Source organism: Drosophila virilis, chromosome 2 (assembly GCF_030788295.1).
Source record: "Drosophila virilis strain 15010-1051.87 chromosome 2, Dvir_AGI_RSII-ME, whole genome shotgun sequence".
NCBI lineage: Eukaryota > Metazoa > Arthropoda > Insecta > Diptera > Drosophilidae > Drosophila > Drosophila virilis.
The window spans coordinates 35,851,907-35,923,995 of record NC_091544.1 but is presented as its reverse complement, the minus strand read 5'-3'; the positions used below and the strand labels follow the sequence as shown (position 1 = coordinate 35,923,995).

General features: G+C 40.8%; 1 protein-coding gene across 1 annotated transcript; it reads left to right on the top strand.

Moving 5' to 3' along the window:
• Window positions 1-15,498: 15,498 nt before the first annotated feature.
• On the top strand, window positions 15,499-47,133 carry LOC26531740 (piezo-type mechanosensitive ion channel component). The gene is made up of 9 exons (XM_032433165.2): window positions 15,499-15,646; window positions 15,693-15,982; window positions 16,036-16,081; window positions 16,169-16,325; window positions 16,511-17,031; window positions 17,092-17,143; window positions 17,198-17,359; window positions 46,908-47,055; window positions 47,125-47,133. Exons 1-9 carry the CDS (start codon window positions 15,607-15,609, stop codon window positions 47,131-47,133), a joined length of 1,425 nt encoding a protein of 474 aa, XP_032289056.2. The 5' UTR covers window positions 15,499-15,606.
• Window positions 47,134-72,089: the final 24,956 nt, after the last annotated feature.

Here is a 72,089-nt window from a genome sequence, read left to right as displayed (position 1 = left end):
TAGATACAGGTGCAAATATCTCACATATTTTAAAGAAGATTCTGATGTCTTCAACGAAAATCAGTTCAATAACACTATAGACATTCAAGGTATATGTCAAGGAATCATAAAAGCCAAAGGCCTCCACCCAATCGATTTACAAGCAGACAAATATATAATTCCTCACAATTTTCATAAAGTCGATGCACATTTCGCTATACCGTGTGACGTAAGAATATGCATTATTATAAGACCAAACAATATTAACGTCCAAATTTATGTTCCAATAACATTCAGTTCTGGTAACAATTTAATACTTCTACCTGCATCAGAAGATCAGAACTCGAAACTAATCTAGAAGTAAGAAAGTTAATTTTACTGCCAAAGTCTAATACACATCTACAATTATGATAAATTCCATCGTTACCTTTTATCATAACCACGGTGGTCGCAAAAAAAACACATTTCACACATTTTTTAAAAGAGGCAAATTTTTGAAAAATGTGTAAGTTCGCCCCGAACATCTCGTATTTTTCTTGCGATGATTAATCGAGATTTCTATCAATGTTGTGAGAATTGGTAAATTATCGTAGATATTAACAGCTGATATATTAACGAAGGAAAGCGGCAACTTTAAATAATAAATTTAAAAATGGAATAATCCACAGTTTTTAGAATTTAAACATGGCTAAATGTCGTAAAGAGTACCTAAAATGGAGCCCTTAGTTCGAGAGCGCAATTTTTTACTTTTGCAAGAAAAACTTTACGGCGCTTATGTAAGTTAAGGAAACTCGATCGGCTTTTTATTTTAAATAGCGGTACTTTCGCCACTCACTTGTTACCACCAACTGGTGGAACCCCAATATGTGAAATATGAAAAGGTAACATTTCTTAAGCCAGTGGACAGAGGCTATTACAGATGACTTCGTGAATAGTGCGATATGTAAAGAACGGTTCCCTTGTTGTGATTGGCCATTATGCACCCCGTCACCTACGCTATCCGAGACATTTTGATAAAGCAATTCATGATAAGCTTTGTTGCGTATGGCACAGCCTTAGCTTTTACAACTCCTCGTTACATGCCGCTTTCTGAAATATACTAGGCATAGCGCACGTCTTTTTACTTCCTGAAACCGTTGCAAGGGTGTCAATTCTTTACGCTTTGGGCATGCTTTCAACCCATGGGCGCTAGCACAAATGTAACACAACTTGCTAATGTTGCTGCTAGCTACAGATTACTTCTCTATTAGTTAAGTTCATACCTCTATTTATATCAAATTGCGATAACAAAATCATATCAAGTGAAAAACCACCGCGTCAAAAATGTCTTGCTCACTGCCGAAACAGTTAAGGGCCGCCAACTGAGAATTTACACTGTCTACAAGTACTCTCAGAGCCTACCAGTCTACATTCTTGTTACGTTTCAGATTAAAAAGCTGTTGCATTTGACATATCGACGACATTGATATTGCCCGTAATTGGTTGCGTTCTTCATTATCGGCCGATATCTTTTGTCATAGGGGCCCTTGGATATCCCCCTGGCTTTCTTTTCATTAGATTCGATCCAGCGCCGCACCTGTCACGGAGCATACCCTAAGGGTTCCCAGAATTGCGACAGAAGCCATGTACACTTCAAGATAGCGTCCCTTGAATGCCGTTCGTCAGTCAAACTAACGAACTGAGCATATGACGAATGCTTTAATGTTTTCCATTGTCCAGATTGTGCATAGATAAGTTGGCTTGTGCTAGGAGTTCCCAAAGATGGCGAAGGACTCACATCAGCAGCGAATGCGGCGATAGCTCAAGCCCACCAAACCTATCGGCATACTCTGCCCTCTGGAATCAGCGAAAGCTTCCGCGAGGAGAAGCGGACAGGCTTCATGCAGACGATGAAGGGCATGATGGATTTGCTTAGGCCACCAGGAACCCACTCCGAAGAGAATAACACTGCCCCGAAGACTGCCCGACATGTCGTGCCGCGACCGCGAGCAGGCGCCATTCCGAAAGAGCAAGATATGGGGTGCAGCTCGAGGTATTTCCACAGGTGCCACTGAAGCCACACAGACAGGGCGCGCGAGGAGCGGCGTACTCATCCAGCAGCTTAGTATACGTTGCAGATGCTCAGGCAGAGGACCGGCGAGCGGATGACTTTCAGCCGGAGGAAGCGTATGCCAACGTCCGAGAAGCGGCGAACCTGAAGATCGAGCGGTGGAACGTCAAGTTCGATAGCGAAGTCGCCATTAATTCTGTCGAAATTCGTGTTTCGGCTGGAGTTTCTGCAGAGGCGGTACCAATGCCCGTGGAAGGAGGTCCTGTGCGGCTTTCATCTGTTCCTGACCGGCCGTGCCCGCGAGTGGTACTGGATGTGGTGGTTTTTCAGGGTCGATAGCTGGATGCAACTGCGGCACGGTCTTCTAGACAGGCTCCGGGGATATCAGACGGTCAGAGCCACAGTCAGTCTGCAGGGACGAGGTTGCCAGGAGCTAATTGAGGAACTGGGATAGGAAGCGCAGCCATACACAGCGATGATAAGGACAGCGGAGGGTGCCAATCGCCCAATTTTAGACCGCTGTTCTGCCTGTGAAATACGGAAGTTAGAAAGTAGAGATCGTATTTAACATGTCCTGCAACATGAACTGTACTTGAGAATCGACTTCTGGCGGGCCTTCGGGATTGCCCCAGAGTTGCTCGGTCCGACCATTAAGTCCGAAGCACCTCCAGCGGCATCTGAGGTAACAATAGCGAACCCAGAGGTGGCTTTTTACCGAGACGATGACGACCGCGTGACAGACCCGGAAATGTGGACAACGAGTAGAAGAGTCGGTTAGAAGGCGTGAAACGCAGATTTCTCGAATTTGAAAAGGATGGCCCTGGAAAACTGACCTGTTGCAGCTTCGTATAAAGCTGATCGAGGGAGCCGAACCCGCGTGGGATAAGCATTATCCGTTGTGTGAGCGGAGGGGGATAAAATGCTAAGGTTTGGCATCATAGAGGAGAGCAACCGGACGACAATAGTGATGAGGCCTGGGAAGACCAGGTTTTCTTTAGACGCCAGGAAATTGAACGGTTTGACGGTAAAGGAAATCAAGAAGGAGGAAAAGAGCAGGATGTATACGGGGTTTACTGTACTGTACAAGTTTTGCCACATGCCATTCGGGCTCTGCAACGCCGCTCAATAATTATGCAGAATCATGGACAAGGCAATCAAGGCGGTCAAACGTATTCGTATTTTCCGACGCGCTTGAAATACCTGGAATTGAGTGACGAGTGTTTGAAGAACGCGAACCTCACTATAGGCATAGCGAACTATCCACGGTCGAAAAGAGGGCATGCGTGGATATTCGTAGACGTGGACCACTTTTCAAAGTCATGAAGGAAGCCAGCGCGGCGGAAGTCGTCATAATCCTAATCCACGAGGTGTTCTTTAAATTTGGCGTGCCTCTGAGTAACGCCGCTGATCGCGTGAACCGCACGGTGCTGTCTGCGATAAGAACATACTTGGACCAGGATCACAGAGAATGGGACGCATACCTACCAGAGGTAGAAGGGGCGATTCGGAATGCGGCACACAACGCTACAGGGGTGACTCCGTATTTTGCGGTGTTTGACCAGCACATGTACTCGAAAAGTTCCAGTTACAAGCTGGCCCGGGGGCTGAGGTCATTGATGGATTACGGCATGTCCATCCTATACACGAAGGACAGACTGGCTGTAATCCTAAGCCAGGTCAAGGGACACCTGCACACCGAGCACGAACGGAGTCGTCAACGATATGATCAACGCGCGCGACAGCTCCACCTGGAGCCGGGTCAGGAAGTCTGGAGGCGCAGCTTTCCACTCAGCAGCTTTGGAAAATCGTCAATCACAAGTTCACCCGGAAATTTCAAAAGAGCCGCGTCGTCCGAGCCATAGGTACCAACGCCTACGAGTAAGAAGATCTCTAGGGACGTTTGCTGGGCGTTTTTCACGCAAACGATCTACGAGTATAAACGGGATTTGCTCGTCGCAGCGCCGTTCTCTTCGGTCAGCGTCGCCAGTACCGAGTAGATGTCGTGGGTGTGGCCTATGTAGGGCGTTTTATTTGGCCGGCAGGGCGAACCGGATAGGAAATGCGCACGCAGTTTCATTGTAACGGTCGGGTTCGCGTTCACGGTAATCTGCGTGGTGATGTTGCATTTGACATATCGGCGAAATCGATATTGCCCGTAATTGGTTGCGTTCTTTATTATTGGCCGAGACTATATCTTTTGTCATAGGGGCAAAGTATTGGGGGGACACAACGGCGCTCGAATTATGAAGAAGTAGCAACGCCGAGCTTGCGATCCACGGCGCCAGGAGGGGCGATCGCTATTGGCCGCTCGATTCGCCCCCAAAGAAATAAAGGGAGAGTGGAGCCCATACCCTTGGACATGCCTTTGGCCTTCATTTGGGCCGTTTACCCAAAATAATGCAGATGTGCAGATGAGAACCAAATGCACGCGTGTGCCGAAATTCGGCGCCTATGATGTTGCTGAACAAATGAAGATACAGAAGTTCGACGTTGTTAGCAGTCAACGGCGGGTGTGCCGTGGTTAAAAGCGAGTTGAGGTTTTTCAATGTCGGCCCCAAGTCATCAGTCCGGCTTTTATAAAATGAAGGTTTTAATTTAATCCAGAACGGACTTTTTGAAAAGACGAACTTATTAAAAACAAAACATATTGCAAACCAATTCGCCGCGAGCAAATAATATCCCTCCCACACATACACATACACTTGTGATAAAACGCGCAGTCGAGCGATGTTAAAACAACAAAAGGAAAGTCTATTAAGGTAACCTTAACCATTTGTTAGCGCACAGAGCCTGAATTCCGCGCACTTGTCAGCGGCGCCACCATCACGACGGTGTGACGAAGCTGCCACCGGCAATAAGAGCCACTAACACCGGGCTCCAACAGCGAAGAGGCAGCCATAGGCGAGATCACGCCCACTTCATCAGTCAGTGAGGCCGTTCCATTCGTCCTTCCTTCGCCCGAGCAAAAGGCCGACTTCAATAGAAACATAGACTTCAAAAACAGAAACATTTCTTATACCCTAAACCCATTATAAATGGGTATAAGGGTATATTGTATTTGTGCAAAATGTAAATGTATGTAACAAGCAGAAGGTGGCATCTCCGACCCCATAAAGTATATATATTCTTGATCAGCACCAATAGCCGCGTCGATCTAGCCATATCCGTCTGTCTGTGCGTCTGTCCGTCTATCCGTCCGTCCGTATATACGAACGCAAGGATCTCAGAACCTAAATTAGCCAGAGACTTAAAATTTTAGATGTACGTGCTCCTAGTGCCTGCCATCAATAACCGAGTCGATCTAGCCATGTCCGAAGAAGAGGGTTCAGGGTATCCCCTAGTCGGGGGCTCCCGACTAGAACCTCTTACTTGTTTAAATTGCTGCAGGTGGACAATCCTCATTGCGAGTCGGCCGGGAACAATCTGCTGCCGAATAAGCCAAAATAAGCTAGAAAGATCAGTGATTACTACGAACTCTTGAAGTTCGAAGTTATATATGAATTTTTCTATTGCGAGTATAACGGCTAAGAACTTCCGTAACGCTATATTTACGATAGGCAGATCTCAATTTTTTGGTCATGAAATCAATTGGCTGATCTTCGCTGCCTTCAGAAACTAAAACTGCGCAAATAAAATGTTTTCATGAGCCTCTTCATTGCTTCCTGAGCTTCGGGAGTCCACACAAACTTAAGTTAGTAGTAAAACATCCGTGATAAGACACGTGAGATCAGCGAAGTTGTGAATAAACCGGCGGTACTATCCGGCTCCGAGGAAATCTCGAACTTTTAAATTTTTTGCAGGATGCCAATAGCTAACGCACGAAATTGTGGACGGGTCAGTGGCAATACCGCCGCTACTAATAACGTATCCTACATAGTTTAGACTGGATGACACAAAACTGACTTCTGGACACACTTAAAGTGGGACTCGCTTTGCGGAGTGCTTAGCCAGGCGAACTAACACGTCTGAGACGATACACACAGGCCTTCTTTATATCCGAAGACGCAGTGTTTTAGGTGGTGTATTAACAGGTGATTTCGGAGGCAGCCGGTTGTTGGTGGATGCTCCCGCACGACGGTTTTCCGACTGTGCTTGCAAAAAAAATCTGTCACTACGGCTTGAAGACGTTAAGTTTGCCGCAGCCGTGACAGAAAATACGACGTATAGCTAAGCAATTTTCCCAGATATGCCCATTCTTATCGTAATTCTAGTGAGCTTTGCATTCGGCTTGAACTTGTTGGTCTTGTTCAAGGGTGTACATGCATAATCGTTCATCTTGACAGGGCGACTTAAATGCCCTAGAAAGTGAACAGGGTATAACTTCTGACGCGTTTCTGTCAGTAAGTTCATTTTTAAAAATTCAATAAGCTCCTCTTCAGTCATTTTAACGGCAGCTTTATTGATCATCGAGGTCACATTCTAATAATATATAATATATTTCGGGGTCTTATCAGTTTAATGCTCATAAGCTCGGAAGCGAAGCACAAATATCGGATCAAACGATATGGTCTACTTGCTTATGGTATCCCCAATACCAGTTGCGACTCATGCCGTTAAACAACACGTGCATGTGCTTACACATTGGCGTGAAATCGCTATCTTAGGTCTCGTCTATGATGGATTTAAACTTATAGATGAACTCTTCGACACCTAAGCCATCAGCGGAGCCATCAAATCGGATATTCCACCTTTGCATAATGTCGGCGGTCTTTCAGGTAAACAAAGATGATGCCTTTGAAGATGGTGTCTTTCTGACCGGAGCAGATCTCGCTTGCGTATGTTTTTAGGGACGACACAATTCTAGTCACAGTTTGTTCTATCATAGTTTAGAAAATGGAATAATCAAACGCAGCAGCGTGGCCAGGACTGACTGAATGATATAATCTGCCTCGTTGCCTACCATGTCATCGACATGGCTAACCTATCTTGCATACAACTCTTAAGAATAACGTGCTTATTTGCTATTGAAGAACAAGAATACGTGTTATCCATAACTAGGGAACATACAAAACATCATCGGTTACAAATTGTGGGCATATCTCGAGTGCTGTTTGTAATAGACATATAAAAAAAATTGTGTTTCTGGATCACACATGTAATGGTCACAAAACAGAAGTAGAAAAACAACTCAGCAGGTAGTGCTATCCAGGGCTATTAAGCTACTAACAGAAAAGCATCTAGTAAATTCTTCTGTTGGCTGTGCAGTTAATGATTCGAGAAGTGTATGCACAGGTAGCATGAGCTTAAGTTCCTGTCAACAATGAAACGCAGTGATGTCTGCCTCGGAATAAGCGGGCTTTGTGGCTGTGCGCATGCGCACGCATGCATGTCGTGAGCTGCCGACTACCCTGAACCCTCTTATTTCAATGCCAAAATGCAGTTCGCGCAACGCGCTCGTTTTTAGTAATAAAGATAAATTAATCAAGTAAGATTTTCTAGTCGGGAGCTCCCGACTAAGGGATACCCTGAACCACAGACACTGTGTGTTTATATTGTCTTTGCCTGAACCCTCTTCCTTCAACATCAAATGCATATATATTTTTTATTTTAGAAGCTATATGTCAAGATTGTTGACTCTAGCTCTTATTATTTACCAAAATTGCCCAAAAAACATGATATCGATATCGATTTTGATCGCTTGCTTGGGAACGGAGCAAGTTATTGATTATCGGAAATAATCGATCTGCAGGGGAACTAGGAGCACCTACATCTAAAATTTCAAGTCTCTAGCTCTTATAGGTTCTGAGATCCTTGCGTTCATACATACGGATGGACGGACAGACAGACGGACATGGCTAGATCGACTCGGCTATTGATGCTGATCAAGAATGTATATACTTTATGGGGTCGGAAATGTCTCCTTCTATGCGTTACACATTGCACGACAAAATTATAATACTCTGCCTTATGAGCAGGTGAAGTGCGAATATTTGTCAAAACCCTATAGTAATCATCGTAAAATATAAAATTTTCTAAATACACCTCATTAAAAACTTGTGCTGCCGTAATGCCTCGAGTGGCTGTGCTTACGGGTGCCTAAATGAAATATTAATATATTATATTCCAATTTTTTTGTTTACTGTGGGGTCTTATTTTGCGTAAGTCGAAAAAGCGAGTTCGTATTCCTGCAAGGGTCTTTTATCGTCGGCTTGTCGAAGAATTTTAAGAAAAGACCAAATATTGGCAATGTTCTTTTTTTTGCGAATTGCTGTTTGTGCACACGGACAATTTTGTTAGGTTTGTGCCTTGAATCCATGAAGAATACTTACAATGATAATTATGTGCAAAAAAAATTTAAGGATAAATAATTTAAATCGGTAAAATATAAGTTTGAAAATGAATTTGTTTGCTGTTTTTATACCCTGAACCCATTAAAAATGGGTATAAGAGTATATTGTATTTGTGCAAAATCCAAATGTATGTAACAGGCAGAAGGAAACATATCCGACCCCATAAAGTATATATATTTTTGATCCGCATCAATAGCAGAGGACCGGCGAGCGGATGACTTTCAGCCGGAGGAAGCGTATGCCAACGTCCGAGAAGCGGCGAACCTGAAGATCGAGCGGTGGAACGTCAAGTTCGATAGCGAAGTCGCCATTAATTCTGTCGAAATTCGTGTTTCGGCTGGAGTTTCTGCAGAGGCGGTACCAATGCCCGTGGAAGGAGGTCCTGTGCGGCTTTCATCTGTTCCTGACCGGCCGTGCCCGCGAGTGGTACTGGATGTGGTGGTTTTTCAGGGTCGATAGCTGGATGCAACTGCGGCACGGTCTTCTAGACAGGCTCCGGGGATATCAGACGGTCAGAGCCACAGTCAGTCTGCAGGGACGAGGTTGCCAGGAGCTAATTGAGGAACTGGGATAGGAAGCGCAGCCATACACAGCGATGATAAGGACAGCGGAGGGTGCCAATCGCCCAATTTTAGACCGCTGTTCTGCCTGTGAAATACGGAAGTTAGAAAGTAGAGATCGTATTTAACATGTCCTGCAACATGAACTGTACTTGAGAATCGACTTCTGGCGGGCCTTCGGGATTGCCCCAGAGTTGCTCGGTCCGACCATTAAGTCCGAAGCACCTCCAGCGGCATCTGAGGTAACAATAGCGAACCCAGAGGTGGCTTTTTACCGAGACGATGACGACCGCGTGACAGACCCGGAAATGTGGACAACGAGTAGAAGAGTCGGTTAGAAGGCGTGAAACGCAGATTTCTCGAATTTGAAAAGGATGGCCCTGGAAAACTGACCTGTTGCAGCTTCGTATAAAGCTGATCGAGGGAGCCGAACCCGCGTGGGATAAGCATTATCCGTTGTGTGAGCGGAGGGGGATAAAATGCTAAGGTTTGGCATCATAGAGGAGAGCAACCGGACGACAATAGTGATGAGGCCTGGGAAGACCAGGTTTTCTTTAGACGCCAGGAAATTGAACGGTTTGACGGTAAAGGAAATCAAGAAGGAGGAAAAGAGCAGGATGTATACGGGGTTTACTGTACTGTACAAGTTTTGCCACATGCCATTCGGGCTCTGCAACGCCGCTCAATAATTATGCAGAATCATGGACAAGGCAATCAAGGCGTTCAAACGTATTCGTATTTTCCGACGCGCTTGAAATTCCTGGAATTGAGTGACGAGTGTTTGAAGAACGCGAACCTCACTATAGGCATAGCGAACTATCCACGGTCGAAAAGAGGGCATGCGTGGATATTCGTAGACGTGGACCACTTTTCAAAGTCATGAAGGAAGCCAGCGCGGCGGAAGTCGTCATAATCCTAATCCACGAGGTGTTCTTTAAATTTGGCGTGCCTCTGAGTAACGCCGCTGATCGCGTGAACCGCACGGTGCTGTCTGCGATAAGAACATACTTGGACCAGGATCACAGAGAATGGGACGCATACCTACCAGAGGTAGAAGGGGCGATTCGGAATGCGGCACACAACGCTACAGGGGTGACTCCGTATTTTGCGGTGTTTGACCAGCACATGTACTCGAAAAGTTCCAGTTACAAGCTGGCCCGGGGGCTGAGGTCATTGATGGATTACGGCATGTCCATCCTATACACGAAGGACAGACTGGCTGTAATCCTAAGCCAGGTCAAGGGACACCTGCACACCGAGCACGAACGGAGTCGTCAACGATATGATCAACGCGCGCGACAGCTCCACCTGGAGCCGGGTCAGGAAGTCTGGAGGCGCAGCTTTCCACTCAGCAGCTTTGGAAAATCGTCAATCACAAGTTCACCCGGAAATTTCAAAAGAGCCGCGTCGTCCGAGCCATAGGTACCAACGCCTACGAGTAAGAAGATCTCTAGGGACGTTTGCTGGGCGTTTTTCACGCAAACGATCTACGAGTATAAACGGGATTTGCTCGTCGCAGCGCCGTTCTCTTCGGTCAGCGTCGCCAGTACCGAGTAGATGTCGTGGGTGTGGCCTATGTAGGGCGTTTTATTTGGCCGGCAGGGCGAACCGGATAGGAAATGCGCACGCAGTTTCATTGTAACGGTCGGGTTCGCGTTCACGGTAATCTGCGTGGTGATGTTGCATTTGACATATCGGCGAAATCGATATTGCCCGTAATTGGTTGCGTTCTTTATTATTGGCCGAGACTATATCTTTTGTCATAGGGGCAAAGTATTGGGGGGACACAACGGCGCTCGAATTATGAAGAAGTAGCAACGCCGAGCTTGCGATCCACGGCGCCAGGAGGGGCGATCGCTATTGGCCGCTCGATTCGCCCCCAAAGAAATAAAGGGAGAGTGGAGCCCATACCCTTGGACATGCCTTTGGCCTTCATTTGGGCCGTTTACCCAAAATAATGCAGATGTGCAGATGAGAACCAAATGCACGCGTGTGCCGAAATTCGGCGCCTATGATGTTGCTGAACAAATGAAGATACAGAAGTTCGACGTTGTTAGCAGTCAACGGCGGGTGTGCCGTGGTTAAAAGCGAGTTGAGGTTTTTCAATGTCGGCCCCAAGTCATCAGTCCGGCTTTTATAAAATGAAGGTTTTAATTTAATCCAGAACGGACTTTTTGAAAAGACGAACTTATTAAAAACAAAACATATTGCAAACCAATTCGCCGCGAGCAAATAATATCCCTCCCACACATACACATACACTTGTGATAAAACGCGCAGTCGAGCGATGTTAAAACAACAAAAGGAAAGTCTATTAAGGTAACCTTAACCATTTGTTAGCGCACAGAGCCTGAATTCCGCGCACTTGTCAGCGGCGCCACCATCACGACGGTGTGACGAAGCTGCCACCGGCAATAAGAGCCACTAACACCGGGCTCCAACAGCGAAGAGGCAGCCATAGGCGAGATCACGCCCACTTCATCAGTCAGTGAGGCCGTTCCATTCGTCCTTCCTTCGCCCGAGCAAAAGGCCGACTTCAATAGAAACATAGACTTCAAAAACAGAAACATTTCTTATACCCTAAACCCATTATAAATGGGTATAAGGGTATATTGTATTTGTGCAAAATGTAAATGTATGTAACAAGCAGAAGGTGGCATCTCCGACCCCATAAAGTATATATATTCTTGATCAGCACCAATAGCCGCGTCGATCTAGCCATATCCGTCTGTCTGTGCGTCTGTCCGTCTATCCGTCCGTCCGTATATACGAACGCAAGGATCTCAGAACCTAAATTAGCCAGAGACTTAAAATTTTAGATGTACGTGCTCCTAGTGCCTGCCATCAATAACCGAGTCGATCTAGCCATGTCCGAAGAAGAGGGTTCAGGGTATCCCCTAGTCGGGGGCTCCCGACTAGAACCTCTTACTTGTTTAAATTGCTGCAGGTGGACAATCCTCATTGCGAGTCGGCCGGGAACAATCTGCTGCCGAATAAGCCAAAATAAGCTAGAAAGATCAGTGATTACTACGAACTCTTGAAGTTCGAAGTTATATATGAATTTTTCTATTGCGAGTATAACGGCTAAGAACTTCCGTAACGCTATATTTACGATAGGCAGATCTCAATTTTTTGGTCATGAAATCAATTGGCTGATCTTCGCTGCCTTCAGAAACTAAAACTGCGCAAATAAAATGTTTTCATGAGCCTCTTCATTGCTTCCTGAGCTTCGGGAGTCCACACAAACTTAAGTTAGTAGTAAAACATCCGTGATAAGACACGTGAGATCAGCGAAGTTGTGAATAAACCGGCGGTACTATCCGGCTCCGAGGAAATCTCGAACTTTTAAATTTTTTGCAGGATGCCAATAGCTAACGCACGAAATTGTGGACGGGTCAGTGGCAATACCGCCGCTACTAATAACGTATCCTACATAGTTTAGACTGGATGACACAAAACTGACTTCTGGACACACTTAAAGTGGGACTCGCTTTGCGGAGTGCTTAGCCAGGCGAACTAACACGTCTGAGACGATACACACAGGCCTTCTTTATATCCGAAGACGCAGTGTTTTAGGTGGTGTATTAACAGGTGATTTCGGAGGCAGCCGGTTGTTGGTGGATGCTCCCGCACGACGGTTTTCCGACTGTGCTTGCAAAAAAAATCTGTCACTACCGCAGCCGCAGCCGTGACAGAAAATACGACGTATAGCTAAGCAATTTTCCCAGATATGCCCATTCTTATCGTAATTCTAGTGAGCTTTGCATTCGGCTTGAACTTGTTGATCTTGTTCAAGGGTGTACATGCATAATCGTTCATCTTGACAGGGCGACTTAAATGCCCTAGAAAGTGAACAGGGTATAACTTCTGACGCGTTTCTGTCAGTAAGTTCATTTTTAAAAATTCAATAAGCTCCTCTTCAGTCATTTTAACGGCAGCTTTATTTATCATCGAGGTCACATTCTAATAATATATAATATATTTCGGGGTCTTATCAGTTTAATGCTCATAAGCTCGGAAGCGAAGCACAAATATCGGATCAAACGATATGGTCTACTTGCTTATGGTATCCCCAATACCAGTTGCGACTCATGCCGTTAAACAACACGTGCATGTGCTTACACATTGGCGTGAAATCGCTATCTTAGGTCTCGTCTATGATGGATTTAAACTTATAGATGAACTCTTCGACACCTAAGCCATCAGCGGAGCCATCAAATCGGATATTCCACCTTTGCATAATGTCGGCGGTCTTTCAGGTAAACAAAGATGATGCCTTTGAAGATGGTGTCTTTCTGACCGGAGCAGATCTCGCTTGCGTATGTTTTTAGGGACGACACAATTCTAGTCACAGTTTGTTCTATCATAGTTTAGAAAATGGAATAATCAAACGCAGCAGCGTGGCCAGGACTGACTGAATGATATAATCTGCCTCGTTGCCTACCATGTCATCGACATGGCTAACCTATCTTGCATACAACTCTTAAGAATAACGTGCTTATTTGCTATTGAAGAACAAGAATACGTGTTATCCATAACTAGGGAACATACAAAACATCATCGGTTACAAATTGTGGGCATATCTCGAGTGCTGTTTGTAATAGACATATAAAAAAAATTGTGTTTCTGGATCACACATGTAATGGTCACAAAACAGAAGTAGAAAAACAACTCAGCAGGTAGTGCTATCCAGGGCTATTAAGCTACTAACAGAAAAGCATCTAGTAAATTCTTCTGTTGGCTGTGCAGTTAATGATTCGAGAAGTGTATGCACAGGTAGCATGAGCTTAAGTTCCTGTCAACAATGAAACGCAGTGATGTCTGCCTCGGAATAAGCGGGCTTTGTGGCTGTGCGCATGCGCACGCATGCATGTCGTGAGCTGCCGACTACCCTGAACCCTCTTATTTCAATGCCAAAATGCAGTTCGCGCAACGCGCTCGTTTTTAGTAATAAAGATAAATTAATCAAGTAAGATTTTCTAGTCGGGAGCTCCCGACTAAGGGATACCCTGAACCACAGACACTGTGTGTTTATATTGTCTTTGCCTGAACCCTCTTCCTTCAACATCAAATGCATATATATTTTTTATTTTAGAAGCTATATGTCAAGATTGTTGACTCTAGCTCTTATTATTTACCAAAATTGCCCAAAAAACATGATATCGATATCGATTTTGATCGCTTGCTTGGGAACGGAGCAAGTTATTGATTATCGGAAATAATCGATCTGCAGGGGAACTAGGAGCACCTACATCTAAAATTTCAAGTCTCTAGCTCTTATAGGTTCTGAGATCCTTGCGTTCATACATACGGATGGACGGACAGACAGACGGACATGGCTAGATCGACTCGGCTATTGATGCTGATCAAGAATGTATATACTTTATGGGGTCGGAAATGTCTCCTTCTATGCGTTACACATTGCACGACAAAATTATAATACTCTGCCTTATGAGCAGGTGAAGTGCGAATATTTGTCAAAACCCTATAGTAATCATCGTAAAATATAAAATTTTCTAAATACACCTCATTAAAAACTTGTGCTGCCGTAATGCCTCGAGTGGCTGTGCTTACGGGTGCCTAAATGAAATATTAATATATTATATTCTAATTTTTTTGTTTACTGTGGGGTCTTATTTTGCGTAAGTCGAAAAAGCGAGTTCGTATTCCTGCAAGGGTCTTTTATCGTCGGCTTGTCGAAGAATTTTAAGAAAAGACCAAATATTGGCAATGTTCTTTTTTTTGCGAATTGCTGTTTGTGCACACGGACAATTTTGTTAGGTTTGTGCCTTGAATCCATGAAGAATACTTACAATGATAATTATGTGCAAAAAAAATTTAAGGATAAATAATTTAAATCGGTAAAATATAAGTTTGAAAATGAATTTGTTTGCTGTTTTTATACCCTGAACCCATTAAAAATGGGTATAAGAGTATATTGTATTTGTGCAAAATCCAAATGTATGTAACAGGCAGAAGGAAACATATCCGACCCCATAAAGTATATATTATTTTGATCCGCATCAATAGCCGAGTCAATCCAGCCATGTCCGTCTGTCTGTCCGTCCGTCCGTCCGTCTGTCCGTATGTATGAACGCAAGGATCTCAGAACCTATAAGAGGTAGATACTTGAAATTTTAGATGTAGGTGCTCCTAGTGCCTGCGCAGATCGAGTTTGTTTCCGGTAATCGATAACTAACTCCGTTTCCAAGCAATCGATAAAAATCGATATCGATATCCTGTTTATTTTTGGAAATTTTGGTAAATAATAAGAGTTAGTCACTAATTTTAAAATTAAGCTTCTAAAATAGAATATATATATATGCATTTGATGTTGGAAGAAGAGGGTTCAGGGTATCCCCTAGGCGGGAGCTCCCGACTAGAACCTCTTACTTGTTCATTTTGCAAACAATTACTTGACAAACTGTGCATACGTCACTTCCAAGATTTAAAGACATAGCGTCGAACAAATTTATTTTGTCGGATGCTTGCCAAAATATTTACTAATTTTACTATATGAATGATTCTAAAAATAGGTGAAGAAAAGCATAAAGCGTCTCTTTTATAAGTGTCCTTCGCTTTATAGATGTTACCTGTTGGTATTGTTTAACAATTATAACAAACGTTTTTCCTCAGTGGTGCTGGTATTATTGAGAATTTGCACTATAAGCAAATTTATGATCGAAGAGAGTGCGAGAAGAACGTGCTGGAACGTGTAAAGGCAAAGATGGAATTAATAAGAGCTAGCAACAGAGAAAATTACAAAAGTAAGTGTGATTGTCAAAAAATATTTACTAATATATTTATTTTTAGAGGCAAATGCAACTAGACAGCATTCGGAATTCGATTCGAGTGAGCATATAAGTTCGCAGGACGAAAATATTAGCATATCATCTCAAAAGCCAATAAAAACTATGAAATCAAAATCTATAAGCTTAACACACCCATCACCACCGAAAAGGCGAGACTTACGTCTGCACCCGCATGCTGTGCGTACAGGAGACTACTATATGTTTGAGGAATATAATGATATTGATGAACCTATTTTGTATGAAGAGCATGACTTTCTGGAAAAAGAGGATACACGTCAAATGCTTATTTATGTAAAATCTGAGTGTTTTTAATAAAATCTAAGCGCTACTGTTTTTATTCACAGTCTAAAAAAAAATTGGATCACGGAACGTCACGGAACGGCAGTAGCGGTAATATAAACGACTATAGTTCGGATTCTGAAATTGACTTCGAAACGCATCCAATAATTAAACTAACTGCTGAACTTATTATGTTAGTGACGTTTCGGTTAAACCGGCTATCCCGTAACTATCGTTTTGTGCACAAGGTACTCTCGGCAGAGAAAAAGACGTTACAAGACATTAGTACAATGAATCGGCTTGGACTAGTCAATACTGCAGCGATGTTCAGCTTTTTAAATCAATCCCTTTACGAGTGAGTTTGCATTGACTTGGATACACATCAGTCTTATTCGATTTCGTTTCCTCTTTGTTTTGACAATAGAATATTGTTTATCTGTATGATAACTACAAATACAGTACCAGTGTTGACGTAGCTCCGCCGCAAATAGCTTAACTTAAAAATCCATTTATTTCTGTCTGAATCTTTCTTTAATATAGCAAACAGTTGGATGCCATTAATCCTCCACCAAAAGAATCGACGCCTGATTTGATATCAAAGAGCGAGGACTTTACGACACTTAACCATAATAATTTTGTACAAATGTTAATTTCTTTGTGGTATGCCATTATTGCCAATACGGAAGTGGTCAGCTATTTGGCTGTATTCGTCAACCAGGCTGCAAATTCTTCAATAATTTCGTTGCCAATGCCTTTTCTGGTCCTTTACTGGGGTGCCCTTACATTACCGCGTCCAACAAAGAATTTCTGGGTTACGCTTATCACATACACGTTGGCAATGATTTTTTTGAAGTGCATAATGCATCAAAAAATCGTTCTTGACCCCAAGCTTATAAAACTGGCCAAGACAACAGATTTTGAGCTATTTACAAAGCATGGCAAAGCGGTATATGATCTGTTGCTCTTGGTTGTATTATTCTGGCACCGCTATATGCTGAAAAAGCAAGGAATTTGGAATATACCAAGATCAGAAACGGACCCGGTAAAACTAAACCAAACCAGTAAGTCTCTTGTGAAATGTATATTTAGTTCTAGCACATATACTAACACAAACTCTTAAGATAGCAAAACTTTTAGCAAAGAACGACCAACAGATATTTTAAAGCGACTCAGGTATGTTTATTTTACCTTTCACCTTAATGCCTGATTAAATTGTAGCTTTTTAAGGGAAGAGTCAGGAAGTGAACCTAAAGAATCTACTGCCTATCGTTCTAATACAAGTGAATTGGAACGGGATATTGATGACTTGTTACGACCGGGAATGGAAAATAAATATGTTTATCATAACATCGAATCAGAGAACTATCGCTTTGCCATGAATAGTTTAGAGTAAGTAAAAAAATAAATAAACTTTTACTACGGGGCTTTAAACAAAAAAAAAGCAGCCACATTATAAAACAATCGATATCTTTCGAAATAAACCCTCAATTTTTATACCCTGGACCCATTAAAAATGGGTATACGGGTATATTGTATTTGTGCGAAATGCAAATGAATGTATCAGGTAGAAGGAAGCATCTCCGACCCCATAAAGTATATATATTCTTGATCAGCATCAATGGCCGAGTCGATCTAGCCATTTCCGTCTGTCTGTCCGTCCGTATGTATGAACGCAAGGATCTCAGAACCTATAAGAGCTAGAGCTAGAGCTTGAAATTTTAGATGTAGGTGCTCCTAGTGCCCGCGCAGATCGAGTTTATTTCCGATAATCGATAACTTACTCCGTTTCCAAGCAATCGATAAAAATCGATGTCGATACCCTGTTTTTTGGGAAATTTTGGTAAATAATAAGAGCTAGAGTCACCAAACTTGACATATAGCTTCTAAAATAGAATATATATGCATTTGATGTTGGAAAAAGAGGGTTCAGGGTATCCCCTAGTCGGGAGTTCCCAACTAGAACCTCTTACTTGTTTTGTACACTCTTTCGTTTTTATACCCTGAACCAATTGAAAATGGGTAAAAAGGGTATATTGTATTTGTGCAATATGCAAATGTTTGTAACAGGCAGAAGAAGGCAACTTCGACTCCATTAAGTATAAGTTAACCATTGACTATTGGTATTCGCTGACCCAGCGTTCTGGGAAAGCCAATGACCAGAGTCATGTTCACGACGGATATGTCGCAACTATGTTGGCGGCCGCGACGGTCATCCGACACCACACACGAGTCGCTAACGCTGCACTTTTGGGGGCGGTGATGGCGTCGCCGTGGCAGCGACGGCGACGTAGGCTAGCTTTGCTTATTATAACAACAATTGTATTTTATCAGTCTAAGTTTGGACATGAATTAAGCGAAGCGTACCGCTCCTAAAATCACTGCTCTTAGTTAATTCAACTGCATTTATTAATGCAAATAATCAAAACATAAACTGCATTTGTAAATGCACTAATAAAAGTGCCCAGCGTAGAAACCACCAGCTGGGATAATTTTTATAGCCTGAACCCATTAAAAATGGGTATAAGTGTATATTGTATTTGTGCAAAATCCAAATGTATGTAACAGGCAGAAGGAAGCATCGCCGACCCCATAAAGTATATATATTCTTGATCATCATTAATAGCCGAGTCGATCTAGCCATGCCCGTCTGTCTGTCTGTCCGTCTGCCGGTCTGTCCGTCCGTCCGTCTGTCCGTATATATGAACGCAAGGATCTCAGAACCTATAAGAGCTAGAAAGAAATTTTAGATGTAGGTGCTCCTAGTGCCTGCGCAGATCGAGTTTGTTTCCGACAATCGATAGCTTACTCCGTTTTCAAGCAATCGGTAAAAATCGATATCGATATCCTGTTTTTTGGGAAATGTTGGTAAATAATATGAGCTAGAGTCACAAAACTTGACATATAGCTCCTTTTTCAAGTCACTAGCTCTAATAGGTTCTGAGATCCTTGCGTTCATACATACGGGCGGACGGACGGACGGACGGACGGACAGTCAGACAGACGGACATGGCTAGATCGACTCGGCTATTGATGCTGACCAAGAATATATATACTTCATGGGGTCGGAGATGATTCCTTCTGTCTGTTACATACATTTGGATTTTGTACAATTACAATATACCCTTATACCCATTTTTAATGCTTTCAGGGTATAAAAATCCCGAAAGTCAAAAATTCGCGGCAACAGGAAACAATTTCTAATAATTAAAAACGAGAAAGTCAAAAATTAGCGGCAACAAAAAACCATATTTAACAATTAAGAAACGCGAAAGTCAATAATTTGTGGCAACAAAAATAAATATTAAAAACCTAAAAGAGGAGCTACCCACAAAAATAAAGCCACACAAATACGACGCTCAACGAAGAATACTTCTGTGACAGCAGCGAGGGAGTTCATCGTAGATTATTCGATTAACCATATTATCAACAGAATTATGTAAGTGACTTGTGACGTGAGAATAAACATATTGCATATAATTTCAAGCCGATGCACTAGTTCGCTGCATGAAAAATAATAACAGAGAAAATAACAGAGTTTTTAGAATACAAAATTTAAAGAAATATATAATAAATAACGCTTTGATAGACAACAGCAGTTTCGTTAAACTTTATATGCCGCGAAAGTAAGTAAAGGGAAGCCTATTTTAGGAATTGTACATCAATTAGAACAATCTTAAATCACTCTGTCAGCGGTGTTGCTTGGAATTTTGTTTAGGTGCGAATGAGTGACTGTGACTCCGACGTACGCGATCAGGGACATTACGACAGCGACGGTAGTGTTCTTGCGCATTTAATAGGAGGATTTGATACATTACAGATATCAAGGTGTGGTGTTCCAACTGAACCAGATACAAAACACAGATAAAGCCATGGATCCTGAGCAGTTGCGCATGATTATTGTTGCCGCAGTGTAGAGCGCGCTCGAGCACAAGTGCAAGAATTCGTGAATAGGGAAGTAGCGCTAAGGCGGGAGCTTCAATAACAGATTGCGCAGCTGTCAAACAATTTAAGAAACACACAACTCTCAGTTCCAGAAGTGAAGGCTTATAAGGAAGTTGAAATCATAGACGGGGTGAAATGTAACGAGCCGCTCGACGTGTTAAAATTTCTTACTGATTTCCATGGGATTTAAGACACTTACGTGTCCTGGAGAAGGCCGCGCATGCCGCCTATATAAAATTCAAAAAATACAACGGAAGCTCACGTCACTACCAACCCACCGCAATCATTAGGAGTAAGGTGAGAGGCCCGGCAGACGCGGTTAAATTCTGAGGCCATCATAGCGACCTATACTTATGGTATAGACCTAACTTATAGTGACAAGCGGCCATGTGATTAAAGAGGAAATGGGTACGCTTAGGCATAGGGGCATGTCCATTCTACAGTACTACGACGAGGTTGAGAATGACAGCAATTTGGCGGCGGGCATGTCTGAAGAATTCAGGGGTAATGCACTTCGCGTATTCATCTCTGGAATAAAACGCAGTATAACCGATGTGTTGTTTTCGGCCCAACTTTCGGATCTGCCGGCGGCACTAGCGTTAGCCCAGGAGGTCTAGGCTAATCACGAGAGATATACCTTCGCGACAAGCTTTACTAGGGGACAAGAAGAGCGAGTTTGTCCAGAGCAGCGCCCACAAGGGCGACAGCCACAACAGCAACAAGTTAAAAACCAATTATATTAGGGTAGCCAGGGCAAGCATCCTCATTTCAAGAAGCATAACGGCCAATCCACAGATAGAGCTTCGCAGAGACCTGACGCCGACCCTTCTTCTTGCAGGCTTAGACAACCCAACTTTTCAAATTCTTAAGGCTCACAGATGAGTTAGGTAATCAAAATAAACGTCTGGTGATAGACTTTAGGAAACTCAACCCCAGGACTGTTGCCGACAAATACCCAATGCCAAGCATCGCAATGATACTGGCTAATCTTGGTAAGGCCAAATTCTTCACGACGTTCGCCCTGAAATCAGGTTATCACCAGATTACTCTGGCAGAGCAAGACCGGGAGAAGACGGCCTTTTCGATTAATGGGCGAAAGTACGAGTTTTGTCGACTTTCCTTTGGCTTGAAGAGTGCAGCGAGCATTTTTCGGAGGACCTTAGATGCGGGAGCAAATTGGAAAATCTTTCTACATTTATGTAGATAACATAATAATTACATAATAAACGAGTCTGACCATGTCAGGCATGTCGACTGGGTATTAGGGAGCCTTTTAAACGCACACATGCGTGTGGCGCACGAGAAAGAAAGTGTTGAGTATCTTGTCTTTATAGTGACTAAGGATGGTGCAAAATCAGATCCAGAAACGGTAAAAGCCATTCGGGAATACGGTGAGCTGACTACGGTGTTTGAAGTAAGATCCTTTTTGGAATTGGCAAGCTATTACCGCTGTTTTATCTAAGATTTCGCAGCAATAGCGAAACCAATCTCTGACATCCTAAAAGGAGAAAACAGTTCCATAAGCAAGTACAAGTCTAGAAAGGTCCCTATATTGAACAACGATACTCAGCGCAACGTGTTCCAGACATCATACTGATGTACCCGGACTATACAAAACCATTCGACTTCTGTCACAGAATGTCCGACCCATAACAATGATATCCCGGCATGTCTGTATTGAACGTATTTATTGAACCGTACTTAAGAATAAAAGATACAAATATAGCTTTAGCGACAGTGTTTGCATTTTTATTTGAGATCGGAATGGCAACTAGGCAACTCGTTACCCTTCTCTGATCTTGGTAATGGAGCTATAGTGTCAAAAATTACCCTGTCGAAAGCGTTTGTTTGTATTTCAGTTATAATCATAGGCATCTTAGTGTACTTTGTTGTTTTAGCTTTTTGACATTTCGTGACCACCTTGAATAGGATCATCATGGAATGTAGACATTTTTGCTTCTTTTTCTGTTTCTTTATTTATTTGGGTTACCGGCTTGAGTAGTGCTAATCTTAAGTTCTTCAAATATATATTGCCCATATTTTTGAAGGTGTTTTTAAGATTGAAGTGTTTTTAAGATTATTTTCGCTGGGTACCACTTTGAGTTGGCTGATTCCTAATATACCGGCTTCTTCTTCAAGCCTTTGGAACAATTGACCTAAATCGATAGTTCCGTTAGTATAAAGGACGCTAGTCTCAATTTATGCAACAACCTTATTACCATGTTTTAAAATATATACCGGATTTGTTATGTGCAAGGTCACTATTTTTCGCATACCGTCGTTTTTAATGACGTCGTATACGTTGGGTTTAGAAGATTTATCAAGATTTCGTATTGGCAAAATTTCTTGTTCTTTTCCTGCGCAGGATTTATTTTGTCTACTTTGTTGTCTTGTATTAGTACTTTTTAATTCTTTGATGGTTATTCTTGATAACGCATCTGCAACAAAATTATCTTTTCCCGTAAGGTATTCTACAGTGAACTCATACTCTCCTAAATCTAGTCTTATTCTCGTTAATTTTGAACTTGGATTTACCATTGAAAACAGATATGTCATTTGTCTATGGTCTGTTTTAATTATGAAATGTTGACCATATATGTATGGTCGAAAGCGCGTTGTTGCCCATTGAATTGCTGACAACTCTTGTTCGGTTGTACTTTTATTGCTTTCTCGTTTTGTAAATGAACGAGAAGCATATGCTACGGGCAATTTTTTATCTCCATACGTTTGAGTCAAAACTGCTCCGCAGGCCAGTTTACTGGAATCTGTTATGATGCAAAATTCTTTGCTAAGATATGGGTATTTTATAAAGTAGGCTTCATAAGAGCTTTTTTAAATATTCAAAAGCTTTTTGGCATTCATCAGACCACTCCAACTTTTCAGTCCTTTTACATATCTTGATATGTGAAGTGAATAATCTGCAAAATTTATTTTTATAAAACGTCTGTAATAATTGCAAAATGCAACAAATCTTCTAGCGCTATCAGTGTCCGTAGGGACTGGTTATTTTTCAATGACCTCATATTTTTTGTTATCTGGCATAATACCTTGATCAGTACACTTATGACCTAAAAAAGTCACTTCGTGCATGAAAAATTAACATTTTTCTGGATGTAATTTAAGGTGTGTTGCCTACACAAGACAAAAACTTTTGTTAAGTTTTTGATCATGTGGTTTTCGGAACAACCAATGACGATTAAGTCATCCATGTACAAGAAAGTTTATAAAGCTCTAATCCGGAAAAAGCGATGGTCATCATTCTTTGAAAAGAATTAGGCTCTATTTTTAGAACATATGGTAATCGTGTAAAACGATAGAAGCCATTGCTTATTGAAAAAGTCGTTATATTTCTAGAATTTTCTTCTAATTATATTTGGTGAAAACCGGACATTAAATGTAAGCATGAGAAATACTTTGATCTGCCTAATTGGTCAAGAATATCATCTATTCTTGGGAGTGGAAATTTGTCAGACAAGAGTTTTTTGTTAATTTGACGATAGTCTATAACTAATCGCCATCTCTTGGTATCGGAACCAGGTAATCCTTTTTTTGTGACAAGATGTATATGGCTGTTATATTCCAATACAGACGGCTCTACAAGTTTATCCGAGATAAGTTTTTCGACTTGATTATTTACTTCCTCTTTATGATTATGAAGAGTTCTGTAGTTCTGAATGTAAACTGGCTCAGTATCTTTTAGTCTTAGTTTCTGTTTATAAAAATTATTGCTTGTTATGGATTCTGTTTCGAGTCCGAATATGTCTGTATACTTGGTGCAGAGATCTTCTAGTTGTGGTTTGAATAATGGGGGAAAGTACTTATTTAGTTTTTTCATCACCGTTTCTTGGCGATCTTTTCTAATTGCACGAACTGATTCATAGTCACTTAGCTTTTCTATTTTAATGTCGTTAAGATTTATTATTTTTATTGAATTTGTTGTATTTATAATTTGGAATTAAAATTTGGAATGAAAATATTGCTTCCGAGGCTTGACCAACTGTGGCCCGATACTTTGCTCTGGTAAGTCCAAATTCGCTATTGCTCGCACGTTTTTTAAGGCATACTGTATTGCGTTATGTTCTGGAGCTAAAATGCTCACAGCCACGGACATTGACTCAGGTTCATTCTTGGTTATGTCCCCTGTCCATTTAAGACACAGCTGGGTCGCAGGACCATCTAATTCCAGCTCGTCTGCAAGCGCTCTTTCTACTAACGTACACTCAGCTCCTTCATCCATTAATGCATATGCGCGCACTCTTTTTGATTTACTATAGAGCGTGATTGGAACATATCGAAACAGTGTCTTACTTGCGGAGCTGCCGTGAAACATAACGGCAGACTCACTTGCCTTAATCCGGTGGTTGCTACCTTGGCACGTGTGCTCGACTTTACTACCACTCATGGTAGGCGTATGCAGCAGCACATGGTGCGTTGACTTGCATCCATCTACATGACACTTCTTCTTTGATTTACACTGTTGTGCACGATGACGTAGAAAGCAGCAAAAACAGAGCCTCTTTTCCTTCTTTCCCAGCGCTGATTTGTACCCATTGATCTGAAGTCGTCGCAATCTGATAGACTGTGGTTACCGGCGCACTACGCACATAAAACCCTCTCCTGTTTCTGTTGTGAACATTGTTGCTGAGAACCCTCAGGGCTATCTACCGTGTTGTGCACAAAAATTCGCTCTCTAGTGGTTTTCGTGGAGCTTTTCTTTTCGTTATCAGCCAGTGGTGTCTCGTGGGGCGTGACCATAGTGGCGCACATTGCCACATTGAACAGCCAGTTATCAAAGGTGGCCAAACTACTACCTTCATTCGACATTCGATGCCGGCCCCAATCCAATTTCATATTGCTGGGCATTTTAGCAACAAGCTCGCTCAGCAGCGTGGGATCGTAAAGATATTCGTGCATACCAATGGCCGCTATCGTTGCGCAGTAGTTTGGACAGCTAGCGCCAGTCGGATAACGTTGTTCAAGTTGTCCTACTTTATTGCTGGTTCCTCTCGGAGCTTTTACTGCAAAGCAGCATGTACTATTTCAGAGCGGCCATACAACATTCGCAATGTGCCTATAGCATACGGCATTGTAGCTGGGATCATAAGTTTCCACGCGCCGCATCCAGGGCTTGCCCTCTGAGGCACTTCTGAAGCCTGATGAGATTTTCCTCGTTGCTGAATCCACATCTCTCTGTGGATTGCTCATAATTGCTGATAAAGATCGACCATTCCTCTGGTTTGCCTGTAAAAATTGACATGTCGCGCGCTGATTTACGCAGGTGTCAGCGATCCATTCCACGGCGTCGCTTTATTACAATGCGCATTGTCAAATTGCTGCCGTGGCACGTGCTCAATCGATCTATTGAGCGCTCCCAGACTACCTTGAGGAACACCAGAAGTAACGTGGACCCTTTTAGAGGTAGTCAATCTCAGTATTACTCTTTGGGTCCTACCTTTTAAAGAAGAATTAATCCAAAGTAAAAGGGACAGAGGAAAACCTATCGGTCAAGTTTAAAAAGTAAAATGTCATGGTGCACAGAGTCAAACGCCTTACTGAAGTCAGTGTAAATGACATCAGTTTGCATATTCGAAAGGAAAGCATAATTTACCAAGGAAGTAAACTCAAGCAGATTGGTCGTAGTTGACCGATTCTTTACGAATCCATGTTGAACAGGGGAAACACAGGGGATTTGCAGAAATGCTGCAAACTCGAAGTGATTATTTTTTCAAATAATTTAGGAATAGCGGACAGTTCTGCAATGCCCCTGTAATTTTATATATCAGACTTCCCACCTTTCTTGTGAAGAAGAATGATATAAGATTCTTTCCAAAGAGATGAAAAGGCAGAAGTTTCAAGGGATAAATTTAAAAGCTTTAGCAATGGATAAAAAAGGGAAGAACTACACTTGGGTAGACACTTGGGTAGACAACTAGGAATATTGTCCGGCCAGGAGAGTAAGAAGATTTTAAAGAGTTTATAGCTTATGTGGGTATTTTAGTAAAGTATGCTTCATAAGATCTTTTTTTAAATAGAGAGAGAATAGAAAGCTTTTTGGCATTCATCAGACCACTCAAACTTTTCAGTCCTTTTACATATTTTGTTATGTGAAGTGAATAATCTGCAAAGTTTATTTTTATAAAACGTCTGTAATAATTGCAAAATGCAACAAATCTTCTAGCGCTATCAGCGTCCGTAGGGACTGGTTATTTTTCAATGACCTCATATTTTTTGTTATCTGGCATAATACCTTGATCAGTACACTTATGACCTAAAAAAGTCACTTCGTGCATGAAAAATTTACATTTTTCTGGATGTAATTTAAGGTTGTGTTGCCTACACAAGACAAAAACTTTTGTTAAGTTTTTGATCATGTGGTTTTCGGAACAACCAATGACGATTAAGTCATCCATGTACAAGAAAGTTTATAAAGCTCTAATCCGGAAAAAGCGATGGTCATCATTCTTTGAAAAGAATTAGGCTCTATTTTTAGAACATATGGTAATCGTGTAAAACGATAGAAGCCATTGCTTATTGAAAAAGTCGTTATATTTCTAGAATTTTCTTCTAATTATATTTGGTGAAAACCGGACATTAAATGTAAGCATGAGAAATACTTTGATCTGCCTAATTGGTCAAGAATATCATCTATTCTTGGGGGTGGAAATTTGTCAGACAAGAGTTTTTTGTTAATTTGACGATAGTCTATAACTAATCGCCATCTCTTGGTATCGGAACCAGGTAATCCTTTTTTTGTGACAAGATGTATATGGCTGTTATATTCCAATACAGACGGCTCTACAAGTTTATCCGAGATAAGTTTTTCGACTTGATTATTTACTTCCTCTTTATGATTATGAAAAGTTCTGTAGTTCTTAATGTAAACTGGCTCAGTATCTTTTAGTCTTAGTTTCTGTTTATAAAAATTATTGCTTGTTATGGATTCTGTTTCGAGTCCGAATATGTCTGTATACTTGGTGCAGAGATCTTCTAGTTGTGGTTTGAATAATGGGGGAAAGTACTTATTTAGTTTTTTCATCACCGTTTCTTGGCGATCTTTGCTAATTGCACGAACTGATTCATAGTCACTTAGCTTTTCTATTTTAATGTCGTTAAGATTTATTATTTTTATTGAATTTGTTGTATTTATAATTTGGAATTAAAATTTGGAATTAAAATATTGTTTTCTGGCGAAACAATATTGATTTCACGGACTACTTCAGAACGAGCTGGAAGTATTGTGGCATTATTATCACAAGTGTGAGTTATTGGTAGTTTTATTGGATAATTTAAATTATTTGGGCGAAGTATTAGAGAATCACATGTTTGTGTGAAATCTAATTGGCAATTAAACTTTTTAAAGAAGTCTATATCAATAACGCCATCGCTGGGTATTGGGAAATCATGTCCGATGTAAAAGTCGTGCGGAATGACATATTTTCCGATGGATAATTCTACGAAACCTTTAGAAAAAACTGAACCCTCCCCGATTCCAGATATTTGAGTTGATAGATTTAAAGTTCTCAAGTGTATCAACATGTGATATGTATATATTTTAATAGTGATATGTCTGCACCAGTATCTAGCAATAGGGTAAATGCTTAACCTGTTTTTTCGTTATTTATCTTAATGAAGATACTGAGGTGTTGGCACCGAGACTCGTGCCGGGGGCGCGTATTCGGCAGGGACTTCTAGCGTCGAAAGAAACAACTCGATTCAATTCGATTCGTACGAGGCGGTACGATATAATATGATTCGAACGCTGAAATCTTTATTATTCTTTCGCTTCTGTTCTCTTTCACTTCTGCTTAGCTGCAAGCACAAAACGAAAATGAGCCTCGACAAAAATGCAGCTTGTGCAGCTGCGTGCGATCGACTTATCATGTAAAAACTAATTCTATCAGTGCGCTTCCAGTGTAAGCAGCGAGGGCTGATTACAGAAAAAACACGAGACCCAGTAGGACTTAGTCAACAGCTATTTTCACTTCGCCCCGTAACATTCCCCACCCCGTAATTCACGAACGTCCGTGCAGTGTGTTACCAACTTTAATGTCAAGCTTAGCTAGCGTGACGGCGGGGCGAGTAATAATTCCATCGGTGGTTCGCACCACGGCACTTCGGACCTGGCCATCCTTTAAACGGTGCACGTCTACGACCACTCCTCTTGTCCAACAGTTTCGCTTGGCACCGTCGTCCACTATTATGACGATGTCGTCGACTGATATTGGTCCGAGTGGCGGTTGAAACCACGTAGTACGTCTGGTGAATGTAGGCAGATACTCGCGCAGCCATCTCTTCCAAAATTGGTCAGCCAATTGACTGGCGACTCGGAAGCCTCGTGCCAAGCTAGCTCCGCCTTGCTCCCGTAATCCTCTCTCACGCAATCCGCTTGAATGACCTATAAGAAAATGATTTGGAATCAGGGCTTCGGACTCAGATGTCTCCAAGGGAACATAAGTGAGTGGCCTTGAGTTGAGCACGCTTTCTACGTCAACCAATGATGCTCGTAGCACCTCCCCTCGTAACCCAGAGGGCGGCAGAATTTCCGACAGTATTGACTTTGTAGAGCGCACCATTCGTTCCCACGATCCTCCCATGTGGGGTGATCCTGGCGGGATAAAGGTAAACTCGAGTTCTGAGTACTGTCGCTCGATCAGAGCCGGCGATATACGTTCAATTTCATCTTTTAATACTCCGCTAGGGCCTCTGAAATTTGTGCCATTGTCCGACAGCATGCGGCGGGGGCAGCCGCGTCGGGCCACGAACGACTTCAGAACGCATAAGTATGAGTCAGTTGGGAGCGACGTAGCTATATCTAGGTGAACGGCGCGCACCGTGAGGCATGTAAATAGCACGCCCCAGCGCTTCTCGCGACGCCGTCCAACGACAATGTCGTAGGGTCCGAAGTAATCCACTCCAGTATATGTGAACGGTGGAGTATAGGGCGATAATCGTTCGATTGGCAGGTCGCCCATCCCTGGCGGCTTTGGGCGGGCGCGTCGTAAGCGGCACGCTGGGCAGGTATTGGAAACTTCTCTCACCAAAGCTCGTAAGCCACAAACCCAGTACCGCTGCCGCAGTTCATTTACGACGATTTCGTTGTGTAGGTGACGATATCTGCGGTGATAAAACTCAACCAGCAGATACGTCAATTGATGTCGTCTTGGCAGAATTATCGGGCGTTTTACGCAGACTTCGACTCCTTCTATATTGTCTATCCGTCCTTTAATACGTAGAATGCCCGAGTCATCCACATAAGGGGAGCACTTAAACAGCAAGCTTTTGCGATCGGTTAAGCGGCGCCCCGACCTTAAGCAGGTGATCTCACTATAAAACTCCTCTTCTTGACAAATTCGGATAAAAATCACATCCATTTCATTGCTTCTTTTAAGGAGCAGCGTCTTCTGCAGATCCAGTCCTCCGTCCAATCTAACCTTCTTAGAAATATTCCGTAGCAAATCCAGTACGCATAGCTGCACGGCACTCAATTTTTCTAGCTTGCTGAAACGCTGCAGATCCGGCAGAATACATCTCCAGGACGACGTGTGATTGGGTTGTTCTTCAGCATGGTACAACATGCTTAATGCAGGGCCTATTTCCGATTGTGGCCACTGCGATTCTTCTAGATACAAAAATGGTGGTCCATTAAACCACCTGGTTGAGCCATGAATTTCAGGCGTTTTAGTCCATTTCGTACCATCGTCTGCCACGTTTTGACCCGATGGTACCCATCGCCAGCTGTCCACATCTGATTCTTCTAAAATCTCTCCTATCCGAAGCGTTACGAATTGCTGGAACTTTCGAGCATCGGAACGGAAACAGTAGAGCACATCCTTTGAATCTGTCCAGAATGCTCGTCTATGTATGCGTACCGACATTTCCTTTTGTTCCATTCCATTCGAGGTATGTACACGGGCTTTAGGGGTGCTACTCTCGTTTTCGAGGCGACCAAACTGCAATGTACTTGGCCATCAAGTTCAGCCCGCAAAAATACAACTGCGGCGTAAGCATTCATACTGGCGTCAACGAATGTATGCATCTGCACAGCCTGGGTTCGGCTCACCCACTTCATGCACCGTGGAATGCGGACGGCATTCAAATTTGAAATTAGATCAAGCCAGTGTTGCCAATCGGCTTCGTCTTCGTTGGTAAGGTCGTCGTCCCATCCGATATTGGATCGCCATATGTTCTGAAGGATGAACTTAGCGCGTATATTAAAGAATCCTAGCAGCCCGAGCGGGTCGAAAGTAGACATGATCACACTCAGAACACGTCTTTTAGTTGGGCGCTCCTTAGATGCCTTCGCAAGCAAGTTCGGCGTCACTACAAACGTCAACAGATGTTGTGCAGGTAGCCACCACAGGCCTGAGACCTTCTCTTGCACTTCATCCTGAGCGCTGATACGCTTGTCCAACTCCTAACAGTCGTCTTCCAGCGCCTGTATAAATTGCTTCGAATTTGATGTCCAGCGGCGCATCTCGAAGCCGCCACTAGCATGAATCCTTTTTACAGTCTCAGCTTTTTATCATTTCAGCTCCAGTATCCACCGACTGCAGCCAGTCGTCGACAAATGTGTTTTCGCAAATCGCCTTTACGGCATCCGGATGCTCCGCTAGAGCTGGCTAGCAGGATGCTCCAAACGTCATGACTTGCATAACGTATGTTTCGGGGAAGCGTGACGAATCTCCATCACGCCAGAGAAACTTCTGTGCTGGTTGGTCTTCTAGGCGCACCTTGACTTGATGAAACATTTCCGTTATGCCGCCGGATACTGCGATAGGACGCTCTCGGAAGCGTATTGGCACCCCCATCAAATATGCTAGTGTATCTGTACCTTTCAACAAACAATCGTTCAGCGGCATGCCACTAACTTTGGCAGCCGCATCCCAAACCAGGCGCGTCTTTTTCTTGTTCGGATTGGTGACTGTAAAGATAGGAAGAAACCACGATGTAGTGTTAGCTACTAACTCACTATCCTTCAACCGGCGGATATATCCCTTCTGTTTGTAATCGTGCATCGTGTTCATCATGAACTCTTTTAGTGGTGGGTCTTTTGACATCTTTGCCTCTAAACATTTCAGGCGCTTAACAGCCATCTGATAAGAGTCTGGCAGGTGCATGCGATCGAACCTCCATAACAGGCCGGTCTGCCAGGGCTTTTCGTATTCCAGATAGGTTGTTGTTGCCTCCATAATTTGCATCGAGCGTTCGTCCTCTTTGGATCTCAGCGGATGTGAGGAAACGCTCACGCCTAGTGACTCAATTGAAAAATAGTTCTTCAGAGCTTCATCCATCCCACGCGCCGCACTGCACTGGCAAATATGTAGCAGCCGAGGCGTGGTGCTGTCTCCCACAATGGGGCGGCCCATCCTAGTCTGCTTCGCGCTGCTATGACGTCGTCGTTTTCACCTTCTCGTTTCTCCAAGGGTGCAGTTAATTTGATATTGTCTAAACCAATGATAAGCTGTGCCTTGCCGTTGTTATACGGCAAAATAGGAAGCGTAGATAAGTGCTTCCGTGACTTGACCAACTGTGGCCCGATACTTTGCTCTGGTAAGTCCAAATTCGCTATTGCTCGCACGTTTTTTAAGGCATACTGTATTGCGTTATGTTCTGGAGCTAAAATGCTCACAGCCACGGACATTGACTCAGGTTCATTCTTGGCTATGTCCCCTGTCCATTTAAGACACAGCTGGGTCGCAGGACCATCTAATTCCAGCTCGTCTGCAAGCGCTCTTTCTACTAACGTACACTCAGCTCCTTCATCCATTAATGCATATGCGCGCACTCTTTTTGATTTACTATAGAGCGTGATTGGAACATATCGAAACAGTGTCTTACTTGCGGAGCTGCCGTGAAACATAACGGCAGACTCACTTGCCTTAATCCGGTGGTTGCTACCTTGGCACGTGTGCTCGACTTTACTACCACTCATGGTAGGCGTATGCAGCAGCACATGGTGCGTTGACTTGCATCCATCTACATGACACTTCTTCTTTGATTTACACTGTTGTGCACGATGACGTAGAAAGCAGCAAAAACAGAGCCTCTTTTCCTTCTTTCCCAGCGCTGATTTGTACCCATTGATCTGAAGTCGTCGCAATCTGATAGACTGTGGTTACCGGCGCACTACGCACATAAAACCCTCTCCTGTTTCTGTTGTGAACATTGTTGCTGAGAACCCTCAGGGCTATCTACCGTGTTCTGCACAAAAATTCGCTCTCTAGTGGTTTTCGTGGAGCTTTTCTTTTCGTTATCAGCCAGTGGTGTCTCGTGGGGCGTGACCATAGTGGCGCACATTGCCACATTGAACAGCCAGTTATCAAAGGTGGCCAAACTACTACCTTCATTCGACATTCGATGCCGGCCCCAATCCAATTTCATATTGCTGGGCATTTTAGCAACAAGCTCGCTCAGCAGCGTGGGATCGTAAAGATATTCGTGCATACCAATGGCCGCTATCGTTGCGCAGTAGTTTGGACAGCTAGCGCCAGTCGGATAACGGTGTTCAAGTTGTCCTACTTTATTGCTGGTTCCTCTCGGAGCTTTTACTGCAGAGCAGCATGTACTATTTCAGAGCGGCCATACAACATTCGCAATGTGCCTATAGCATACGGCACTGTAGCTGGGATCATAAGTTTCCACGCGCCGCATCCAGGGCTTGCCCTCTGAGGCACTTCTGAAGCCTGATGAGATTTTCCTCGTTGCTGAATCCACATCTCTCTGTGGATTGCTCATAATTGCTGATAAAGATCGACCATTCCTCTGGTTTGCCTGTAAAAATTGACATGTCGCGCGCTGATTTACGCAGGTGTCAGCGATCCATTCCACGGCGTCGCTTTATTACAATGCGCATTGTCAAATTGCTGCCGTGGCACGTGCTCAATCGATCTATTGAGCGCTCCCAGACTACCTTGAGGAACACCAGAAGTAACGTGGACCCTTTTAGAGGTAGTCAATCTCAGTATTACTCTTTGGGTCCTACCTTTTAAAGAAGAATTAATCCAAAGTAAAAGGGACAGAGGAAAACCTATCGGTCAAGTTTAAAAAGTAAAATGTCATGGTGCACAGAGTCAAACGCCTTACTGAAGTCAGTGTAAATGACATCAGTTTGCATATTCGAAAGGAAAGCATAATTTACCAAGGAAGTAAACTCAAGCAGATTGGTCGTAGTTGACCGATTCTTTACGAATCCATGTTGAACAGGGGAAACACAGGGGATTTGCAGAAATGCTGCAAACTCGAAGTGATTATTTTTTCAAATAATTTAGGAATAGCGGACAGTTCTGCAATGCCCCTGTAATTTTATATATCAGACTTCCCACCTTTCTTGTGAAGAAGAATGATATAAGATTCTTTCCAAAGAGATGAAAAGACAGAAGTTTCAAGGGATAAATTTAAAAGCTTTAGCAATGGATAAAAAAGGGAAGAACTACACTCCTTGGGTAGACAACTAGGAATATTGTCCGGCCAGGAGAGTAAGAAGATTTTAAAGAGTTTATAGCTTATGTGGGTATTTTAGTAAAGTATGCTTCATAAGATCTTTTTTTAAATAGAGAGAGAATAGAAAGCTTTTTGGCATTCATCAGACCACTCAAACTTTTCAGTCCTTTTACATATTTTGTTATGTGAAGTGAATAATCTGCAAAGTTTATTTTTATAAAACGTCTGTAATAATTGCAAAATGCAACAAATCTTCTAGCGCTATCAGCGTCCGTAGGGACTGGTTATTTTTCAATGACCTCATATTTTTTGTTATCTGGCATAATACCTTGATCAGTACACTTATGACCTAAAAAAGTCACTTCGTGCATGAAAAATTTACATTTTTCTGGATGTAATTTAAGGTTGTGTTGCCTACACAAGACAAACACTTTTGTTAAGTTTTTGATCATGTGGTTTTCGGAACAACCAATGACGATTAAGTCATCCATGTACAAGAAAGTTTATAAAGCTCTAATCCGGAAAAAGCGATGGTCATCATTCTTTGAAAAGAATTAGGCTCTATTTTTAGAACATATGGTAATCGTGTAAAACGATAGAAGCCATTGCTTATTGAAAAAGTCGTTATATTTCTAGAGTTTTCTTCTAATTATATTTGGTGAAAACCGGACATTAAATGTAAGCATGAGAAATACTTTGATCTGCCTAATTGGTCTAGAATATCATCTATTCTTGGGAGTGGAAATTTGTCAGACAAGAGTTTTTTGTTAATATGACGATAGTCTATAACTAATCGCCATCTCTTGGTATCGGAACCAGGTAATCCTTTTTTTGTGACAAGATGTATATGGCTGTTATATTCCAATACAGACGGCTCTACAAGTTTATCCGAGATAAGTTTTTCGACTTGATTATTTACTTCCTCTTTATGATTATGAAGAGTTCTGTAGTTCTGAATGTAAACTGGCTCAGTATCTTTTAGTCTTAGTTTCTGTTTATAAAAATTATTGCTTGTTATGGATTCTGTTTCGAGTCCGAATATGTCTGTATACTTGGTGCAGAGATCTTCTAGTTGTGGTTTGAATAATGGGGGAAAGTACTTATTTAGTTTTTTCATCACCGTTTCTTGGCGATCTTTTCTAATTGCACGAACTGATTCATAGTCACTTAGCTTTTCTATTTTAATGTCGTTAAGATTTATTATTTTTATTGAATTTGTTGTATTTATAATTTGGAATTAAAATTTGGAATGAAAATATTGCTTCCGAGGCTTGACCAACTGTGGCCCGATACTTTGCTCTGGTAAGTCCAAATTCGCTATTGCTCGCACGTTTTTTAAGGCATACTGTATTGCGTTATGTTCTGGAGTTAAAATGCTCACAGCCACGGACATTGACTCAGGTTCATTCTTGGTTATGTCCCCTGTCCATTTAAGACACAGCTGGGTCGCAGGACCATCTAATTCCAGCTCGTCTGCAAGCGCTCTTTCTACTAACGTACACTCAGCTCCTTCATCCATTAATGCATATGCGCGCACTCTTTTTGATTTACTATAGAGCGTGATTGGAACATATCGAAACAGTGTCTTACTTGCGGAGCTGCCGTGAAACATAACGGCAGACTCACTTGCCTTAATCCGGTGGTTGCTACCTTGGCACGTGTGCTCGACTTTACTACCACTCATGGTAGGCGTATGCAGCAGCACATGGTGCGTTGACTTGCATCCATCTACATGACAATTCTTCTTTGATTTACACTGTTGTGCACGATGACGTAGAAAGCAGCAAAAACAGAGCCTCTTTTCCTTCTTTCCCAGCGCTGATTTGTACCCATTGATCTGAAGTCGTCGCAATCTGATAGACTGTGGTTACCGGCGCACTACGCATATAAAACCCTCTCCTGTTTCTGTTGTGAACATTGTTGCTGAGAACCCTCAGGGCTATCTACCGTGTTGTGCACAAAAATTCGCTCTCTAGTGGTTTTCGTGGAGCTTTTCTTTTCGTTATTAGCCAGTGGTGTCTCGTGGGGCGTGACCATAGTGGCGCACATTGCCACATTGAACAGCCAGTTATCAAAGATGGCCAAACTGCTACCTTCATTCGACATTCGATGCCGGCCCCAATCCAATTTCATATTGCTGGGCATATCAGCAACAAGCTCGCTCAGCAGCGTGGGATCGTAAAGATATTCGTGCATACCAATGGCCGCTATCGTTGCGCAGAAGTTTTGGACAGCTAGCGCCAGTCGGATAACGGTGTTCAAGTTGTCCTACCATATTGCTGGTTCCTCTCGGAGCTTTTACTGCAGAGCAGCATGTACTATTTCAGAGCGGCCATACAACATTCGCATCGTGCCTATAGCATACGGCACTGTAGCTGGGATCATAAGTTTCCACGCGCCGCATCCAGGGCTTGCCCTCTGAGGCACTTCTAAAGCCTGATGAGATTTTCCTCGTTGCTGAATCCACATCTCTCTGTGGATTGCTCATAATTGCTGATAAAGATCGACCATTCCTCTGGTTTGCCTGTAAAAATTGACATGTCGCGCGCTGATTTGCGCAGGTGGCAGCGATCCATTCCACGGCGTCGCTTTATTACAATGCGCATTGTCAAATTGCTGCCGTGGCACGTGCTCAATCGATCTATTGAGCGCTCCCAGACCTGTGTGGCCCGTGTACGCGGCAGTAATGGGCTCCGTAGCCTGGTTAAACACCGCCGTATTTGCTTGATATGGCAAACTGGGGTGTACACTCCAATTAGCCGCAACCTGTTTCTGCTTGTAGATCACGTTCTGGTATCCCAAAGGGTCGAAAAGAGCTCCTACTTTCTCAGTTCTTTGCTGCATTGTGGAACTGTCCCTTGGACCAGTAGCAGCGGACGACGTAGACGGACAGCCGCTATAAGTTTCTATGATTGCTGCCCCGCTACATTTTTCTTCACCGGCGACTTTATCTTGTACTCCAGCAGGAACAGGCGATCCGTTAGCCTGTCCCGTTGACCATGCCGTTACAAGCGTTGCAGTTCCACCGGGTTGAATACTACTTGTCGTCCTTCTCGCACTTGCATCTTGTTCATCACCGTCAGCCATCTCGCCATACCAATACTATGAAATCCGCTTTGACGTTATGGCTGCTAATTGTGACTCTAGCTCTTGTACCACGTGTCTCTCTATAGGCAGCTAAGGTTGTGACTTTGCAAGTTGCTTGCTTCGCAGAAATCTCCGCCGTAGCAGAAAATCCCTCGGACACTCTCTGCTGCAGAGAATATTTCAGAATGTTGGCACCGAGACTCGTGCCGGGGCGCGTATTCGGCAGGGACTTCTAGCGTCGAAAGAAACAACTCGATTCAATTCGATTCGTACGAGGCGGTACGATATAATATAATTCGAACGCTGAAATCTTTATTATTCTTTCATTATTTAACAACCTATATTTTACATGATTATGAGACTTACATTCGTGCTCCTCACGCGCTTCTGTTCTCTTTCACTTCTGCTCAGCTGCAAGCACAAAACGAAAATGAGCCTCGACAAAAATGCAGCTTGTGCAGCTGCGTGCGATCGACTTATCATGTAAAAACTAATTCTAACGGTGCGCTTCCAGTGTAAGCAGCGAGGGCTGCTTACAGAAAAAATGCGAGATCCAGTAGGACTTAGTCAACAGCTATTTTCACTTCGCCCCGTAACACAAGGTTTAGATTGACTGTCTACAGATTTTCCTTTTAGTGCTTTGGATAATTGATTCATAATGTTAAGAATTGTCTGCTCATTACTTATCAAATTTGTAGCGTGGCTCTTCAGCTTAGTCTTTATTATGCTAACTGCAGTTAGTTCGTGGGTGCCTTTTAAGGAATCTATTAGATTCAATGCATCCAAAAAACTTTGTAGGCTTTCGGCCTTTCCATCGAACTCTGGTAAGAGTGACGAGGCTAATTTAAAAAACTCTACAACTGTCTGAGCCATGTTTACTAATTTTATTATTATCTATTTGGTGGTTTTCATTTGAGTTTGTCAACAGTGACTTATCAAATGTTATCGGCGTGTTTAACGCCGATGGTAAATAAAGCTGGAGATAGTATTTTTCGTTTAAGCTTACCAGATTATCCTTTAGGCGTTGTAAAATGTCTGAAGTTGGGACTCTCTGTAAGCTTGTGAGTTTATGCTGCCACTCCTCAATTAAGCTCGTAGGATTGGATGCTCTTCAATGGTCGACCTAATTTGTATACCCGGGTCATACTATCCCTTTTGTATTTTTGTACAATGGAGTAACGGTGATAAATCTAAATGAAATGTATCCATACATAAAGTTTCTAATTCATATATGCTTACTGGGGTCGTTGAGACCAATTTTTGAATTCTTTCATTAGAATAGGTATCTCTAACATAGACCTCACTAATGGCTTCTATTGTGTCCATTTTTAAGAATCTTCTGATTATCCCTTTTTTTCAATTTTTATATATGTCATTTTTAGTTTAATTTAATTATTTTATATCTCATTGTATACATTCTTATATTTTATATTTCTAAAACATTTTAACATTTTTGCGTAAGTATTTATTTTTTAAACATTTGTTGTGCAGTTTCTAAATTTTATAAAACATTTTTATGCACATTATGATTACTATTATTATTGACAATGTTACAATAAGCTTTTGATCTGGAGTCTCGACTTCAACTTTATTTATAACATTAGCAGTGGAGTCCACTGTCTTGATATCTACTAAACCCATTTTGGATCTGTTTTCTAAGTGTATTGATGATCTTATGCCATATATATATGGCTTATTTTGCGATTGAAATTTGGTTTTACTTATTTAATTATCCTCATACATAGCATAATTATGGTTTTCACAGGATCCTACCTACCGTTTCGCATAGCCTTATGGGCTATGCTTCAAATCGGGCAGAAAAGATTGTGCTCAATTTTACAACAATTTTTATGTTTATTAATAATAATAAGTGCAGTTATGCTGCATCAGATGCTCGTCCGCTGCATCAGCTAGGCGTCGCCGGATGTGGCACGCTGATGCTCCCTCGTTGACGCAAGTGGCAGTGTGGCTTTCGCGCTTATTGATTGGCTGCTGCTGATGTTCTGGGCCTATGAGCTCAGGCGGGGCCGGTGCCGGTCATCGCACAGGTCGTATTCGTCATGCACGTTGAGTTGTATGCTCCACTAAAGAGCGATCCAGTGCAGTCGTTAAGGCATGTTTGTTTCATCTTTGGGATCTGAGACGGCGGTGGTGGTATTATTACTTGTTTCTTACATATATTGCTAATAGAGTAGTGAGTTGAGTCAATGGGGTTCTTTTTTATTAGGCTAGATTCTAAAAATCTTATTTGCCTGTAACTTTTGGAATGTTGCCTAAGCAGGTGGGGGTGATTTTGTGTATAATAGCCACTTAATGTGGGCTATTCTTTCTATTTTTTAGTTTTCTGACCACCCCTGTGTTTTCCCATTGGCGCACTCTACTCACTCTGTAATTTGTAGTTTTGGTTGGTTATTGAAATAGAATACATTTATTTAAAGTCAATATAATACACTTAGCCTATGGATACTTATGCTGATATTGGTTAACAGCTACAAAGAGAGGGAAAGTGAGTAGCTTGCATATGCCTGTGTTAGTAAGCATATATGTTGCTCATGGAATGCGCTCAGACGGAGCGTGGGAAGTGCAGCTTAAACATAAACGGTCAGCTAGAGAACCTAGTGACCTGCGCTGCGTAATATGAGCCAGAGCCAATATATAAAGTGGCTCTGGGATTGTTTTATGTATAATTGTTATTGTATGTGACAAAGTGCCACATACTTTATATAGGGTGTTCTTTTAAGGCATATACTATTAAATATGCTTTTAAATAATTACGGCGTCAGCGTAGTAAACAAGCCTTCCTCTCATAGCACGTCTAATGGACAGGCAGAAGGCTTTCACAGCACTCTTTTGATAATAGCTAGGTGCTTAAAGCTACAAAGGGTATAATTGACACGGTCGAACTCATCCTGCAGGCCACAGAGTCTTTGAAGTAGGTGAAAAGGTTCTGGCTTAGACGAACCGCAACTAGGCAACTAGTTTCTTATTATTATTAATAATATTATAAATAATACTATAATTTGGTACCACAAAAAGAGCGCTATCGTCCAGGCCATCAGCTCTCCTTAAAATAATTGCTTTTATATTTGACTGGTTAAGTTACGTGCCTTAATAAAGTTGTGAGTCTTATCTATGTTAGAGGGCGAGACTAGGGATAAGTAAGTCGATGGTAATGAGTTAGGGAAGTGGGTTCTCCGTATCTTTTCCAGTATTCGGCAAGTATATAGGATGTGGGTGCAATGTCCGATTCGAAGGCGAACGAAGATTGCACAATTCGATCAAGAAAAGTTGACAGGGAAATGCATTTTTTTTTTTTGTAATAATACAATAATACCTTTTGCGGAGCTTCTTATAAGTGTGTCCCGAATCTAGACAATTGTTGGGTTGGAGTTGAAAATGTTGTCGATGCCATATCGACACTAGACAGACTGTCGGTGCAGATGTTAAATTTTCCAGATTTTCTTTGAGTGTAGCTTATATTATTTAGAATGGCTACTGCTTCCGCCGAGAATATCAAGCATTATTCTGGGAGGCATCGAGCTGTAATAGTTTTGCCATTTTGATCGACGCTTGCAAACGCATTGATATCGTCTGTTTGTAGCATCAATGAATAACCTAGTTAAGTTTTAATAAATTGGTTTGCCTGACTCTTCGGCAAATAGCTTACGGGAAATTCACCATTGGTGCTATTCTTTGGATATTGGCGTAGCGCGGTGTTGATGGAAGATGTGCGCAGAAGCCACAGTGGTGCTGTTGGCTTTCTAGCCAAAGGTGGTGGTAAAATGTTTAGTTCCCTGGAGAGGGCGGCGCATCGACGTAGTGTGGTACTTGCATTTTATTCTCTTATTAACAGCCTTATGCATATCATTTTGAAGCATGTCCTTAATTTTACTGAATATTATGGCATCATCTGCGTACATTATAATCCTAATTTCCTTATATTTCAAACAAATTCTGTGATTTTCTTTAAATGCGATAATAAATAAAAATTACAAACAGCGGCGATCCTTGAGGAATGCCGTTGTGCAGATTGTGGTAGTTGGATCCTAGCGTTGTTGATCCCACCCCGAAATGAGCGCCGGGTCATAAAATCCTTCACTATACTGAAGATTTTCACACTCACCCCCACTTGGCGAGCTGTTGAAGAACTGAATGAACTTCGAAGCGATCAAATGTTTTTCAAAATCAGTCGCCGAAAAGGTGACATGATTTTTGGTCGAAAGAGCATATGATACGAATCGCTGCAACTGCAGGAGGGATCCATCGTGCTGTGCTTGGGTTTGAATTGATCTTATGAATTTATTTTTGGTAATATACCACAAAAGTCTGCGAGCTATCATTTTCTTGAAAGTTTTGGCCATTCTTGAAAGAAAGAAAATAGGTCGGTAACTGGAAATTTAAGAAGACGTCTTGTTTCGCTTTGGAATAGGCACTATAACTGCGATTTCCATGAATGGGGATTGACGTTGAGTTGTATGCTCCACTGAAGAGCGATCCAGTGCAGTCGTTAAGGCATGTTTGTTTCATCTTTGGGATCTGAGACGGCGGTGGTGGTATTATTACTTATTTCTTACATATATTGCTAATAGAGTAGTGAGTTGAGTTAATGGGATTCTATTTTATTAGGCTACTTTTTAGAAAATCTTATTCTGCCTGTAACTTTTGGAATGTTGCCTGAGCAGTTGGGGGTGATTTTGTGTATAATAGCCACTTAATGTGGGCTATTCTTCCTATTTTTTTAGTTTTCTGAGCACCCCTGTGTTTTCCCATTGGCGCACTCTACTCACTCTGTAATTTGTAGTTTTAGTTGGTTATTGAAATAGAATAAATTTATTTAAAGTCAATATAATACACTTAGCCTATGGATACATGTATATACTTATGCTGTTATTGGTTAACAGCTACAAAGAGAGGGAAAGTGAGTAGCTTGCATATGCCTGTGTTAGTAAGCATATATGTTGCTCATGGAATGCGCTCAGACGGAGCGTGGGAAGTGCAGCTTAAGCATAAACGGTCAGCTAGAGAGCCTAGTGACCTGCGCTGCGTAATATGAGCCAGAGCCAATATATAAAGTGGCTCTGGGCTTGTTTTATGTATAATTGTTATTGTATGTGACAAAGTGCCACATACTTTATATAGGGTGTTCTTTTAAGGCATATACATACTACAGAAGCAAACTACGCTACTAACGCTAACAAACTACGACACTTTCTTTACGGGGCTAAAGATATAAACATTATTACTGACCACCAGCCTCTTAAGTTCTCGGTACCCGAGAGCAATTCCAATGCAAAAATAAATCGCTGAAAAGCGTTTAAGTTTATGAAGCAGGGGCCAGGCTTTTATATAAGCCTGGCAAAGAGAATCATGTTGCTGACGCACTTACTCATGAGAACGTGAACGCCACGCAGGGCAATCGCGATGAGCTAGATTCTGACGCGGTTACAATTTACAATGAATTGTCCCTGTCTTACACAATCGATTTGACGGAGAAACCGATAAACTGCTTTCGGAACCATATGGCATTACAAGAGGCACGCTTTCTTCTGAAGAGGAATTTCATACTTTTCATCGAAAAAAAACGGAACATAATAAATTTCGTCGATAAGGACACCCTAAACGAAACAGTAAAGACCGTCATTAACCCAAATGTGGTTAAAGCGTTTTACTGTACTCTCCCAATCCTTTCCGACCACGAGATTTCGGTATTGCAAAAACTTCGTGGCCGACACGTTTGACGTCCGTGATAGAAGAGAAATCTTCACTAAGGAACACAATCGAGCCCATAGGCAGGCTCAGGAGAATGTGAAACTGGTTATGACGGAATACTATTTTCCTAAAATGACCAAATTGGCTAATGAGGGGGTCGTTATCTGTTACATTGGTACAAAAGATAAATACGAAGGACACCCAAAGCAGCAGGAATTTGACCAACGCAACTTCCCTCAAAAACAGGAGAAATGTTACATATCGACATTTTCTCGACAGACAAAAAATTCTTTTTGACTTGCGTGGACAAATTCTCAAAGTTTGCGGTGGCTCGTGACCGCCCCTGATAAATTTAAGGAATATTTTCCCTTCGGCTAAGCAGGTATATTGCGACAATGACCTCGCATTCATGTCAGAGACAATCAGGTCTCTGCTATTAAATAATTACGGCGTCAGCGTGGTAAACAAGCCTTCCTCTCATAGCACGTCTAATGGACAGGTAGAAGGCTTTCACAGCACTCTTTTGATAATAGCTAGGTGCTTAAAGCTACAAAAGGGTATAATTGACACGTTCGAACTCATCCTGCAGGCCACAGAGTCTTTGAAGTAGGTGAAAAGGTTCTGGCTTAGACGAACTGCAACTAGACAACTAGTTTCTTCTTATTATTATTAATATTATATTTAATACTATAATTTGGTACCACAAAAAGAGCGCTATCGTCCAGGCCATCAGCTCTCCTTAAAATAATTGCTTTTATATTTGACTGGTTAAGTTACGTGCCTTAATAAAGTTGTGAGTCTTATCTATGTTAGAGGGCGAGACTAGGGATAAGTAAGTCGATGGTAATGAGTTAGGGAAGTGGGTTCTCCGTATCTTTTCCAGTATTCGGCAAGTATATAGGATGTGGGTGCAATGTCCGATGCGAAGGCGAACGAAGAATGCACAATTCGATCAAGAAAAGTTGACAGGGAAATGCAGTTTTTTTTTTTCTTCTTATAAGTGTGTCCCGAATCTAGACAATTGTTGGGTTGGAGTTGAAAATGTTGTCGATGCCATATCGACACTAGACAGACTGTCGGTGCAGATGTTAAATTTTCCAGATTTTCTTTGAGTGTAGCTTATAGCATTTAGAATGGCTACTGCTTCCGCCGAGAATATCGAGCATTATTCTGGGTGGCATCGAGCTGTAATAGTTTTGCCATTTTGATCGACGATTGAAAACATATTGATATCGTCTGTTTGTCACTGAATAACCAAGTTAAGTTTTTATAAATTGGTTTGCCTGACTCTTCGGCAAATAGCTTACGGGAAATTCAGCATTGGTGCTATTTTTTGGCGGTGTTGATGGAAGATGTGCGCAGAAGCCACAGTGGTGCTGTTGGCTTTCTAGCCGAAGGTGGTGGTAAAATGTTTAGTTCCCTGGAGAGGGCGGCGCATCGACGTAGTGTGGTACTTGCATTTTATTCTCTTATTAACAGCCTTATGCATATCATTTTGAAGCAGTTGGTTTGGGGAGCAGAAAAGTTTTGGTATAAGTTTAGTTGTCGTTTATATAATTTTGTCCTCGATAGAGGGCAGACCAGCTACCACTAGAATGTACCTTATTGGGGATGTTGGAAAGGCATTAATACTTCGGCAAACAGCAGTATGGCAGGCTGGCTTAAGCATTCGACTTGGCACGCCAACCATATATTGGCAATGCATTGTGAGATTATTGTTAATTAGTGAGTTTTTAGAGGTAAGGTATTTAATTTAATTAATTTAAGTCATTCTCTTATCGAAATATACTCCGAGTATCCTAAGAGCCTGGACGCATTCTATGGCAAAATTATTAAAGCTCAAACTAGTGTATGTACGTCGGTTTTTTTTTTTTGCAGATTTGCAGGATTTTACATTTATTAGGTGAAAGGGTTGCACCAGAGACTAGCCCCCAATTATAAATTTCATTAAGTATATTACTAAAAATTATATTAAATTTAACAATGTCCTTAATTTTAATGAATATTATGGCATCATCTGCGTACATTATAATCCTAATTTCCTTATATTTCAAACAAATTCTGTGATTTTCTTTAAATGCGATAATAAATAAAAATTACAAACAACGGCGATCCTTGAGGAATGCCGTTGTGCAGATTGTGGTAGTTGGATCCTAGCGTTGTTGATCCCAGCCCGAAATGAGCGCCGGGTCATAAAATCCTTCACTATACTGAAGATTTTCACACTCACCCCCACTTGGCGAGCTGTTGAATAACTGAATGAACTTCGAAGCGATCAAATGGTTTTTCAAAATCAGTCGCCGAAAAGGTGACATGATTTTTGGTCGAAAGAGCATATGATACGAATCGCTGCAACTGCAGGAGGGAATCCATCGTGCTGTGCTTGGGTTTGAATTGATCTTATGAATTTATTTGTGGTAATATACCACAAGAGTCTGCGAGCTATCATTTTCTTGAAAGTTTTGGCCATTCTTGAAAGAAAGAAAATAGGTCGGTAACTGGAAATTTAAGAAGACGTCTTGTTTTGCTTTGGAATAGGCACTATAACTGCGATTTCCATGAATGGGGATACCGGCCCACCTTAAACATGCAATTATAAAACCTTAAAAGCTCTGCCTTGCCTGATGGCCGGTACCTGCTTTAGCATAGGATATGAAATACGGTCGTGACCGGGTGTATTACCCTTGGCTTTTTGTAGCGCAGTTACGAGCTCAAGTTCTGTGAGGTCGAATTCGAGTTGCCTGGCTGACAAGCTAAAGCTGCTGGGAGAGTGCAAATATTCAAGGGATAATTTCATTGGTCGAATGTATACGTTATCAAAGTTACTGTTCTTCGAATAGTCTGACTAATTTTTGGAAAATTCGTTGGCTATATCAAAAGGGAAGGTTATTAAACTGTTGTTCGAGTTGATGCATTTTAACTGCGGGGCTGGGATTCCCACAAGTGATTTTATGTCAGGCCAAATTTGTTTTGATGTAGACTGAGGTGTTATGTTGGATGTGAAGGTACCAAAGCACTCCTCTTGGCTATTTTAACTGCACGCTTGAAGAGAGCATTCGATCGATTTTATTGGCAATAAGATTCGCGTCTTTCATTCTATGCTTATAGGCTTGCCAGAGCTGTTACTTCCTTTCCCGTAGATTCCCAAGATTATTATTCCACCAACGTAGTTTTTTATACCCTGAACTCATTAAAAATGGGAATAAGGTTATATTTTATTTGTGCAAAATGCAAATGTTTGTAACAGGCAGAAGGAAGCATCGACCCAATAAAGTATATATATTCTTGATCAACACCAATAGCCAAGTCGATCTAGCCATGTCCGTCTGTCTGTCTGTCCGTATGTCCGTATGTATGAACGCAAGGATCTCAGAACCTATAAGAGTTAGAGACTTAAAATTTTTGATATCGGTCCTCCTAGTGCCTGCGCAGATCGAGTTTGTTTCCGATAATCGATAACTTACTCCGTTTCCAAGCAATCGATATCGACATCCTGATTTTTGAGCAAATTGGGTACATAATAAGAGCTAGAGTCACAAAACATGATATGTTGCTTCTAGAATATTATATATATGTCAAGTATCTTTCATTTTATACCTATTGCCGCCTCCCCGCTACCACCCCACAGCTATAAATCAAGTTAATAACCCAACTTTTATTGCCAACCAGCCAAGTAACCGCACTACTTGCTGCCGTCTCTCCTCAACAGCCACACCAGCCCAAAAAAAAAAAAATGGTTTCCCCAATAGGTCTCAAGCTTGCGACTGACAACACAACTTGACACCGCCTCTACTCAACAGCCACATCAATATTTGAGTCTTAGTGAGAAAAAAAACCAATAAAATAGTAGCACAGCAAACAATACAGTCGCAATTATAATGATTTTGATGAATACGAAACAGAATATATGAATATGTGTGTGTACATTCATACTGATGTTCTTCGAATTTGCGCTGGTGCCGCAAACTCGTATTTCTTAACCGATCTTCATGAATTTTTTACAGCATTACTTATAGTATCATAGAATATTTGTGTATTCTCAAAAAGTCAATTGCGTTTAAATTGTGGCTTAAATGGCAATAGCAGTTGGGTTATTATCTTGATTTAAGGTAGTAGCGGGGAGGTGGTGATAGGCATAAAATTAAGCTCTTATTATTTACCAATTTGCTTAAAAAACCATAATTTCGATATCGATTATTATCGATTGCTTGGAAGTGGAGTACACTATCGACCATCGGAAACGATGATTCTGAGACCCTTGCGTTCATACATACGAACAGACGGACAGACAGACAGACGGACATGGCTAGATCGACTCGGCTATTGGTGCTGATCAAGAATATAAATACTTTATGGGGAAGGAGGTACTTCCTTCTGCCTGTTACATACATTTGGATTTTGCACAAATACAATATACCCTTTTACCCACTTTTAATGTGTTCGGGGTATAAAAATGCGCGCGGCGTGAAATGCATTGGGTGTTGTTAGAAATAGGTTCAGAATATCCGTGACTAAGCCTTACTTATTTCAAGATGACTTTATATATGTCATAACACTTATACCTTCAAAGTCTATATGTCCATTCACTATTTATTTGTATAACTTTATGGGAGACTCTTTGCAACCAAATGATCCAATAAGGTTTTTCATTTGGAATAGGTTTATCTCCACTATTGAGCTTATCGTTAGATTTCGATAATTTCCTTAACATTTTATTAAACTGAAAATTAATACAAATATTATAATCTCCAACCCACAGACACAAAGGTGGACCTTCATCTGCAATAAATAAATTTTTTCTTGCTCTACTTCACAAGGCACGTTTATCTACCGATGTATATACGTTACTGTTCTTATGTGACTTTATAAATTTCTTTGTCTTGTTATTTGGATTCCCAAAGTTTGTGGTAAGTTGTTTTCTCTTGTAAGTCTTAATATTCTTAATTATATATGATGCTTCTGTAATGTCCTTCCAGGAATATTAATAATATTAATTCTTATTGTTACTTGTACAACAGAAAATCCAATTCATTGACAGACTTGTTATAAGCCACCACTTACCAAGCAACATATAAGCCGGACAACCAGTAGAAGACACTGGGGCGTCTCGTTTTATATGCGGCCAAATTCGCCTTCGTTTTTGTTCAGGTTCGACATACGCTCGGACAGCAAGAGAGAAAGGAATACATATGACTTGGGTGATAGAACGGCATCGCTGCTCTTTTTTATTCGCGAATACCGCAGGAAAATGAATTGGCTTACTTTCAGAGCTCTTTCAGCTTGTGTATTTTCCCGTGTACATGTACAGGTTTGCAACATCGTCGCGAAATCCCTGCATTTTAGCTCGTTATCGTTGGTAAGGGTACCTAAGCGCTGGCATGTGTGCATTTAAAATATTTTGAACTGGTTTTCACGTATACTTGCATATTTTGAATATGAATAGAAGAATTTATACGCTTGTGTGCATGTTGGTTGCCTGACTGCATGTGCCTTGCAAATTTGACAAGATTTGAAGCTTCTGTGATTTTTGTTTTTCAGGCGCTAAACACACACATACACATACAAAAATGTGTGTGACTGGACGACCAGTAGAAGCCGCTGGGACGCTGGTCCAAATTCGCCTTCATTTTTGTTCGGGTTCGCGACACGCTTGACCGTTTAGACAGCAAGAGAAGAAATACATATGACTTGGGTGATTGAACGGCATCGCTGCTCTTTTTTATGCGCTCACACTGCAGAAAACTGCTTTGGCTGTCAGTGATATTTCAATTCGTCTATTTACCCTTTAACTGTCAGTGTATGTGTATTTTTCTCAAAAGTCGGTGGCTGTCCCTTGCAAATTTGACAAGATTTGAAGCGCTAAACACACACATAGACACACACAATTGTGTGTGATTGGGAAGATCATGGGCGTAAAATTATATTAGGGTCTCATGCATTATTATTATTTTCATCGTTTGTTGTCTGGCTGACTGAATTATTGGTGCATAGAAATCAAACTTCAAACAATTAAAGGCAGATGATAGACAATGTAGTAAGTAGACAGACACAAGCAGAACATACATACACATCAACAACTACATACATACATACATACAGACATACATACATACTACTACATACATCATACACATAAATACATACATACATACAGACATACATACATACATACATACATACAGACATACATACATATACATACATACAGACATACTACATACATACATACATACATACATACATACATACATACATACATACATACATACATACTACATACAACATACATACATACATACATACATACATACATACATACATACATACATACATACATACTACATACATACATACATACATACATACATACATACATACATACATACATACATACAGACATACATACATACATACATACATACATACATACATACATACATACATACATACATACATACATACATACATACATACATACATACATACATACATACATACATACATACATACATACATACATACATACATACATACATACATACATACATACATACATACATACATACATACATACATACATACATACATACATACATACATACATACATACATACATACATACATACATACATACATACATACATACATACATACATACTTACTTGGATTCATTAAACGATGGTCTAAAGAGTTTAACGATCCTTTTATAACAAAACTTCTACACATCTCTCTTGTTCGCCCTATCCTTGAATACTGCTCTTGCATCTGGTCTCCACAGTATATCAACAGCCAGGATCGTATTGAATCTGTTCAGAAGCAATTTCTGCTTTTTACCTTACGAGGTTTAAATTGGGACCCTAATCTTCGGTTGCCGTCCTACTCCAGCAGACTGCTTCTTCTCAACCTTCCGTCGTTAATCAACCGTAGGACAATTCTCGGTGTTGTCCTTCTACATAAGTTGATTATTGGCGACATTGTTTCTCCTTTTCTGCTAGGGCGTCTTCAATTCTCTGTTCCGGCTAGACCAACCAGAAATTATCGCCCCTTATTACTATCTACGTGCTCAACTGATTACGCTATGCACAATTCTTTTCGCGTGCTATGTAAAAATTATAATAGTTTGCATCACGTTTTCTCTACCGAACTGTCTCTACCCCTAATAAAATCGTTGCTTTCAGGATACCTTCGGGAAGTCGCTGACCATTCCCAGCTATGAGCAGGGGCATAGCTAGCCGGACAGGCTGAAAAATTTTCCCCCACCGTGTCGGTGATTTCCCATTACTTTTCTCTTTGTCCTATCCACTTAACACTCTTTATCTAACTTACATTGCTTTACTTTATTAACAATTTTCTTACTTTCTTTTTTCCTTTTTATTGTATTTTCTTTATTAATATAGCAAATTAAGATTATTTTTAATTTCACTTGAGATCACTTTTTGCCTACTTACAACCTTCTGCTTAGATGTAGGCTCTAATAGCGTCACTGACAAAATTAGCTGTGAAAAGGGGCACAGCTGGCCGGACTGGCAAATAAAACACCTCCATCGGTCGGTGATGCTATTTAGAAAATTGTATCCTTTAACTAGGCTTTTAGCATATAATTATATTGTACAATCTTTTGAATAATGAGGAAGACACTCGCTTTGTCGACCATTAATAAATAAATAAATACATACATACATACATACATACATAAATACATGCATACATGCATACATGCATACATGCATACATGCATACATGCATACATGCATACATACATACATACATACATACATACATACATACATACATACATACAATACTCATTATAATAACTTCAGTGAACATCCTTCTAAAGATATATTTCCTTCATAAGAAATCACTAAGAAAACGTTACATGAGTCGGGGCAAAAATTTAGAAAGCCACAGCTTAAATATACTTGATGTATCGACAATTAGAACACCCTATTTTAGGAGCTACCGAAATTATTATTGTGCATTTGCACAAAGAATTAAAAATATCTATAAATGAAATGGACGCAAGTCGCTACCATTCTTAAGGAACAACGTGAGTAGTTTAATAAATCTTTCAAGTGCCTTAACAAAATTGCATCTTTCTCAAACGAGACAATGTTAAAACAATTAAAATTCTTGTACATTCCTAAAATATCAGCCGTCAACTTATATGTGACAATGCAACAAAACTAAAAGATTAGCATTTAACACAAACAGTTGATGTATTAAGCAAGTTAAGAGAAAACATTAGACAAATTTCGGAAAAGCATAATATAACAATATTTCTTCCAAATGCTCTTAACGCTTCAGCGTCATTCGACAAGAAACAACTTTCTTTGCCAGCTGATATTAAACTATCAGATTTTAAAGTAAGTTCCCAATCAATTGACAACACAATGGCCCAAACAGCTATACGTTTTCTCAAACTAGCCTCATCGCTCTTACCAGAGTTTAATGGAAAGGCAGAGCTTCAAAGATGCTTTAATTCTTATAGACTCACGAAAAGAAGATCATGAAGATCATGAAATAGCTGGAGGTCCTATAAAGACAAAATTAAAAGGCCATGCACCAAACTTGATAAGCGATTAAAATACAATTATTATTGTTATTATTATTACTGTACAAATTATCAGGAACGATGAAAGGAGAATCAGTTGAAGTGCTATCAGCTAAACTCATAAAACTACAGCAAAAGAGAAAAACTGCCAACACTTATACACAAGAAAATGAGCAACTGGTAAAAGCTCTGAGAGGTGCTTATATTAGGATATATTATATGATGGCTTAAATTCAGACATAGCCACCAAATATAGCGCTGTCGAAGCTGTAAAGACCATAACCAAGAACTGTGCTATAGATAAAGTAAAACTTATCATGCAGACAGACATTCCATAACATGAATGATCCCATATTCAAACTTGTCGATAGTTACACAGAAGCAACCGAACAAACTAATACAGTCCTTTATTACCCAAATACTCTCCTCGTGGTGGTAACCGCGGTAGAGGTAATTAAAGAGGCCGACCATACAGACATGGCAATAGAAACAATAATAACAGAGACAATCCTCGACGGCGGTTCATATAGAGGCGGCTCAAACAGAGGACACGGACAGCAAAACCAGATCCAAGTTACACAAGGTAACTCGGCAAACCAACAGGCCCCAAAATGAACATACTGGTAGGAAATTAACATTTTTTATTTATACAGGACATCTCAATCATAAAAGAAAATTCTGATCAATTTTAAGTTGTAATAATTTTCATATAGTAGAAAAAAATTTCCCGATCCCTGGAGACGGAATAATTGGAATAGATTGCAGAAAAATATTCAATTGTCAATTAGATTTCACTACAGAAAGTTTCTGTTTCATTTTAAAACCCAACTATATTGCACATTCTATACAAATACCAATTTTCCATAGTATCAACAACAACGAGATAATTATACCGTCACGCTGTGAAGTAATCAGAGAAATGAGCGTAGATACTTAATATAACCAAATACAAATACTTAATCAGAAGATTGTAGATGGAATAAAGAGTATAACGTTACCATTAAAGTCACAGCATTGCAAACTGTGCCAGAAAGGGACGTCACAGAACTCTTCTTCATCGTGACTGACCACAGATCTGCCGTCCGATTTCATAACACCAATAGTTATGAAGCCGCTTTCGCGTAAACAGTCCACTACAACTTCTAACCAAGTTAAGGTGCAAAACTACTTCTCTGCAAATTCACATGACGTTCCCCTTGGTACAGCCCTCATGCAAGTGTGTCATCTTGGCGCAAAATATACAGCTCGGGCACTAATCGACTCTGGGTCAGAAGCGACTATTATATTAGAGCAACTATTCAAAATAATAAAACTTTCCTATCAACCCGTCGACGCACAGGTCTCCGTTTTAAATCAAGCTATTTCGGCTCAGCCCTAAAAACTCTGTCATATTAGTATCGGCTCTCCAATAAAGCCTAGGGTCACATCGAAACCGATGCCCTCTTGCCTTCCTACAATATCCCCCAAAATGCTCTGAATGAACTGCCAAAATTACACTTAGGCGATCCTTCCGTCTATGGGAATTCACAGATGGACGTGCTTATTCGTGCAGATATCCCCATCCATATTATTAGCTCCTCTCTCAACATATGTGGCACTCTCTTTGGTCAAGAAGCGATTTTCGTCTAAGACCCGGGTAAAATCTGTCATATCTTTTCCTTCTCAAGTTTCGCTGAACCCAAATACGAAGTTAGATAAACTGCTCCACACCATGCTGTTCACAAGTATGAATCACCACGACCTAGCTTCGCGTCCGCACGAAAATGGTATTGGCAAAACCTTATGCATCCTAAACCCACGCCCTACTAGAGAATTCTGTTCTGAGCAAAGGATAGGGAGCTTCGTGACTTCAAGATCAATACAGTCACGTTTGGTGTCAACTGTGCCCGTTTCTTGGCAATCCGGGTACTACATAAGCTATCAGATGACGTTCGTTCGCTCTACCCCTTAGCAAGTCACATTACCGCAATCAAAATGTTTATCAACGATATACTGGCAGGAGCCAAATGTATAGCAGGTCTGGCATTGCAGAACTCCGCGAGGGCCTTAAATCTGCCGGGTCCCCTTGAGAAACTGGAAATATAATGAAAAAGGCTTGGAAAGAGCGATTTCCAAGGACTATCTGCTTCGCACCGACATCTTAGAAATCGAGAATGTCTGTTCGGCGAAGAGTCTCGGGGTCAAATGGAAAGCTCAGACCGACGAGTTCTAATTTGTTCCATCCGAGCTGACAACCAAGCAGTCCGTCCTATCACAGATTGCCAAACTGTTCGATATAGCAGGATGGCTGGCTGGTCCAGGCATTGTTCAGGCGAAAATATTTATGCATTTGATCTGCCTCCAAAAACTGGGCTGAGAGTCTTCTCAGTAAGTGGCAGTTATTCCTCCAAGAGTATCCGGGCATCAGTGCGATTCGTATCCATTGATGGGTCGAATTTTCTCACAGGGGAGTATTCAATACAATGGGTTTAACGACGCTTTGCTCATCTAACAGAAAACGAGGGTCGCTTTAGTCAAGACGGGGTCTTTGCCATGACTGGAGTTATGCGGGGAAGCACTTCTGTCCGAACGATTAGCTGAATTCAGCCCCCTGCTACCTTCCGCTGGTGTCGACTGGTTTTATTGGACAGAATCTACTATGGTGCTAGCCTGGCTGCATAAGCCACCATACGCATGGACCTCTTTTGTAACAAACAGGGTGGCAAAAATTACTCAGGCCACCGACTCCTATTAATATTCCCATGTACGATCCGAGTACAATACCCCACCACAAGCATTAGTTAACAACGAGCTGTGGTGGCATGGCCCGAATGGTTACGACTACCGCAGAGCCAATGGCCCATTCCTTCTGAACCCCATCTAGTTACGACAATAGCACACGAGCCTTGGGAGTAAAAAGACTGATTCTCCTCACTCAGAAACAAAAAAAGCCGTCAGAATACACGTGCTTGCGCACAAAAAAACAGCTCACTTCCAGCAAACTCCTTAGTTTGAACCCTTTTCTAGTTATAAAGGGAATTATTCGAGCATGTGTTCGTGTAAGAGGTACCGAAGTACTCAGCTACGATAAGCGACATTCGATAATACCGTTATACACGTGTATATATTCGCCTCTTTTAACCGCTTTTACTCATCGTATATCCATGCATGGAGGCATCTAGCTCATGATGCGTCTTATATGATGACAGGTCTGGATTCCAAACTCAAGGTGTTGGTCAAATCCACGGTGAATTAAACTAAAATATGCGTAATCGAAAAGGAGAAATTACAAACGCATCTCATGGGCGACTTACCTATGGAGAAAGTCACATCCTCACGGCCGTTCACTCATACAGGTGTCGATTTTGCAGGCCCTTCGAGATTAAAAATTACTCATGTCGCGCCTGCCTTATTACAAAAGGCTACGTGTTCGTTTTTTTGTGCTTCAGCACCAAAGCCATCCATCTACAGGCTACATCTGACCCAACCACAGAAAAATTCCTAGCGGCATTTGGGCGATATGTGGCTCAGCGGGGGTGCCCAGATCTAACGCTCTCCGGCAACGGCAAAAATTTCGTCGGAACGGCCAAATTTCTGTCACGCGATTTTGTGGAAATGCAACTTCAAAAATGAGTATCTTTTAGAACTGCAAAAAAGAACCAAATGGAACACTCCAACGCGAGATTTGCAACGTGACGATCTAGTCATTATTAAAGAAGATAATCTTACAGTTAATGACTGGTATCCGAGTCGAATCCAAACGACCTAACCTGGCGACGACCAAAGATTCCGAGTGCTCGACGTGCTAACAGCCCGGGGTGTCTCTAAGAGACCTATTGCGAAGCTTATCCAGCTCCCATTAGAACCGAATCTTCAATATTCCATCAATCCAACCCCTAGTAGAGACTAAAATCCTAGATCCACTGATCGACCATCCGTATAAAGCCGCATCATTAATGTTTATCATATTTAAACTGTTCACGAAACAGCACGATGTCTCTACGCCAACAGCAAGGCCGATCCAAGGGTCACCCGGCAACGGATTCGTTTCGATGCTGAGGAGTCTACGCACTGCGAAAGTGTCAGAAGTCACTACGGTTACTTCGAAGAAAAGGATCCGATGTGTCCTTGCACATCTGGAGTTGTGCGTTCTGTCCGAACTATCAACTGCACTCATCCCCCAGCTACGTTCCGCACCTTATTTTTATACCCTGAACCCATTAAAAATGGGTATAAGGCTATATTGCATTTGTGCAAAATCCAAATGTATGTAACAGGCAGAAGGAAGCATCTTCGACCCCATAAAGTATGTATATTCTCGATCAGCATCAATAGCCGAGTCGATCTAGTCATGTCCGTCTGTCCGTATGTATGATCGCAAGGATCACAGAACCTATTATAGCTAGAGACTTGAAATTTTAGATGTTAGTGCCCGCGCAGATCGAGTTTGTTTCCGATAATCCATAACTTACTCCATTTCCAAGCAATCGATAAAAATCGATATCGATATCCTTCTTATTGGGCAATTTTGGTAAGAACTAGAGTCAGCAGACATGATATGTTGCTTCTAGAATATATGTGTCAAGTATTTTTCATTTTATACCTACCGCCACCTCCCCGCTACCACCCGAGAGCTATAAATCAAAATAATAACCCAACTTTTATTGCCAACCAATTTAAGCAAAAATTTAAATGCAATTATCTTTTTCAGTATACTGTAGAAAATTTCATAAAGATCGGTTAAGAAAAAACCAAAGTTATATGCAACTGCACAATTGAATGGCGCAGCAGCTTTAAGAATTTCTGTATACATGTACACCTACACATTTATGCGCGTCTGCTTCGCATTCTTTCAGCATGGTGATTGCGACTTTTTTCTGAACGCTAGTTAAGTTCGTTTTTATTTTTTTTTTTTTTTTTTTTTTTATTTTTATTTATTTATTAATGGTCGACAAAACGAGTGTCTTCCTCATTATTCAAAAGATTGTACAATATAATTATATGGTAAAAGCCTAGTTAAAGGATACAATTTTCTAAATAGCATTACCGACCGATGGAGGTGTTTTATTTGCCAGTCCGGCCAGCTGTGCCCCTTTTCACAGCTAATTTTGTCAGTGAGGCTATTAGAGCCTACATCTAAGCAGAAGGTTGTAAGTAGGAAAAAAGTGATCTCAAGTGAAATTAAAAATAATCTTAATTTGCTATATTAATAAAGAAAATACAATAAATAGGAAAAAAGAAAGTAAGAAAATTGTTAATAAAGTAAAGCAATGTAAGTTAGATAAAGAGTGTTAAGTGGATAGGACAAAGAGAAAAGTAATGGGAAATAGCCGACACGGTGGGGGAAAATTTTTCAGCCTGTCCGGCTAGCTATGCCCCTGCTCATAGCTGGGAATGGTCAGCGACTTCCCGAAGGTATCCTGAAAGCAACGATTTTATTAGGGGTTGAGACAGTTCGGTAGAGAAAACGTGATGCAAACTATTATAATTTTTACATAGCACGCGAAAAGAATTGTGCATAGCGTAATCAGTTGTGCACGTAGATAGTAATAAGGGGCGATAATTTCTGGTTGGTCTAGCCGGAACAGAGAAATGAAGACGCCCTAGCAGAAAAGGAGAATCAATGTCGCCAATAATCAACTTATGTAGAAGGACAACACCGAGAATTGTCCTACGGTTGATTAACGACGGAAGGTTGAGAAGAAGCAGTCTGCTGGAGTAGGACGGCAACCGAAGATTAGCGTCCCAATTTAAACCTCGTAAGGCAAAAAGCAGAAATTGAACCCATTAAAAATGGGCATAAGGGTATATTGTATTTGTGCAATATCCAAATTTATGTAAAAGGCGGAAGGAAGCATCTCCGACCCCATAAAGTATGTATATTCTTGATCAGCATCAATAGCCGAGTCGATCTAGACATGTCCGTCTGTCTGTATGTCTGTAGGTATGAACACAAGGATCTTAGAACCTAAAACCTAGAGACTTAAAATTTTGGATGTAGGTGCTCCTAGTAACCGCGCAGATCGAGTTGAACCCATTAAAAATGGGTATAAGGCTATATTGCATTTGTGCAAAATCCAAATATATGTAACAGGCAGAAGGAAGCATCTCCGACCCAATAAAGTATATATATTATTGATCAGCATCAAAAGCTGAGTCGATCTAGCCATGTCCGTCTGTCTGTCTGTCCGTCTGTCCGTAAGTATGAAGGCAAGGATCTCAGAACCTATAAGAGCTAGAGTCTTGAATGTTTGGATGTAGGTGCTCCCAGTGCCCGCGCAGATCAAGTTTGTTTCCGATAATCCATAACTTTCTCCATTTCCAAGCAATCGATATCGATATCCTCTTATATGGATTATATTAATGTCAAGTATCTTTAATTTTATACCTACCGCCACCTCCCCGCAAACCCCAAAGAGCTATAAATCTAGTTAATAACCAAACTTTTATCGCCAACCAATTTAAGCCAAAATTTACAGCATTTATTGACTTTTTCAGAATACACAAATATTCTATGGTACAATAAGATATTTTTTTTATTTATTTATTTATTTATTAATGGTCGACAAAACGAGTGTCTTCCTCATTATTCAAAAGATTGTACAATATAATTATATGCTAAAAGCCTAGTTAAAGGATACAATTTTCTAAATAGCATCACCGACCGATGGAGGTGTTTTATTTGCCAGTCCGGCCAGCTGTGCCCCTGCTCATAGCTGGGAATGGTCAGCGACTTCCCGAAGGTATCCTGAAAGCAACGATTTTATTAGGGGTAGAGACAGTTCGGTAGAGAAAACGTGATGCAAACTATTATAATTTTTACATAGCACGCGAAAAGAATTGTGCATAGCGTAATCAGTTGTGCACGTAGATAGTAATAAGGGGCGATAATTTCTGGTTGGTCTAGCCGGAACAGAGAATTGAAGACGCCCTAGCAGAAAAGGAGAATCTATGTCGCCAATAATCAACTTATGTAGAAGGACAACACCGAGAATTGTCCTACGGTTGATTAACGACGGAAGGTTGAGAAGAAGCAGTCTGCTGGAGTAGGACGGCAACCGAAGATTAGGGTCCCAATTTAAACCTCGTAAGGCAAAAGAAAGAAATTGCTTCTGAACAGATTCAATACGATCCTGGCTGTTGTTATACTGTGGAGACCAGATGTAAGAGCAGTATTCAAGGATAGGGCGAACAAGAGAGATGTACAGAAGTTTTGTTATAAAAGGATCGTTAAACTCTTTAGACCATCGTTTTATGAATCCAAGTACACCTTTTGCCTCATTAACAATGGTATCTATATGAAGATATACTGTAGAAAATTGCATAATGATCCGTTAAGAAAAAACCAAAGTTATACGCAACTGCGTAGTTGAATTGGGCAGCAGCTTTAAGAATTTCTGTATACACACACACACATTTATGCGCCTCTAGTTCGCATTCTAACAGCATGGTAATTTCGACTTTTTTCTGTAATGCTATGTCAGTTCCTTTTTATACCCTGAACCCATTAAAAATGGGTATAAATGTATATTGTATTCGTTTAAAATCTTAATGTATGTAATAGGCAGAAGGAAGCATCTCCGAGTATATATATTCTTGATCAGGATCAATAGCCGAGTCGATCTAGCCATGTCCGTCTGTCTGTCTGCCCGTCTGTCCGTATGTATGAATGCAAGGATCGCAGAACCTATAAGAGCAAGAGACTTGAAATTTTAGATGTAGGTGCTCCGAAGGAAGCACCTCCGACCCCATAAAATATATATATTCTTGATCAGCATTAATAGCCGAGTCGATCTTGCCATGTACATTTGTCTGTCCGTCTGTCTGTCTGTCCGTCTGTCCGTATGTATGAAGGCAAGGATCACATAGCCTTTAAGAGCTAGGACATGAAATTTTAGATGTAGGTGCTCCTAGTGCCCGCGCAGATCGAATCTGTTTCCGACAATCGATATCGATATCCTGTTTTTTGGGCAATTTTGGTAAATAATAAGAGCTAGAGTCCACAAACATGATATGGTGCTTCTAGACTATTATATATATGTCAAGTATCTTTCATTTTATACCTACTGCTCCCTCACCGCTACCACCAAAGCGCTATAGATCAAGTTAATAACCCAACTTTTATTGCCAACCAATTTATGTACACACACACACATTTATGCGCGTCTGCTTCGCATTTTAACACCATGGTAGCTGCGCCTTTTTTCTGTAATGCTATTTTATTTCCTTTTTATAGCCTGAAACCATTAAAAATGTGTATAAGGGTATATTGTATTTGTGCAAAATCCAAATGTACGTAACTGGCACAAGAAAGCATCTCCGACCCAATAAAGTATATATATTCTTGATCAGCATCAATAGCCGAGTCGATCTAGCCATGTCCGTCTGTCTGTCTGTCTGTCCGTCCGTCCGTCTCTCCGTCTCTCCGTCTGATTGAGTTTGTTTCCGATAATCGTTAACTAACTCCGTTTCCAAGCTATCGATCAAAATCGACATCGATATCCTGTTTTTTGGGCAATTTTGGTAAATAATAAGAGCTAGAGTCACCAAACATGATGTGTTGCTTCCAGAATTATATATATGTCAAGTATCTTTCATTTTATACCTACCGCCACCTCCCCGCTATCACCAAAGAGCTATAGATCAAGTTAATAACCCAACTTTTATTGCCAACCAATTTAAGCTACAATTTAAATGCAATTGACTTTTTCAGAATACACAAATATTCTATAGTACAATAAGATATAATGTAGACAATTTCATAAAGATCGGATAAAAAAAAACAAAGTTATATGCAACTGGGCAATTAAATGGGGCACCAGCTTTAAGAATTTCTGTATACATGTACACTAACACATTTATGCGCGTCTGCTTCGCATTTTAACAGCATGGTGGTTGCGCCTTTCTTCTGTGATGCTATTTTATTTCCTTTTATAGCCTGAACCCATTAAAAATGGGTATAAGGGTATATTGTAGTTGTGCAAAATCCAAATGTATGTAACAGGCAGAAGGAATCATCTCCGACCCCAAAAAGTATATATATATTCTTGATCAGCATCAATAGCCGAGTCGATCTAGCCATGTCCGTCTGTCTGTTTGTCCGTCCGTCCGTCTCTCCGTCTCTCCGTCTGTCCGTCTGTCCGTATGTATGAACACAAGGATCTCAGATACTATAAGAGCTAGAAATTGAAATTGAAATTTTAGATGTAGGTGTTCCTAGTGCCCGCGCAGATCGAGTTTGTTTCCGAAAATCGATATCGATATCCTGTTTTTGGGCAATATTGGTAAATAATAAGAGCTAGAGACACCAAACATGATATGTTGCTTCTAGAATACTATATATATGTCAAGTATCTTTCATTTTATACCTACCGCCACCTCCCCGCTAACCCAACTTTTATTGCCAACCAATTTAAGCCACAATTTAAATGCAAGAGACTTTTTCAGAATACTGTAGAAAATTTCGTAAAGATCGGTTAAAAAAAAACCAAAGTTATAGGCAACTGCGCAATTGAATGGGGCAGTAGCTTTAAGAATTTCTGTATACATGTACACAAACACATTTATGCGCGTCTGCTTCGTATTTTAACAGCATGGTAGTGGGGACTATTTTCTGTAATGCTATTTTAGTTCCCTGTTATACCCTGAACCCATTAAATATGGGTCTAAGCTGAATCGATCTAGCCATGTCCGTCTGTCTGTCTGTCCGTCTGTCTGTCCGTCTGACCGTATGTATGAACGCAAGGATCTCAGAACCTTTAAGAGCTAGAGACTTGGAATTTTAGATTTGGGTGCTCCTAGTGCCCGCGCAGATTGAGTTTGTTTCCGATAATCGACAACTTACTCCGTCTCTAAGCAATCATTAAAATCGATATCGATATCCTGTTTTGTGGGCAATTTTGGTAAATATTAAGAGCTAGAGTCGCCAAACATAACATGTTACTTTCAGAATATTATATATGTCTGGTTACGCAGCCAAAACAACTGGAGCGACCTCGCAACTGATAATAGCAGCATCTTAATTGTATCTTATAATAGTCGCTCTGCAAGCAAGTGCCTAAATTTCGCTCTTAAGAATTCATTAACATAGAGCTGCCGCTCTTCGCTGTAACGATCGTTTAATTGCCCTAGCTTTACTTATGCAAAGGCCTCGATGCTGCGCATCGAGTTGGTTAAGTTCGTTCGCTTCATGCATTTGGTACGCATCGGCCACTTGCATTACTCAAAATTATAACTAATAGCTGTCTCTTCGCTAAAATTGGCACATACTAATTCGGGTTCGCTTGCCTATATACAAACTATTGTTCTTAAATAATAAGCACAGACCAATTAGGGCCTGCCTGCTTTTCGTAACTTTAAGAAATGTAAAACAATTTTGAACACAAAAAATAAATAGTTAATTATTTCTATTTGTGAAAGCTATTGAAAAAGCTCAAAAGCGCAACATTTGGTGACCCCGACGTGAATTTTATTTTTGTTGTTGTAAGATTATTTGCTTTACATTAAAGCAATAATCTTAAAAGGCACCACCTGGCATTTCGTTTTGTGCACTTTATATACATACATACTTATCGCCGTCGCTTTGCCTACTCTCTCGGTCGCTTAAAGTCTCTGCTCATTCGTGCGGTACTTATGTAAAAGCTATTGCCGCTGCTTCATTACATAGCTTAACACTTGCGTTCGCCGAAGTTCTTATTGTACAACTATTGTTTTTTCAACGGTTTGCATGTACTAGCGATCACCGTTGTTAGTTACTCAGCTAGTTTCGCACGCGCTTTTTATCACGCTTCTAATGGCAACCGAAAATAATGCCTCTAGTGCAGTGCCCTCTGCAAACAGGGTGACCTTTCTGAAGCGCAAAACCATTTCAATTTATGATAGTTTGCAAACACTTCGAAATGCTCTAACTAATTCGCCACTTAGTGCAATTGATGAGTGCGGTCTTAGTGTTAGGCTGAAGCAAATCGAGCGGCTTCAGACCTCATTTGATATTACTCACACTAGCCTCGAAGAACTAGACTTTGATGAAATCGGTAATACATACATACATACATACATACATACATACATACATACATACATACATACATACATACATACATACATACATACATACATACATACATACATACATACATACATACATACATACATACATACATACATACATACATACATACATACATACATACATACATACATACATACATACATACATACATACATACATACATACATACATACATACATACATACATACATACATACATACATACATACATACATACATACATACATACATACATACATACATACATACATACATACATACATACATACATACATACATACATACATACATACATACATACATACATACATACATACATACATACATACATACATACATACATACATACATACATATACATACATACTACATACATACATACATACATACATACATACATACATACATACATACATACATACATACATACATACATACATACATACATACATACATACATACATACATACATACATACATACATACATACATACATACATACATACATACATACATACATACATACATACATACATACATTCATACATTCATACATTCATACATTCATACATACATTCATACATTCATACATTCATACAGACATGCATATATGCATATATGCATACATGCATACATGCATACATGGATACATACATGCATACATGAATACAAGCATACATACAAACATACATACATACATACATACATTCATACATTCATACATACATTCATACATTCATACAGACATGCATATATGCATACATGCATACATGCATACATGCATACATGCATACATACATGAATACATGCATACATGAATACATGCATACATGAATACATGCATACATACATACATACATACATACATACAAACATACATACATACATACATACATACATACATACATACATACATACATACATACATACATACATACATGCATACATGCATACATACATACATACATACATACAATACTCATTATAATAACTTCAGTGAACATCCTTCTAAAGATATATTTCCTTCATAAGAAATCACTAAGAAAACGTTACATGAGTCGGGGCAACAATTTAGAAAGCCACAGCTTAAGTATACTTGAACACCCTATTTTTATGAGCTACCGAAATTATTATTGTGCATTTGCACAAAGAATTAAAAATATCTATAAATGAAATGGACGCAAGTCGCTACCATTCTTAAGGAACAACGTGAGTAGTTTAATAAATCTTTCAAGTGCCTTAACAAAAGTGCATCTTTCTCAAACGAGACAATGTTAAAACAATTAAAATTCTGGTACATTCCTAAAATATCAGCCGTCAACTTATATGTGACAATGCAACAAAACTAAAAGATTAGCATTTAACACAAACAGTTGATGTATTAAGCAAGTTAAGAGAAAACATTAGACAAATTTCGGAAAAGCATAATATAACAATATTTCTTCCAAATGCTCTTAACGCTTCAGCGTCATTCGACAAGAAACAACTTTCTTTGCCAGCTGATATTAAACTATCAGATTTTAAAGTAAGTTCCCAATCAATTGACAATACAATGGCCCAAACAGCTATACGTTTTCTCAAACTAGCCTCATCGCTCTTACCAGAGTTTAATGGAAAGGCAGAGCTTCAAAGATGCTTTAATTCTTATAGACTCACGAAAAGAAGATCATGAAGATCATGAAATAGCTGGAGGTCCTATAAAGGCAAAATTAAAAGGCCATGCACCAAACTTGATAAGCGATTAAAATACAATTATTATTGTTATTATTATTACTATACAAATCAGGAACGATGTAAGGAGAATCAGTTGAAGTGCTATCAGCTAAACTCATAAAACTACAGCAAAAGAGAAAAACTGCCAACACTTATACACAAGAAAATGAGCAACTGGTAAAAGCTCTGAGAGGTGCTTATATTATGATATATTATATGATGGCTTAAATTCAGACATAGCCACCAAATATAGCGCTGTCGAAGCTGTAAAGCCCATAACCAAGAACTGTGCTATAGATAAAGTAAAACTTATCATGCAGACAGACATTCCATAACATGAATGATCCCATATTCAAACTTGTCGAAAGTTACACAGAAGCAACCGAACAAACTAATACAGTCCTTTATTACCCAAATACTCTCCTCGTGGTGGTAACCGCGGTAGAGGTAATTAAAGAGGCCGACCATACAGACATGGCAATAGAAACAATAATAACAGAGACAATCCTCGACGGCGGTTCATATAGAGGCGGCTCAAACAGAGGACACGGACAGCAAAACCAGATCCAAGTTACACAAGGTAACTCGGCAAACCAACAGGCCCCAAAATGAACATACTGGTAGGAAATTAACATTTTTTATTTATACAGGACATCTCAATCATAAAAGAAAATTCTGATCAATTTTAAGTTGTAATAATTTTCATATAGTAGAAAAAAATTTCCCGATCCCTGGAGACGGAATAATTGGAATAGATTGCAGAAAAATATTCAATTGTCAATTAGATTTCACTACAGAAAGTTTCTGTTTCATTTTAAACCCAACTATATTGCACATTCTATACAAATACCAATTTTCCATAGTATCAACAACAACGAGATAATTATACCGTCACGCTGTGAAGTAATCAGAGAAATTAGCGTAGATACTTAATATAACCAAATACTAATACTTAATCAGAAGATAGGAGATGGAATAAAGAGTATAACGTTACCATTAAAGTCACAGCATTTCAAACTGTGCCAGAAAGGGACGTCACAGAACTCTTCTTCATCGTGACTGACCACAGATCTGCCGTCCGATTTCATAACACCAATAGTTATGAAGCCGCTTTCGCGTAAGCAGTCCACTACAACTTCTAACCAAGCTAAGGTGCAAAACTACTTCTCTGCAAATTCACATGACGTTCCCCTTGGTACAGCCCTCATGCAAGTGTGTCATCTTGGCGCAAAATATACAGCTCGGGCACTAATCGACTCTGGGTCAGAAGCGACTATTATATTAGAGCAACTATTCAAAATAATAAAACTTTCCTATCAACCCGTCGACGCACAGGTCTCCGTTTTAAATCAAGCTATTTCGACTCAGCCCTAAAAACTCTGTCATATTAGTATCGGCTCTCCAATAAAGCCTAGGGTCACATCGAAACCGATGCCCTCTTGCCTTCCTACAATATCCCCCAAAATGCTCTGAATGAACTGCCAAAATTACACTTAGGCGATCCTTCCGTCTATGGGAATTCACAGATGGACGTGCTTATTCGTGCAGATATCCCCATCCATATTATTAGCTCCTCTCTCAACATATGTGGCACTCTCTTTGGTCAAGAAGCGATTTTCGTCTAAGACCCGGGTTAAATCTGTCATATCTTTTCCTTCTCAAGTTTCGCTGAACCCAAATACGAAGTTAGATAAACTGCTCCACACCAAGCTGTTCACAAGTATGAATCACCACGACCTAGCTTCGCGTCCGCACGAAAATGGTATTGGCAAAACCTTATGCATCCTAAACCCACGCCCTACTAGAGAATTCTGTTCTGAGCAAAGGATAGGGAGCTTCGTGACTTCAAGATCAATACAGTCACGTTTGGTGTCAACTGTGCCCGTTTCTTGGCAATCCGGGTACTACATAAGCTATCAGATGACGTTCGTTCGCTCTACCCCTTAGCAAGTCACATTACCGCAATCAAAATGTTTATCAACGATATACTGGCAGGAGCCAAATGTATAGCAGGTCTGGCATTGCAGAACTCTGCGAGGGCCTTAAATCTGCCGGGTCCCCTTGAGAAACTGGAAATATAATGAAAAAGGCTTGGAAAGAGCGATTTCCAAGGACTATCTGCTTCGCACCGACATCTTAGAAATCGAGAATGTCTGTTCGGCGAAGAGTCTCGGGGTCAAATGGAAAGCTGAGACCGACGAGTTCTAATTCGTTCCATCCGAGCTGACAACCAAGCAGTCCGTCCTATCACAGATTGCCAAACTGTTCGATATAGCAGGATGGCTGGCTGGTCCAGGCATTGTTCAGGCGAAAATATTTATGCATTTGATCTGCCTCCAAAAACTGGGCTGAGAGTCTTCTCAGTAAGTGGCAGTTATTCCTCCAAGAATATCCGGGCATCAGTGCGATTCGTATCCATTGATGGGTCGAATTTTCTCGCAGGGGAGTATTCAATACAATGGGTTTAACGACGCTTTGCTCATCTAACAGAAAACGAGGGTCGCTTTAGTCAAGACGGGGTCTTTGCCATGACTGGAGTTATGCGGGGAAGCACTTCTGTCCGAACGATTAGCTGAATTCAGCCCCCTGCTACCTTCCGCTGGTGTCGACTGGTTTTATTGGACAGAATCTACTATGGTGCTAGCCTGGCTGCATAAGCCACCACACGCATGGACCTCTTTTGTAACAAACAGGGTGGCAAAAATTACTCAGGCCACCGACTCCTATTAATATTCCCATGTACGATCCGAGTACAATGCCCCACCACAAGCATTAGTTAACAACGAGCTGTGGTGGCATGGCCCGAATGGTTACGACTACCGCAGAGCCAATGGCCCATTCCTTCTGAACCCCATCTAGTTACGACAATAACACACGAGCCTTGGGAGTAAAAAGACTGATTCTCCTCACTCAGAAACAAAAAAAGCCGTCAGAATACACGTGCTTGCGCACAAAAAAACAGCTCACTTCCAGCAAGCTCCTTAGTTTGAACCCTTTTCTAGTTATAAAGGGAATTATTCGAGCATGTGTTCGCGTAAGAGGTACCGAAGTACTCAGCTACGATAAGCGACATTCGATAATACCGTTATACACGTGTGCATATTCGCGTCTTTTAACCGCTTTTACTCATCGTATATCCATGCATGGAGGCATCTAGCTCATGATGCGTCTTATATGATGACAGGTCTGGATTCCAAACTCAAGGTGTTGGTCAAATCCACGGTGAATTAAACTAAAATATGCGTAATCGAAAAGGAGAAATTACAAACGCATCTCATGGGCGACTTACCTAGGGAGAAAGTCACATCCTCACGGCCGTTCACTCATACAGGTGTCGATTTTGCAGGCCCTTCGAGATTAAAAATTACTCATGTCGCGCCTGCCTTATTACAAAAGGCTACGTGTTCGTTTTCTTGGGCTTCAGCACCAAAGCCATCCATCTACAGGCTACATCTGACCCAACCATAGAAAAATTCCTAGCGGCATTTGGGCGATATGTGGCTCAGCGGGGGTGCCCAGGTCTAACGCTCTCCGGCAACGGCAAAAATTTCGTCGGAACGGCCAAATTTCTGTCACGCGATTTTGTGGAAATGCAACTTCAAAAATGAGGAAAAATGAGTATCTTTTAGAACTGCAAAAAAGAACCAAATGGAACACTCCAACGCGAGATTTGCAACGTGACGATCTAGTCATTATTAAAGAAGATAATCTTACAGTTAATGACTGGTATCCGAGTCGAATCCAAACGACCTAACCTGGCGACGACCAAAGATTCCGAGTGCTCGACGTGCTAACAGCCCGGGGTGTCTCTAAGAGACCTATTTCGAAGCTTATTCTGCTCCCATTAGAACCGAATCTTCAATATTCCATCAATCCAACCCCCAGTAGAGACTAAAGTCCTAGATCCACTGATCGACCATCCGTATAAAGCCGCATCATTAATGTTTATCATATTTAAACTGTTCACGAAACAGCACGATGTCTCTACGCCAACAGCAAGGCCGATCCAAGGGTCGCCCGGCGACGGATTCGTTTCGATGCTGAGGAGTCTACGCACTGCGAAAGTGTCAGAAGTCAATACGGTTACTTCGAAGAAAAGGATCCGAGCAAAATTGGCCAGCAAATGCTGCCCAAACTGCCTGGCCCACCAGCACTCCAGGAGTCATGTCGACGCAAGTTCCAGCGTCTCAAGTGCTTAGATGAGTTTTTGGCTACACGGGAGTTTTCAATACCACAGGTTTTGTGACGCTTCGCAGTGGTCATACAGGGTTGCCATTTACATGAGTACTGAGATACATGATCGCATATCAGATGATCTCCTAACAGCAAAAACGAGGGTCGGTCCGCTCAAGACGGTGTCCTTGCACATCTGGAGTTGTGCGTTCTGTCCGAACTATCAACTGCACGCATCCCCCAGCTACGTTCCGCACCTTATTTTTATACCCTGAACCCATTAAAAATGGGTATAAGGCTATATTGCATTTGTGCAAAATCCAAATGTATGTAACAGCCAGAAGGAAGCATCTTCGACCCCATAAAGTATGTATATTCTCGATCAGCATCAATAGCCGAGTCGATCTAGCCATGTCCGTCTGTCCGTATGTATGAACGCAAGGATCACAGAACCTATAATAGCTAGAGACTTGAAATTTTAGATGTTAGTGCCCGCGCAGATCGAGTTTGTTTCCGATAATCCATAACTTACTCCATTTCCAAGCAATCGATAAGAATCGATATCGATATCCTTTTTATTGGGCAATTTTGGTAAGAACTAGAGTCAGCAGACATGATATGTTGCTTCTAGAATATATGTGTCAACTATTTTTCATTTTATACCTACCGCCACCTCCCCGCTACCACCAGAGAGCTATAAATCAAAATAATAACCCAACTTTTATTGCCAACCAATTTAAGCAACAATTTAAATGCAATTATCTTTTTCAGTATACTGTAGAAAATTTCATAAAGATCGGTTAAGAAAAAACCAAAGTTATATGCAACTGCACAATTGAATGGCGCAGCAGCTTTAAGAATTTCTGTATACATGTACACCTACACATTTATGCGCGTCTGCTTCGCATTCTTATAGCATGGTGATTGCGACTTTTTTCTGAACGCTAGTTTAGTTCGTTTTTATACCCTGAACCCATTAAAAATGGGCATAAGGGTATATTGTATTTGTGCAATATCCAAATTTATGTAAAAGGCGGAAGGAAGCATCTCCGACCCCATAAAGTATGTATATTCTTGATCAGCATCAATAGCCGAGTCGATCTAGACATGTCCGTCTGTCTGTATGTCTGTAGGTATGAACACAAGGATCTTAGAACCTAAAACCTAGAGACTTAAAATTTTGGATGAAGGTGCTCCTAGTAACCGCGCAGATCGAGCTGAACCCATTAAAAATGGGTATAAGGCTATATTGCATTTGTGCAAAATCCAAATATATGTAACAGGCAGAAGGAAGCATCTCCGACCCAATAAAGTATATATATTCTTGATCAGCATCAATAGCTGAGTCGATCTAGCCATGTCCGTCTGTCTGTCTGTCCGTCTGTCCGTAAGTATGAACGCAAGGATCTGAGAACCTATTAGAGCTAGAGTCTTGAATGTTTGGATGTTGGTGCTCCCAGTGCCCGCGCAGATCAAGTTTGTTTCCGATAATCCATAACTTTCTCCATTTCCAAGCAATCGATATCGATATCCTGTTATATGGATTATATTAATGTCAAGTATCTTTAATTTTATACCTACCGCCACCTCCCCGCAAACCCCAAAGAGCTATAAATCTAGTTAATAACCAAACTTTTATTGCCAACCAATTTACGCCAAAATGTACAGCATTTATTGGCTTTTTCAGAATACACAAATATTCTATGGTACAATAAGATATTTTTTTTATTTATTTATTTATTTATTAATGGTCGACAAAACGAGTGTCTTCCTCATTATTCAAAAGATTGTACAATATAATTATATGCTAAAAGCCTAGTTAAAGGATACAATTTTCTAAATAGCATCACCGACCGATGGAGGTGTTTTATTTGCCAGTCCGGCCAGCTGTGCCCCTTTTCACAGCTAATTTTGTTAGTGACGCTATTAGAGCCTACATCTAAGCAGAAGGTTGTAAGTAGGAAAAAAAGTGATCTCAAGTGAAATTAAAAATAATCTTAATTTGCTATATTAATAAAGAAAATACAATAAATAGGAAAAAAGAAAGTAAGAAAATTGTTAATAAAGTAAAGCAATGTAAGTTAGATAAAGAGTGTTAAGTGGATAGGACAAAGAGAAAAGTAATGGGAAATCACCGACACGGTGGGGGAAAATTTTTCAGCCTGTCCGGCAAGCTATGCCTCTGCTCATAGCTGGGAATGGTCAGCGACTTCCCGAAGGTATCCTGAAAGCAACGATTTTATTAGGGGTAAAGACAGTTCGGTAGAGAAAACGTGATGCAAACTATTATAATTTTTACATAGCACGCGAAAAGAATTGTGCATAGCGTAATCTGTTGTGCACGTAGATAGTAATAAGGGGCGATAATTTCTGGTTGGTCTAGCCGGAACAGAGAATTGAAGACGCCCTAGCAGAAAAGGAGAATCTATGTCGCCAATAATCAACTTATGTAGAAGGACAACACCGAGAATTGTCCTATGGTTGATTAACGACGGAAGGTTGAGAAGAAGCAGTCTGCTGGAGAAGGACGGCAACCGAAGATTAGGGTCCCAATTTAAACCTCGTAAGGCAAAAGGAAGAAATTGCTTCTGAACAGATTCAATACGATCCTGGCTGTTGTTATACTGTGGAGACCAGATGCAAGAGAAGTATTCAAGGATAGGGCGAACAAGAGAGATGTACAGAAGTTTTGTTATAAAAGGATCTTTAAACTCTTTAGACCATCGTTTAATGAATCCAAGTACACCTTTTGCCTCATTAACAATGGTATATGAAGATATACTGTAGAAAATTTCATAATGATCCGTTAAGAAAAAACCAAAGTTATACGCAACTGCGTAGTTGAATTGGGCAGCAGCTTTAAGAATTTCTGTATACATGTACACACACACATTTATGCGCCTCTAGTTCGCATTCTAACAGCATGGTAATTTCGACTTTTTTCTGTAATGCTATGTCAGTTCCTTTTTATACCCTGAACCCATTAAAAATGGGTATAAATGTATATTGTATTCGTTTAAAATCTTAATGTATGTAATAGGCAGAAGGAAGCATCTCCGAGTATATATATTCCTGATCAGGATCAATAGCCGAGTCGATCTAGCCATGTCCGTCTGTCTGTCTGTCCGTCTGTCCGTATGTATGAATGCAAGGATCGCAGAACCTATAAGAGCAAGAGACTTGAAATTTTAGATGTAGGTGCTCCGAAGGAAGCACCTCCGACCCCATAAAGTATATATATTCTTGATCAGCATAAATAGCCGAGTCGATCTTGCCATGTACATTTGTCTGTCCGTCTGTCTGTCTGTCCGTCTGTCCGTATGTATGAACGTAAGGATCACATAACCTTTAAGAGCTAGGACTTGAAATTTTAGATGTAGGTGCTCCTAGTGCCCGCGCAGATCGAATCTGTTTCCGACAATCGATATCGATATCCTGTTTTTTGGGCAATTTTGGTAAATAATAAGAGCTAGAGTCCCCAAACATGATATGGTGCTTCTGGACTATTATATATATATCAAGTATCTTTCATTTTATACCTACTGCTCCCTCACCGCTACCACCAAAGCGCTATAGATCAAGTTAATAACCCAACTTTTATTGCCAACCAATTTATGTACACACACACACATTTATGCGCGTCTGCTTCGCATTTTAACACCATGGTAGCTGCGCCTTTTTTCTGTAATGCTATTTTATTTCCTTCTTATAGCCTGAAACCATTAAAAATCTGTATAAGGGTATATTGTATTAGTGCAAAATCCAAATGTACGTAACAGGCACAAGAAAGCATCTCCGACCCAATAAAGTATATATATTCTTGATCAGCATCAATAGCCGAGTCGATCTAGCCATGTCCGTCTGTCTGTCTGTCTGTCCGTCCGTCCGTCTCTCCGTCTCTCCGTCTGATTGAGTTTGTTTCCGATAATCGTTAACTAACTCCGTTTCCAAGCTATCGATCAAAATCGACATCGATATCCTGTTTTTTGGGCAATTTTGGTAAATAATAAGAGCTAGAGTCACCAAACATGATATGTTGCTTCCAGAATATTATATATATGTCGAGTATCTTTCATTTTATACCTACCGCCACCTCCCCGCTATCACCAAAGAGCTATAGATCAAGTTAATAACCCAACTTTTATTGCCAACCAATTTAAGCTACAATTTAAATGCAATTGACTTTTTCAGAATACACAAATATTCTATAGTACAATAAGATATAATGTAGACAATTTCATAAAGATCGGATAAAAAAAACAAAGTTATATGCAACTGGGCAATTGAATGGGGCACCAGCTTTAAGAATTTCTGTATACATGTACACTAACAAATTTATGCGCGTCTGCTTCGCATTTTAACAGCATGGTGGTTGCGCCTTTCTTCTGTGATGCTATTTTATTTCCTTTTATAGCCTGAACCCATTAAAAATGGGTATAAGGGTATATTGT

Bases quoted from the DNA above. Each gene is read 5' to 3' on its own strand.
- LOC26531740 (XM_032433165.2), top strand. From the start codon at position 15,607: ATGGAATTAATAAGAGCTAGCAACAGAGAAAATTACAAAA. The intron at 16,082-16,168 runs GTAATATAAACG...TTATTATGTTAG, and splicing joins GTCACGGAACGGCAGTAGCG to TGACGTTTCGGTTAAACCGG. The intron at 17,360-46,907 runs GTAAGTAAAAAA...TCCAACCCACAG, and splicing joins TTTGCCATGAATAGTTTAGA to ACACAAAGGTGGACCTTCAT.